The sequence below is a fragment of the Echeneis naucrates genome, chromosome 23 (genome assembly GCF_900963305.1).
Source record: "Echeneis naucrates chromosome 23, fEcheNa1.1, whole genome shotgun sequence".
Lineage (NCBI taxonomy): Eukaryota > Metazoa > Chordata > Actinopteri > Carangiformes > Echeneidae > Echeneis > Echeneis naucrates.
Window position 1 is genome coordinate 12,612,652 of NC_042533.1, and position 60,948 is coordinate 12,673,599.

The window sequence follows — 60,948 nt, forward strand, 5'->3', positions numbered from 1 at the left end:
TGAACAGTCAACGTGCTTTGTTTACTTTCCTTTCCTTTAAAACGCAGGTGAATGAAGTTCTTGTCATTTGTAAACATCTTTAGAAATGAAGGAAAAGAGGAGAAAAGGAGGACGTACACTCTAACACACACACACTTTCTCCTCTCTTACACTTCATAGTTAATGTATTTACACAGATGGATGGAGAATAGGGTGTGTCTTTATGTGAGTCAGTGTGTGTGTGTGCGACTGTGTAAAGGACGTGGCATGACTCTATCAGCACACTTGCATTTGTGCTTTGCACGTGTGATTAAGTTGTAATGTTTTGGTTGTGTTGGCACATGTCTGCAGATATACACAAAGAATGCATGTCAATGTGTTTGTGGGTTCATCCAACAGGTCAGCACGGGTCGTATTTTGTGAATGTGTGTGTGTGTGTGTGTGTGTGTGTGTGTGTGCGTGAGAGAGAGGTGCGGCCGGGGTCGTCTTCAGATTGACACATGAAAGAATTAACAAGAGTCTTATCGAAGTCTTTCATCCAAATGTTAAAACGATTAAAAGACAAAAGCAGCTGACAGAGACGAAGAAGGAGAGGAAGGTGAGAAGAGGGGGAGCAGGAGTTTCCAGAGTGTCAGACGGGGAAAAGCAACGAGATAAAAGATGAAAGTATAGTATTGCCTGGGGACACAGGCACGCAGGAAAGCGAACTCTCCGTGTCCTCATCATCCTCCCCCTCCCTCCCACGGCGTCTTTTCAGTGCTCGTCCAGAGCCTGGCTCCCTGCTGCAGAATCTACAGCAAAAATAAAACTTAGTATTTTCAGCTGCAGAATCCTGCTACTTTCCAGGAAAAGTCTACTTCTCACGGTTTTTCGGCCATGGAGGTGCCAGCAGGATTGGGTTTTCATCGCGTGCAGAGAAGCGCCTGTCAGCTTGTAGCCCACCCCCGCGCGTGCCCAAATGTCTGCTCGTGGATCAAAAGAGTGAGTCACGTTTTCAGGTTGAAACCATAAAGGCTGGAAACACAGCCAGTGGAGTTATCCCCTCTTCTTTTAAGAACTGTCTAGGAAGTGTGGAGACCAGCTGCCGGACTTTTAGGAGTCCCATTCTTGTCGGACGCAGGATTCTAGCTGCCCAGCAGTCACCTGCACCTCCAAAGCCATGATGCTGTGATGGGTGCAGTACGCGGTTCAGCATGGCAAGCATCCAGATTTGACCTTTGACCTTATAGGTGAACCTCGGCCCATCTTTACCCAGTCACTGACCTGTTCCTTGCTCTTTTTTCAGATGTTGCCGCCATCAAATTCAAAATGAGCTAATATTTTCCATGAAATGTTTCCGAATCTGATGTGTTTATGCTCTATTGGGAGTAAGAATGTGGGTTTATGAGATTTGCAAATCATTGCAATGTGTGTTTTTTTTTTATGGCTTACACAACGTCCCAGCTTTTTGGGTAATTGCGTTGCACACACATGGAGGTGTGTTCCTCTGGGAAATGTTCCCATTAAAGAATCAGACAGGCTTCAACTAAGGAGGGAAATTGACATTTTACAAACACCAATTTCCCTCAGAGAAACGTTCTAGTTTTTGAATGGGGAATTAAATCCTTTTGTTTCGTTTTGATTAATTTTGTTTTGAATAAAAAATTGAGTAGCATTTCAAAGACACCACCTGCAGAGCAGATGTTCTGTCCGGAACAGCGCTCTTTCCCTACGATGAGAAACACTTCATGAGCTGTGCTGAGGAGGAATGCACACTGTGGTGAACAACGTTGTGTTTCCTTCCAACAGCAGGAAACACACGAGTCATAAATTATAGGTGAAAATTAAATTAATTTATCTCCTGGGATTTTCTCTGGCAAACTACTAAAGTAAAGCTCTTAACAATCCAGAAGCTGACCCATTAAGTTTAGTTTTTCTCTGACGCTCTGCTCACATTTTTCGTTTCATGGCAATGCCGTCAGTTGTCATTTTACTTTCCTTTTCTCATTGCGGGCTTGATGTTTGACGCTGAGGCAGATCCAGCCTCAGCATGAGCTCTCTAATTTTCTAATTGGCTCCTACAGTATGTCAGTATAAGGCCTTGTCACAGCTGGACAAGAGAACAACACGGAGCAGGAAGAAGAATGAAATAGAGGACAAAAACAGACATTTCCTTATGGCTTGTACTTTTCTTCTACAGCTTTAAACTGTTACGTGCAGAACATTATAATTACACAGCGAAGTTAAACGTTGACCTTTCGGATAAATCATTTTAGCCGTTTAAGGTTGGAAGGAAAACAACAACATGCTATCTCTGGAGAAAAGGAAAAAGGGCCGGACAAGCAGACAAAGACAATGTGATTGATTAAAAAATTATTTTATATTTTTTAACTATTATGAAAAACTGCAAACTTTTCTTATACATTACGATTACTTACCAATTAGTTTTCCATTAATCTCAGAGTTCACTTTTCACTGTCTGATTGGACCTCCTCTTCGTGGGCATGTGCAGGCAGTTTGACTGACATCTTCCTGGCTCGCCCGTTCGCCTTGATGGTCCTTTTGAGGCAGGGCTGTGGCGACCTGAGCGGAGGTGGCATCAGTGTGGATAACTGGGAGCACGCGCTTAAAGGTGCTGGGCCTATCGTTAGATTGCAGCACAGCATGAGCGCTGCATGCTTTGTCTCATCTTACTGTTGCCTAAAGGTCAATATTCACAAACACACACGCAGGGGAAACTCAAAAGATGTTAGTAAGTGTTAACGGCCATGAGGTATGAAAGTGTAACATCACAGCATTTTGTAATACAGATTAATCTGCAGGGTGAGGGGTACAGTACTTAAAGTATATCTCCTGAAAATATCAGTGATCTTTCGTGGAAGAGCAGAATATGTAGGAACAGGAAAAGTAAATGAAGACTTGAGACAAATCAGGGCAGGTCAGGAATTAGCCAACAGGCACGAAATGTGCGCACACAAAAATATGTGTGATGACGCTACGTGGAATGGCTCTATCTGTTGTATATCTGCCTGAGCTGCAAAACCGATGAAGGACACCAGGACACTCAGAAAATAATGAAGCGGTTAAAGGTCTAAAGGAAAATTGTGTCCATGCAAAGAACACACAAATGTGCGATGATCTCAGCCTACGCCGCATATATTAAAAATCCATGGACTGACATCATCTGTGACTCCTGCGCTGTGATTCAGCTTTTAGATAGTGGAGCTTATGCTGTACTAATATATTGCTCAACCTCACAAATGCCACGTTCAACTCTTCGAAAACTCAACTTGTTAAAATATCCGAAAGTCCGTAAACTCACTCCCATTTGAGTTTTTAAAATCCGCAAGGCCATTTCAGCGCTGCTCTCTCCTCCCTTTGTCCACTGGCTAGACCGCCGCTCGCTGAAATTCCTTTTCATAGGGTACTTTTCCTCCTCCGCTCATTGGCCCAACAAAACCAGGTTTTCCCCAGTTCAAGGAAAATTTAAGGGACTCCTTAATCCACATTTCACCTCATTCACCTCAGTTGCATTAATAAAATGTCTCCCTGATATATGACTTATAATACCATCTGTTTGTACTTATAGATTCACCCATGTCATGCAGTTTTACTACACAATTATATATACATTGGCTAAACGACAGACTCACTGCATTGTGATCAGCGGAAGTTCTGGTGATAAAACTGACACCCCTTGTCCCTTCGACTGCAGGTCTTAAAGTACGTTTACTGACAGGAGCAGTATATTCTAATCCCCGGGAGAACAAGTGTACTCAGTAGAGCAAATGGATAAATGTTAACAGGCCAGTACCTGCAGCACATCTGCATTTCTGGGTTTATTCAGCATGGATCGGAGCATGGCAGGCAGCAGTTACCTGAGCCAAAGGTTCAGGTGACAGGGTTCAGTTGCTCCCCAGAAGCACTGAGACCAAAGGGTCCACAATGAAAGGCTTGAAAGTCAGGAACGTGAGCTTCCATACATTTAGGATGCTGGTTCCGTGGATGCATCTTCCACCACCCACCACCAAACAGCTGGCGTTGATCAGGGTCTGAGTGCAACACTCCTGCAGGCTGCGTGCGAGTGGACGGAGATCTGACTGATTCCACGTGCTGCACCTTTGCGCTCGCCGTAGTGTAGAGATGCACATGTGCTCTCATCTCACTGACAGCTTTAAGGTTAATAGTCTTCACTCTTGCAACGCTCTGGAGCTGCTCCAGTGACCCGCTTTAGCTTTAACAAAGCTTTGTTTTTAGCAGAAGATGGAGCGGATGATGTGGTGATCAAAAAGTTGCTCGAGTCATGCATTATATACACCCAAACACAGAAACACACCCTGCAGTATCCTACCCCCCACTGTGTGGCTCATTTTTCTGCGGAGAGCTTCACACTTCCATGTTGGCTGTGCGCCCAAAAAGGGAAACAACATGTTTTCATCGAAACGCAGACACACACACACAAGGATAGGTGTGCGATGATTTACACTCAGCATCGAATTTATGATTTCACGTATTGAATCGGTTGCAACACCGAAACTCAGCATGCTGCCATCATGTCTGCCTGTGAGTGATGAGCCCTGTGCTGCTAAAACCACGTGACAGCAGTTACCCTGTAAGCCGCACATTTATCACACACTCCCTGCTCATATTTATTTTACAAAGCTATGTCACCAGGCACCTCACAACTCCTTCCTGCTGCTTCTCTGCTTTCTCCTTTTCCTGTCGAAATCATGAACACAACCATTTGTGCACACATTGTGCACTGGGACTTACAGATCACACAAACCTAAAAATCGCTGATGATTCGGTGTTGGTCCTCAGCAAAGATTCAATAGATCAATGGAGACTAATGATCGATACTGTTATTGACTAAAACCCTAATAATCTGATTGCATTTGCACCTTTCTACAAATGTTTGTATATTGACTACAACACACCACACAGGAAGCTCCTCGATTTGAAACCACTAACAGGAAGTGAAAACAGTCTTGCCTTCAGGACAACAAATAAAACTCAGAGAGCTCTATACAGTCACTTAAACACTGAAAATAAGACATTTTCTATTTTAAATACATTTTTTCAGTTTGTTCTGATGCCCTGTCCAGTGTGTACCCCGGCCTCGCCCAGTGTGAGCTGGCACTGACTTTGACGTCAAACTTGCAATTTTTCTCTAGTAAGTAAACAGCCGCTCCTGCTAGTGGTCGCCATGAGGCAATTTGGTCCATAAAAAAAAGAAGAAAGAATAAGAGGAAAAAACACACAGCTGCAAAGTGTACAACATGAAACACCCTCATTTACTAAAAGAGATGATGAATTTTCACAGTACATCAAATGACACCAAAAAATGTCCAGTGTCTCACATATTGCTTCTGCTATAACTTCTACAAAGGTGTATTTACTTTCTTATTTCTTACACTAAAACTATCAAGAGCACTTCCATTGCTGCGTTCAAGAGATCAGGAGGTTGGTTGAAGCTTATTTCCTGTCTGGAGCACTGTTATCTTCTGTTTCTTATGCATTGTTTCGATCAGGATGAAGCCACCACTTCAAGGCCCGTTTGGATTACTGCAGTGTCGTCTGCCATTTTGTGGTTTGTTCGGCATGCGAGGTGCATAAAAAATGGCAACCCTCAACTGTGGCACGGCTCCATGCATGACAGCTTTTAGTATGGATACAGAAAACGAACCATGTTACTACTGATGTGGCTGCTGAGAGAGGAAAAAATTATTCTATGATTAAAAATACAAAAAGAGGAAGTCCTGCCCACCACTGATGACCTGTTTAAAGCTGCAAATCCACGTGAGGTAATATTTAAAAGAATTACATGACTTTCCCAGCTGTTTGGGAAAAAGCCTCTTATTAATTCATTCCAACCAAGTTTGCAGAGTATCATCACAAATTGATAGCTAAAATTGATGATGTCTTACAACCATGCCCAACCAAGCCCGGACACAGATTCTTTCTTTCCTCTCTCACCACGGCAAAGTACAAGGGAGGTTTTACAAGTATGGAGGCCTACAAGAGGAAGCAAGTATGTGAGAAAATGATCCATAAGCATTCAACTGTCTCTTCATTTAGGATTATCTGAATACATTGTGACTAACCATTTGCATTGCCACATTCTAGCAAGCACAGAAACCCGCTTCATCTTGGTATGTTTATTTTCTAAGTATTTTTCTTTTGGCCAGGCAATTTCACTGTCATAATAAAAAAAAAAAAAAATAGATACGGAGATACATGAAGATAAAAGCAAACAGATGTATAAATCATTTCATAATCTATCAGCAATCATGTTAAGGAACTTCTACACAATCTTAAGAAAGGTAAGGGTCAGATAAGGATCAATAATTGTCTTACAACAGAAATGAAAATACAGAACAGAAGAATATAGAACAGAATCATAATGTCCTCATCCTAAAGTCCACGTAAATACACTTAACGGAAATCTGACTGAGTCTCGACTGAGCAGACAGACGTCGTGCTGCACAGGAAAGACAGCAATAGTCACAAGGCCTCTGAAACAGCTTTCAAGGATTACAGCATGTCTACATGTTAGAGCCAACAGGAGCAGGACTTGCTCAAAGATGTGGCCGTTTCATTATAAGCCAACAAGACTTATTGACAGCAGAGCTGACCAGATCTGACCTGATCTGATCTGAGACACCCATTGTTCAAGCTAAATTGAAGTTAAAATTCATCAAAGATGACAACAAATAATGATAGCACATTGGCATCTAGTGTACATACTTGACCTTAGTGTTGACCTGTGCAAGCACAGATCTATTACCACATAATTTATCAATATATTTCTAGTTGCACATACAGATAAAATGTAAATTTTTCCAGAAATCAATTCTTCTTTCTTGCTCAATTTTGCCCCAACACTGAGGACAGCATTAGTTTCTGGTAGCATTATTGACTAGCAAAATATTAGCAATTTAGCAATAAGATTTTACGAGTAAAAAGGCAAAATCTACAGGATGCAAGGCTTCCATTTTAAGGGGTGGCACTAGTGTTAGCTAGTCATATAAATAACCAAAGACAGATTAAGTGTCAATCTTTTTGTTCACATTTTGCAGGTATTGGATCAGTAATCCGTGTTGGCAGATACACATAAGTTTCCGTATCTGTATCAGATTCAAAACTGGTATTAAAACAACTCCAGGGGGAACGAACTTTGCAAGACTACCATTGTGCTTACGGGTTGTATGCCCTGTGTGTGTGTATATATATATATATATATTCTACGACAGCTAGAACCATCAAAGAGAAAGAGCTAAATTTAGCTAGATCCCCTACTTTCACTTAGTATGTAGGAGGTGTAAATACTTTGTTGGTAATAAAGGAACATGTACCAAGAGTAAAGTTAGGTGGAAACAAAGATTTGAAATTCTGAGTGAAATACCAACTCAACAATCCACTCGGTCCATCTAAATGTGGAATACCGGAAAGGGACCAACGTAAAACACCACGTCAGCTGTTTCTAAAATCTGAATTTATTCATGCAATGTTCGCTGTGTAATGGCCATCCAAAGGTCATTCTGTAGAAAGTACTAAGTTGAAATGTCAGACTCCAGACATCCAGCCATTTGTTACCCTCCGAGTAGTGCTGTGTCTTCGGGGATGGTAGGAGGCGACAGTGAGCTGCTGGAATGACACGAACATCTGCATTTACATATTGGAACATTTACAGCTCCAATATGTAAATTAATTCATGTTTTTGAGCAAAAGCAGCCCTTAAAATGGCAAAGCTTACATTTCTGCAAATACTGAAAAAAGTGAGAATTCAAGTTAGATTTTAACACAAATGTGCCAATTTAATTTGAGTTACTACAATTTCTAACAATACTTAGACCAGAAGGTTTGTGAGTTAGATAATAAACTAGAATTATCTAAACACGTAGTCAATCGGATGTATCAATGGCTGCCAGAAGCTGACACCAGTACTCTATTTTGGGGTTAGGAAGCAATGTTTAGTATATTTGTTTCCTTGTTTCCTTGAAAATAAAAATTTGCATTCATGGGTTGTAAAAGAGGTAACTTTCTCTTTACATTAAAAAGGTATTAACTGTATTGTTTCGATCATTTAAACGGATACTCTATTTCTTTCGTACTGACAGCTGTAAATTACAAATGGCTAATCAAAAAAAAAAAAAAAGCTTGACAGTACATGGAATTCTAAACTTTGACTAGAATCTGAGTGGCATAACACAGCGTGCCACACTGGCATCTATCAGTACTTAGTGTGCAGAGAAACAATGAGCAGCATTTCTGTTTTGACCAGCCATTCAAGGGTGAAAATGATTCAAAGCGATTCCTGAATTGAGTGAGGAATCTTCTGTCTGCATTTTCCTTTTCATGACGCTCACGTACGCTTTCAGCGTCGTGCGTGGAAATGCATGGGAAACATGGAACACTGAAGATGCTACAAATTCAGTTAAAAACAAAAAACATGAGGAGCAAAACCACATAAAGCAGGAATCTTCTGGCTGTCTCCAGCACTAAGGGTGAACCACAATATCCATCAATCTATTTATGATGATTAAGTGTTCATGAGCGTTCCAACCTGTTGAAAAGTTCATCGTCCTTTCTTTACCTGCAGTCTGTCCCTGGTTCTAATAATACTTATGTCTTCAGCCTAATATATTATTTATTGCTTGTCTACGCTATGATGCTAGTGTGCCTCGCTAAATCTGTTATTTTTACCAAAAAGTAAAATTGATAACATTGTACCAGCTGGACGGTCAAAGGGAACAACATACACACATTTCCAACCAGATCAGACGTTCTATCACACCGATACCAATGAATCAACTGCCATGTTCAAAAATAGGTTGTGACGTTTTAAAATCGCAGCGGAGCTGTGTCGCACAGACCACGACACAAAGGACATCGGCAATGAAATACATCCATGTCACCAGATCACCCAGTTCGACACAGTCCTGAGGCGCAGCTGAGGCCTTCCGACAAACATATCACACAGCCGTGTGTCTCGAATTTTCATTTTCATTCCTCGGCATCGGGGGAATTTCCCTGGTGAACTGGCTGAAGCTGGCAGCCCTACATCTCACCCTTGGCCCTCCTCCTCCCCCATCTTCAGCTGAGGCCTGTGTGGCGCCCGAGGGGAGAGTACTGTAGCGGCCCAGGATGGGGAAGCCCTGTCCCGAAGGCACCTGGCTTCCCGGCTGGATGGTGGTGTCCTTGGCGAAGAGGCTTTGAATGAGCTGGTATTTTTCCTTTTCTTCTCGTAAGAAAACATCAACCAAGAGCTTCTTCTCCCGTTTGAGCTGCTCCATGATGGTTTTGGGGACATCAGGTATCACCCAGGCAACTACAAGGCTGAGGAACATCACCAGGTTCTGGAGGAAAAGGATGAGAGGAGGGGAGGGGTGTATGGAGTTCAATGGGGAAAGAAAAGATGGAGCGGATGGTGAAAAAAACTGCTTCAAGTTTCATCAAAATCTCTGGAAATTAAGTATGTATGTGAGTCATGCATCACAGAAACATTTGTTGTGCTCCCTCCCTGTCGCTCAAACTTCTGACAAAAAAGAAATGTAGCGGGATTCAGGTAGACACTCCGAGAAACTGAAATTTCTTAATTTGGATGGTGAGTCCTGGTGGGCTGAGCTTCGGCTGTGGTTGAAAGTGGGGACTGTTGTGACATCACAAAGCTCCAGATTTCCTGACGGCTGGTTTCAAAGCTTCTGAACACAAAATTACAATGAGCATCATCAAAGAAAACAGGGAGATCTACCTTTATACTATATGCAGCCATTAACAGAGTTCACGTTATTTCTATGTTTCGGTTTTGTACTGTGTTCTACAGCTTGACCATAGTTTTTGCTTTTCTTCTGTTTTGTGGAATTTTAGTGGAATGAAGGAGGAGGGGGCCCGTGACAGAGCTCGATCTGATACTGAGGAAAGCGTAAACTTTAATAACTCTCGATCAGGTTCTGTAGTTGGAAGTAGTTTATGTAGATTTATTTACAATAGACAAAAGAGATGAAGATATCAGCAAATATAAATTTTACTAATTTCAGAAACATTAGTATTATTATTAATATTACTATAGTATTATCATTTATATGTTCAAATTTGACCGAGGCAGCTGTCCATATCAATTGACTTAGTATTGTTACTCCCTGAACAGTCTCACAGATTGTTCCCAAAGGACATTGGTTAGACACATTTGAGGCATCCAGGCAACTGACCATGAACCTAATGAGGGAAGAGTATGATTAATGACCGTCTGACACATACACACATGCACACACAGTTACTCATTGGTCTCTTTAATACAAACAAAAGTGTCATGCAACTGCATGTCATAAAATGAGCAATGCAAGCACTGTACGAATCCTGAACAGGTATGTTCACCTGCTTGATATTGTTTCTCTCTGTCTGCTGACTGAAAGTAGCAGCAGATTGTGAACAAAAAGCAGTGATCTCCTACCTGGAACAGTATAACAAAGGCCAGTCTTGCAGCCAGGACACACCAGTACTGTTTGGAGAACTGGTACGCATCTGGAGACCAAGGAGGTTCCCTGTAGTCTTTGTACCTACGACAAAACACACGTGGATGCTGAGAAAGGAATGAATCATAACTATTTGCTTGCAAACCCTGTTTAAATTTACATGAGCTTTGCTTTTAATCAAGAGAGATCAACGACTAAATAAGGCACCACCCACCCAAGCCCGTCAGCTTCTACATCCATTAAGACTTCATAACACAGGCATTATACATTTACATCAAGCAGTCATTTCAAAGACTTAAAAAAAGAAAAAAAATGTTGTAGAAGTAAAGATGTTAAATGTTCACATGCCAGTCATCAAAATGCATTTTATTTCCTTGCTAAAACTTGTGTGTGCATTAAAAGATGATTTTTACAAATACAAGATTTCAAAAATGAAACAAGTAGCTTGTCAAGAATTACTTATGAGCACAATATACCATTATATTTGTAAAAAGTGTGTATTGGATTTTAGAGAAAGGGGGAGGAACTTCCCCTCCTTTTGGGTTAAAAGGGCACACAGTATATAAAGACAAGCACAAAAGTCAGTAAGTCCGTCTGGTCTGCAACAGGCTAAGGTTTTATAACCATTTTCCAGCGCTGACGCCTACTGCACCGGGTTTGTCTTGGTTAAGACTGTTTTGGACATATTTACTTGACATTTTAAGCATTTTTCTGACATATCTAACACCATCTAAGACTGTAATTGTGTATTAGTGAATTTTAGAAAAAGGAACTTGATTGCAAGTGAACTTGAACTTTATTTTTGCTCCAATATAGTTCCTCAAATGTCTGCTGTAGGCTGGCTATAATAACAATCCCCATACACTCCTGTGTTAAAATATCCAACTTCCATTTTGTTTCCTGAAACTAAACCATTTACATTTTATTTAGGGGTTACATTTGTACATAATTCAGAATGTGACTCGACATACAAGTGGGTGCCATCACCTTCACTTATTTGATTCACTGGGTATGACTACTGTACTTGGCCATGTTTGATGCGTAGGTGTGATTTCTCTCTTAAATATCAGAGTTGGATAAAGGTCTAACAGAGCAGTGAAATCTTTACCTGTAAAATTCTAATATTATGTATGTTTGAACACTAATTCGCAGGTATTCGCGTGTGCGTTCATCATGCCTGGGTTGTATTAGTTACATAACTAGCTGGAAAATGACTTTGCAAACAGGGTGCCAAGGTGGTGGAAGTGAGGCAGTTCCTCCTGAGCCTCAAAGCTACTCCTCAGAAACCAGTGGGTGATGTTACAGCTGATTTAAACAAAGGTTGAATATCGCTGCCTTAATTATCAGAGACTCGTACATGGTGGAATAAAGGCCAGCATAAAGAGGCTGTAAGTGGAGTTTCTCCTTCTGCAGGTACAATATTGGACTCATCTCAGACAAACTTTGAGGAACTGCCTCTTCGCTACATTGCTGGGACAGGACTTTGTTACAGCACACTGTTCCTCCACTCAGCTTGGTACCTGCCTCAAAGTGCAATAAACTTCATTAGGATTCCATTCCTTTGTTTTCTTTGTAGTAAACACTCTTTATTGTGCTGAAAAACGAACAGCAGAAAACTGGAGACACATGTTGAGCTAACAGTCAACATCTTCAGAAAGAAGAGGGATGAAAGGAGAATGACAAACAAAGGAACGGAACCAGAGATAAACAACAAAACCAAAAAGAAATAGAGGAACGATGAACAGGGAATGAAAGAATAAAATAGCCAGAGAGGATGTTTTGTTTGTGACTGGAGATGAATTATTCGACAAGGCAGGCTGGCAATGTTTTCTCATACAGTGCAACACACACTCACAGGCCGATGGCAGACAGCTAAACACTATGCCGTGATGCTGCCCCTCTTAAATATATAATAATAAAATTAGGTTATAAAAAGGCAACTTGTCTATCTGAACGAAGCCAGCTGACTCAAGAATGGCTGTGGTGTGTTTTCTGTTATTAAGTGTGCTGTGTCCAGAGTTGGTGAGAGATCATAAAAATGAAAAATATGGGGTGCTACTGTAATCAGTCGATCCAGGCACCAGAGCATACAGAGACATATCAGAGTGCAGCTTTGATGACGGGAAGTGTCTCTGCTGCCCATCGGTTTAGCATAATGTGTGCGAAAGACTTTGTTTTGTCTGTCCGCACTCACCAAAAACAGAAGAGAAAGAAGAATTAATGGAGAGTCTAGATGAAAAAACATCTGCTTTCAACAATGTACACACTGATGAGACAGCATCTGACGCCTGTTACATAGCCAAGCTGCTTCCTGTTGGATGTAATCACTCCTATATAACAAAAACAGGCTCTCACTGTCCATGTTCCACTTAAGGGTTTATTTACAATCTAAGTATTTCGATACAGGCACTTATGGAAATATTAAAGAACGCAGTCCAAATCAATACTTCAGCGGACCAGGCGGCTGCGCTGGCATTTGTAAATGTTTCAAAAATGGCTGCACTGAAGTAAATTAATTTGGCAAAAAGCAGAAATGTGTTTTATTCCCCAGGAACGTTCACATTTCCTTCTGAACATGAACCTGAGGGGCATAAAGAATGTGTTACTCGAAAAAACATAGATTTCTTCATCAAATTGTTAGTCAGTAATAAACATGTTCTCTTAAGTATGCTGTTTAATTTACTTTGGTGATGACAACACATGCTGGGAAACACTAGTACAAATTAATTTCAGCTGCATAGCAACATCAATCTATTATAATGACTTTTTTTTTGGCATCAACAGACAATAGCCATTGCAATCTACATTTATATTTACACTCATTTGCCAAAGTTCTTGGTGTATGTTCAAACTCCACATCACTTCTGTAGGAGTGAGGAGATAAAATCAGATTCACTAAGATCCCACGTATAGAAGAATAAAATGCGTGTTCAGTCTAACATTTTGAATGTTCATTTTTTGTTTTTTTGCTACAAAGAATAATTGCATGATCAACAACAGGTGGAAATACGGTGGAGGCAGCCCTATTTAAATGAGTGTTTTGTGGGCGGTAAGAACTTTTTTTTTTTTTTCCCCCTGAGTACTCTTTCATTTCGCCATTAGTGCACCACGCTGGGCAGATCCACACATCATTTTTAAAGGTATTATTTTGCAGATGTAATCACAGTCACTTCATTTAAAATGTAACTTACTAAATCTATTGCCTGCGCCTTTACCTGCAGGTGGTTTGTATTGAGTTTCCAACCTTGCCCTCGATAAGCTAACCATCACTGCAACTGTAATATGCTTCCATGTTCAGAGCACTTACATTTCGTGGGCTATTATATTCCGAAAATTATATTTACTTTAGACCCTGAGCTGATATAGATCTGTTTTATGCTCAGGTGCACCGGTTGATGGCTGTACGTGGCTGAGGAGGGGAAAAAAAAAAAAAAATAAAAAATTTAGGAACAAAGAACAGAAGATGATGATACCACACTGAAATAAAATGTGGTCATGATTAAATACAAACTTGCAAATATTTCTGTTTTCCCTTTTTAATCTGTTACACTGCAGCTAGATGTTTTATTTATATCAAAGTTGGTTACATTTCATTTAATTAATTTTTGACAAATAAAGGGGAGGACTGAAATAGGCCTTTATAGTTCTAGGTTTAATTTATTAAGCCTACACATGCACACTACACACTTTTCCTTCACCTCTTCATGCCAGTTTGCTCTTTTCTTTTGTTAAAATATCATATCATCCGTTTTCTCAATTGCTGTTCTCTATTTCTGTATTTCGGAAATGCTACCAACTATAACTTTTGATGATGCAGTATAACTACAATACAACTTTTTACACTTTGTTAAGTTTTGCACCATCATAAAAATATTATTTTGTGTACGAGGGGTTAAAATGCCTTTGTAAAGCTGGCTGGGGTTCTGGGACAGAATAGTTTTGGCTTTTTTTGGACAGACCAAGATAATCACGACAAATTATCAAGGATAGCTGGGTAAGTTCGCACTTGTTGAAACTGGCATTCCTTCATAAATGTACATATGTCTAGATAATACCTAGATGAAATATAACTGCAGTGGCAACAAACATACATACTGACAAGGCTGGAGAGTGTTTCTATTTCTGTTTTAACCCCTTATGACAGGCCCTTCCTTGAACACACATTTGAAATTGTTTAAGTTAAGAGCAGACCGAGCCACAGCTCATTTGCTCTCACCAGTATCGCCTCATGTGTTCCAGGCCATTCAGTTAATTGTGATAAAGTGTTTTCTTACTTATTGACTACTCAGCAGTAGTGTGGTCTGCAGAGCCTTTGTTACTGTATTGCTGGACTAAATTTGCAGAAAAGCTACTTTCAAACATTGACCTTTCCCTATGGGATGTACAGAAAAATATAGTAATTCTTTCAAGGCATAAGCTGGGAAAGTCCCTCTCATTACTAATTTAAAGATCATCCTTGGGCAGATCACTTCCTCCAACCCCTGATTGCACTGAAGTGATTTATGGACAAAGATCAGCATTATGTGTAGCGTGAATGCATTGAGATAAACATCATGTGCATTTTTGTCCCTATAGTTCATGATGAGCTACTTTATGAATGAGGAAAAGTTACTGGGCTTGTAAACATTAGCTTATAGTAACTTTAGTTTATTTGTATTTTAACTTTCTGCCTATTCTAAATTCAACCTATCCAAACTGTTACTGACGCAGTAACTGTGCTAACCATATAGCTTCACCTTTCGCACTTTGACTCCCAGCTCTGTCTCTGTCCTGTTTCCTGTTACTTTCTGTGCATATCTTCAGAGTAACGGTAGGAGCATAATAAAAACGTCTATAAAGGCACTGACGAATAGATTTTGCTTGCAAAGTACATTCTGATCTGGTGTCTAATTTTATATGAATCAATCAACACATGATTGAGCTCCGCCTGTAATAATTCCTGTCTTTTTTTTTTGGGGGGGGGGATATGAATTTATATGTTACTAAAACAGAAAAGGAAAACAGGAAGTGAACATACAGATCATCTTCATAATGTTATGGCTCTGATCAAAGCTTTACATCAAGTGCAATGACAAGACATAATCAGTCTTTTAACACACACACAATCTGTCATGAAAACATTCCCCTGAAGTCAGAAGAGATGAACTGGCCTGACGGAGCGGGCTCAGGAAATAGCTGAATTGCAGTATAGAACTAACAGAGAGGGAAGGTAGACTGCGTGTATGTGTGAGCAGGGTCTTATGGTGTCTGATTCCTTCTCCTTATACAGTCATGAGTGAGGAATGCTGCCTGTGAGAGCCGACTCTTCCCGCTCTCTCTTTCTCTCGCTTCTTTGATCTATTCATCTTTCCCTCAGTTTCTCAATCACTAATAATTTATACATTTTTTTTTTTTTTTTTTTTGCGGATCAACTATCAATGTGAACTATAGTGTACAACCAAGCCTTCCAGCCTGTCATGCTTCAGTTCATTTTAACTAAAGCTGCCTGGGTTTAATAAAATCTCAAATATTGTTGTCATTTCTCTCCCTTTGTCTCTCTTCCTGTGTGTTTTCTAGACGCTCCATGTTTGGTCATAATCGAGCAGTGAGGCAGCAACTGGAGCATCTAACCCAATATTCTCTCGTAAGACTGCTCATTGAGATTATGATGAAGTATGTGATGGACTTGACGTGTGTACGTGTCTTTTCCTATATATGTTGGGTCAGACAATATCTGAAAGGTCCAAAATACTGGACTTGACCTAAGGGGCTATTTAAGGTTTGGGTTAGTGGCTTGGGCATCATGTCAATATTGAGTCCCCGCAAATATCGTTAAACAAGTGTTTGTGTGTGTCTGTGTGTATGTCATCCCGCCAATTCAGTGCCTCCTGGGATGCAGAAATAATCTGACAAACAAGGGTCAAGATATTCCCATCCTTGAAAAACAAACAAGCACACTTTAAACTTGGCTGCTGTCAGGTAATGCGATGGCAGGAGACCGATGGCTTGAAACAATGGCATCCATTTTGCTAGTCTCTTTTGTGCAAGATCATGTGTATTTCACATGTTCATGAAGCTGCTTTTTATTTGTTGTTTGTAACTACTTTTGCTCGTCCATCGCTCCCTCTCTCTGCAAAAAGTTAGGAGCAGGGAACAGGGACAGTGAGTGTGGCATCCTGCTCGCTTTTATCCAAAACCACTTATGTGCTCCTGCAGTTTATTACTTCCGCTTAATTGGGAAGAAATTGATAAAACAGGAACAAAAAGATCAGACCTTGACAGACAACAGGTCCTGACCACGCTACTTCATGTGCCACGTTACAGTCTTAATTTAGGAGACACTCGATGAAAGAACCCTGACAATGGACTACGTATCGAGGGGGTTTTGATAGCTGCTGTACATTTAGAAACTGTTTCTTCAATTCTGTTTCTTAAGTGCTGACAAACAAGTATTTGGTTTGATTCATCATCAGTGTGTGAATGCACACATATTGTAGAGGAGTATAAGAAATAGGACTTTAGGAGTTGGTGAATTTGGCTTTCATTGTCAAGCACTTCGCTCAAAGCACCACTATGCCACTCACATTTGCCAAGTGTCAAATGCAGCTGAGATGTTTCTTTGGTTCAATCAATCCATGTTTTGTGTCTCTGACCCCACCTCACTGATTTTATCCAGCAATGAGAAAGTAATGAAACAATAAAGGTTCCTAAACATTTTATTGGCTCTGTTAAGTTTCCTTGGGAATCTTTAAGGTTTCTCATTAAACCTTTCACACATCTACTTGATTCACCAGAGGTTACGTCATATGATATTTTTACATTTACATTCATTCAGGAATTCGGCAAATGTTTTCTGGTTTGCCAAGAAAAATTATTTTATCAGAAATGACAATATAATCCATCACAGCCACTGAGCTGTTTCTTGAACTGTTAGCAGGAGAGTAACCACTGCCAACTTTCTGTCAGCGGCAGGAACAAGCTCTGCCTTTGGATGAAGCAGCCAGAAGCCTAAAAGTGGTGCCCATCATAAAACCCATCAAAAGCTTTTCCCAGTAGAGAAAAAGATTTGCAACATATAAAACCTCTTCACCACAGGGAACTCGTGGTTAACTCTGCCTTTTTTTGTTGAGTCATCATTTATTTGTCTGTCTGTGTTGATCTCTGGAAATTGCTCGAAAGCTTTTTTTCTAAATATAATTTGTCGTCAAACTAACTGATATCAGGAATGCAAATATATGTCAAACAATTATCTTGTCCCTGCAGGAACAATGTTTTTTATTAGCCCCTCCATACGGTGGTCAGAGGTCAGCCACGGTTCATAGCATGCCAGTGAGATGTTTGCATGCTTCTCTGAAAGCATGCAAAATCTGGAAGCATTGAATAAACAACAATAGTAGACAGCAGAGCAGAGGAAGGTGAAAGATATTCACATGGCGCAGGAAACATATTTCGCAGCGGGGCAGTAGAGAGATTATTTCATTTTTCTATTTCAGTGACTAAAGTTGATATAAAAAAATGATGTTTTTCTATCATAAATGGTCTGTAACTATTTTATTGAATAAAAAAAAAAACAACAGGAAAACATATTGACGTTGAGATCTGCTTGCTGAACCTTCATAGTTTCTTTTATAATTATTTTCATTCATTAGATTTCTTTTAAAGGGATACTTTTATTTGCATTTTTGCCTTTTTTTGGTCTGACCTGATTCATAAACATTGTGGTTATGCAGGAAGTGCTGTAACCAACAGGCGTCCAGAGCCCCACAACATAAATTTGAACTATTTATAGCACGCATCCATCCCAAAGACACTCTGGTCAGATGCCAGTGATCTAAGCATCTACTTAGAGGGAAAGTGGATAAATAAAACAAATGAGCATTTCAATTTGAAAACAAACATGTTTAAACAAAATATTCTTTAGGCGCACCGTGTGTGAATAAAAACATTTACAAAATCCAACTGCAGCCTTTGAGGATGTTAGATCAGTGTCACAGAAAAAATACTGTAGGTATTTGCAAGTCTTTGCAAACACATTAATGAGTTCTACTTAATGAACGGAACGAAAATTTTACATTTTCCTTCACTTTCAGTATGGTGTCTTCCTGTAAAAGCCCAATTTCCCATAAAAATCATTCCTCATCAAATACAGAAGAAATTCATTCATAACTTTTTCTAAAGCCCTTACAGGAGAAAATTCTTTGTTTTATGTGGAAATAGACTACATTAGAATTTCTATTTGCTAACACTGGTGTTGTAAATTGTAACCTGTGCAGAATTGATAGTTTATCCATATCGTTACTTGAAATTCTATACTCGAAATGTAGTATGGAAAAGATGACTGAAGAGATATACAGCAACATTCTACCCAATGAAGCAGAAACTGCAGTTTTAAATGTCATGAAAGATTCAAAACTTCAGTGGTTGACTTTTATCACACCATCCACCCAACCATTCAGCTATAGAACCTCCCTGCCTTATTCTGCATTATTCATAAACCCATCCATGCTGCAGTATATCTAACCGTCTCTCAATTGTCTTGAAAGTTGCTTCCCTCCTTCCTCCTCCAGATATTTGCATCCTTATCTGATCCTTTTATTCAGTGATATCTTTCCCAATCTACCCATCTGTTTGACACTATCATCCATCCATTCAACCACCCGCCCATTCATCTGTTCTTGACCTTTTTACTACCCTCCTGCATGTAGAGGCCCCATATTAACTGGGTCAAAAGGAAAAGAGGCCACAAAAAAAGAAAGACAAGAACTGTCTGGAGCTTCTGACATACTTTGAATTACATGCTGAGTTGGATCATTTGCCATGAGCCCAGAGGCGTTGCCCACAACATCACCAGCTAATACACTGCCTGTCTGTACGTACACCATAGACACCCCGTAGACACACGCACCCCTCTTGGACATCTACCAGCCAATTTCACGGCTATATAGTGTTCCAGACAAATAGAATCTCATCATGTTTCTGACCAGACATGCCACATCACACTGACACAAAGACAGCATTCTTGCATTGTAATTCTTTGGTGCCTTATGTAACAGCAGGTCGGCCTCAGCTGTCCGTGGGTGCTGGCATCCATGACCTTTTCTTCTACAGCGCTTTATCTTGAAGTTATGAAAGAAAATGCACAGAGGATACAGTACAATAGTGCACTGTCTGACTTTGTACAGCTGTAGCATGTGACAGTATCTAGCGTATCTGACGTTGTAATATCATGTCACTGACTTAGGATTTAATGTTACAACATGTTTGGATGTGTGCATATTTTGTGCGTGTGGGTATGTCTCAGCCAAAGCCTCATCTCATGCTGAAGGGCTTTTTCATTAATGAATGTCCCCTCTCCTCCCTGTTCAAATGAAGAAATTCAAAGGTGATAGGTCTTTGACGATCCATTCTGATATTGGGTTTTAATATTGGTTTAAGTACACTATATACTGTTCACAAAGTGACCATTTCAATAGAATTTTTGACTTTGATAAAATATAAGTCCTAATATATAAAAGCTACATTGAATATAAAATACATACATCTACTCTATGCAGATGATGTGCTATTGTACATTTTGAATGTTGACATCCTATTCCCAGTTCCCTCACTCTAATTAAACACTTTGGTTCATAGTCTGAATAAAAAGCAGCTTAATTCCTCAGCTATCACAAGAACAGAATGTCCTGATGACTTTAAAGCACAAAGCAGAGGAATATGTTGTTCTTGGAAAAGAAAAAGCTTTTGGAGGTTCTGTGGACAGCAAATACTAATGGCATCTGATGCAAATGAGATATGAACAAAGGAAAGAGAAAAGCAGAAACAGACATATCGTTCTGGCAGATTAAATTGATTCTAATGTTGTAAAAGACGACATGCAATAGTAACGCTGTTTCCACTTAGACAAAATCCTCAAACAAAACTCCTCTAATGTAAATACAAAGTTTCTTCAGTGCTCACAGAGGCTAACAAAGGCGCGTGTGTGTGTGTGTATGTGTATCTATTTCTGTTGACCAGGTTGACATTTTTGCTAAATTCTGAATGAAATGGTAATATGAATGTACTTGCCGGCAAACAGCGATGTCGCTGGAGCTCTGCGGTGCCGTGCCGGGCTTAAAATTGGACACATTGAAGTAGGAGAGTGTGTGATCAATGAAACCATGCATGGTGCCAGTCTGACTGTACATATATTGGTAGACGAGTCGAGGGATGAAGTCTGATGTGAAGGAGATCACAAAGGCCTCAAAAGGAGTGAAAAAGAAACAATTAGTTCAAAAATGCAAGTGTTAGAAAGCAAGTAGCATGTTATTTAGCTTGAAGAGAGTTTGTAGTAAAAAAAACAAGACAAAAAGAAAACAAAACGAACATTACTGGTATGAATTTTAGAGATATTTGCAAAATGCAGGGTATTTATTGTGTAATAATCAAAAGTCTTGTGTCATTTCTGATAAATGTACCATGAATCCAACAAAAGAGGAATTCTGCTTCCACTTTTCCATTGCCTTGAAACTCCCAGGGTATATTATGTGTGTGTGTGTGTGTGTGTGTGTGTGTGTGTCTAGTGACCCAGAACTCTAGAGTAAACAAAAACTCTGCTGCTTGTTTTTCCGAATCCTCCATAAATCTGTTTAGTATTAAAAGTAAACGGAATAGGATTTAGTCAGTGGGCCAGGGACAAATCCCCAGCAGAACCTTTCCTGAAATACATACATCAGGGTTACAGACACAATTCTGGTTTTCATCAGGTCATCACAGATGAGCTCTCTGAGATGTAATCTGTATTTAATATAAACTGTCATCAGTGTAGTTTAAAGACTGAGCAGGACACACAGAGCTGAGGAGCATAGGATTATATATCAAAACCTTCCTAATGAGAAGTTCAAGGTCAGTGGCAAAGACACTTTCTAAACTAGACAACGAAACTTTCTAAAAATTAAACAAACATCAAGTAAAAAACCTTTGTTATCTTAACCTTTTGCGTATGAAAGAAAAAGCATTAATACTTACATTTATTATTACTGAGAATTTTCCCATTCCACTGAGTATGTTGTACCAAATACCTACAGAAAGAAGAACAAGTGTGAGTACATTTGTGTGTTCATGTTGTACAGTTTCTGCTGATTGAGACTTGCTGGATAAAGCTGCCTGTAAAATCTGTTTAAAAGATACCCACATTTTATAGAAATGCCCTTACTTTATAAAGGCATCCCCCCGAATACAACTTTGTTGTTTGAACACATGCTTAAGTAGTTTTTAAAGACATGTTTAAAAAAACTTATGAAATGCATTTTGAATTTCCTAAAAGCCTAAAACCTGAAAATCAGGATGATAATAATGTCCTCTCCTAAAAAAAAAAAAAATTAACCTTCTAGAAACATCTACATGATTGATCAAGAGCTAACAATCTGTACTTTGTCACTATATTCAGGTGTATATATATATATATATATATATATAAAAATATATATATTAGATTTTTTTGTATGACATCTGGGCTTAATAAGGCAAATAAAAAGCCAGTGAATAAACTCCAAAAAGCACAGCGGTCAAGTTGAAGCATGTAAAAGATATTTGGTTTTAGCTGACAGCAACAGCATGTATACACTAAAAGGCGTCAGGCCTGAAGGTACTGCTAATCCAGAAAAATTGTAATCAGTCAAGTTTCTGTGAGGAGTTTCTTTGAGGCTTGAGATGCTGATTAACAGGCCTCAATACGCCAATTATAAAGGAAATGATAAAAATAGAGTGATTAAGTTTGACGTATGTTTTGTCTCTTCCAGTTTATGCATGTTAGATCAGCTTACCAATGTCTTTTGCACGGACAGCTACTGGTCTGCGTAGCTCTGTAACAAACTTCTTAGCATCCAGTCTGATCTCAATGACGTTGTTGAGGAGGGCGAAGAGAGGAGCGAGCGGGAACGAAGCCACGAAGAGAGAGACAAACCCAAACTGGATGACTGCAGGGGAGACAGGTAAACAACAGCTTGTTGTGCAATTAAACCAATGAGACTTTGCTGAGGATTTGGTTAGTCTTGGTCATCATCAAGTTGCTCTGCTCCACAGCCCTTGTGTACCGACGCACATAAGCACAAGAAGAATGCATGCACATGTAAAAAACCAAGGACAATATGCTGATGACATTCAAATTTACTTACATATTTACTTTACCCATGTAAATGACTTAAGATTTTATTATTGTTTATTTTTCCTGCAGGTCATGGGGGAATTTTGTTCATTTTAATATTTTCCAACTGGTTTGCAGTAAAACAAAATCAGATTCTTGCATAATCAAATTTAATAGTAATTATGTAAAATACTATTGTTTTTTGGCAGACTGTTTATCTCTCATCCTATCTCTGTTGCTGCCTTGAAGCAGAGCTCACAGACAGCAGCAGTGTTTTGTTATCAGTCTGTCCTTTATCAGTGAACATCTCTTCTGGGGTGTTTTTAAACTTAGGCTCAATGAAGTGGTTGTTTAGTAGATACTCCCTGGGTTTGGTACATTTGCTTTAAGGAATTTTTTGTCGTCATGCCATCAAAGGGTGAAAGATTGCACCATTGAGAGCTGGCATGAATTATCTTTATGTATTTTAATAGAGATATTTAATTTGCAGTGCTCACATTTATATTTACACCAACTAAACTTTTACATGAAGGCTGAATAAATACTCTGATTATATTAATGGTATGTTCCCAGTTAAAGTAAGCATGAATCTGTTAAAGGCCCTATGTGCACGGTGGGTTAGATGTAATGGGGCAGACAGGTTGTATGCCACGATGAGGGGAAAGGGTCCTCGAAATTACAAATGACAAGTAGTAAATTAACTTAATTCCTGTACTAAGTAAGCCAAGTTCCTCATAGAAAACATCTTTATAAATGTTCTAAACTGTTTTAAAAAGAGCCACATTGCCATGTGAATGCAAAATTATGAAAGAGATTAATGAACATCAGATGCACACATTTCAAACTGCTCTCAGATTGACAATGGTCAACATCAACATGTCGGCTCAGGAGTCTTGCTGTCTGTATGGGTTGTGCTGTATTTCAGATGATGCCTTTTAAGGATAAATGCTCTACAGCAGCTAAACTGGGACTTTTTATGATTAAGTTGTGTTTGGAAATATGTGGAGTGTATCTATGGTGTACGCTTGTATGTGTGTGTGTGTGATCCTGTCTGATAAGGTAACCCACAGACACAACATCCAGGACTAATAATCAAACCTAAGGTTGTGGGTATTCATTGTGAACCTACAATGCTTCAGACACACTCACTTACGTAAGGAAGAGGAGGGCTGCAGGAACAAACTGTTCAATAACCAGAGCACAAAGCAGCTTTTGAGATTAAAAAAAAAAAAAAAAAAAAAAAAAGGGACATAAAACTGATAATAATAGGAATGCACTATTAATATTAGCTTAATCACTGTGTGGAAACATAACAAATTAATACCAATTATGGTCCAAAAAAGAAAAACACCTGCTTCGTAGGAATGTGGACAAGAAACATGAGAAAGACACAGCAGTTTTCCTGACTCTGGCTGGTGTACGACTTCTGATCAGAGCAGTGGAACTTTAGCAGTGTGGGAACGGGGGTTTCCAGCGAGCCGGAGACGGCCTCACCTTGGGACACCGCACAGAGACAAAGAGTGGCGAGGAAGAAAATACAGCAGTGGCACAGTGAGCGCTAGAGGGCAAGCTTAGAATAACCTCGCTATCTACCTGAGACGGTTGATGGATTCGAAGCTGCAGAACATAAAGCCAGACGTGCCTCAACACAAGCATAGGGGCTCAAAGACATGGCATACACACACATAAATAATAAATGCGTTAACACAACCCCAGAAATACCCATACACACCGACAACTATGTGTGAGCACATGGTTGCTTGTACAGAACAGACTCTCTGATATACATCATTCCTCTTCTCTCCGTTTTCCCCTCAGTTTGCATCACCCAAGATCACCTCATTCTGAAGTTTCCCTCCAGCCATATTTCAAACTCTGTAACAATTTTCTGTGATGATTAATGTTTTGTCCATCACGGCTCTGTGCTTAAGCCCCGCCCACCCCTGCTGCTTGCTCTGGGCCGATAGGTGAGAGAGCAGAGAATCAAGATTGCTTAGAGGAAGGAACAGTCAGACCCAGACTCAGATCAGGATTCTGTCGAGACCGTAATCTGAGACTAGCAGACATATCAGAGCAATAAGTGTAGTTAACATTATTTATTTATGTATGGTGTTTGTTTGCTTCCAACTGGCAGCGACTTACATAGTGTTAATAGCTACGCCAACACAAACTCTCTGCACAAATAAGGTTGTATTTTTGTTTGGTTCCTGGATTGGTATCAGTCTCTGCAGTTCAAAGTGGAAATGATGATGACATGTCATGGCGATGACACTTTTTTCCAGTCATAATAAGCATTATATAATACATATAAGATAAAAAAAAAAAAAAAACTTCTATGTTTGGCCATCTGTAATTCTTGAGGTTTTTTTACAGTATGTTTCTAATTCTCTCAGTCTGAGTCATGTTGTCTTAAGCCCCACATTTACAAGAGAATTTCTCACGCAGAACGCATAAATGCAACGAGCAACAACATACCCACAAACCTTTATTTGCTAATCTTAAATTCCCCCCAAAACCTCAATGTTTTTATTGCTTTGACCTTACATCAGAATGTCGCTTGCTTTATGGGGTTCACAATCCTTCAAATACAGATGTTCCCAGATTCTAATGTGAAGCTTGCGCTGTACTTTGACCCTTTCCAGTGCTCAAAAAAAGTCATGGTCTCCATTAGTGTCAGCTGTCATTGGTTTTCGTCATGCATTTCTCTTTTTAATCTTCACTTTTAAACTATTAGATAGAGCCTAAATCCCTTTTCAGTGTTTAACACTGAATACGCATATACGCATTCCCATTCATTTAGTTCAGTCTGTCAGGAATCTGTCAGGTATTCGACTCAAAATGTGTCTTTTTGTATAGTTTGAGGCTGAAGATATTATCAAAATATTGACTAAGCCTAAAGCAGATTTTAGACAGAGACATGACTCCGAGACGATACTCAACTGCATCTTTTTCAAAGGTGTGGTAAAAATGATGATAATAATAATAATAAATTCAAATATTTACCAATTTTGGTCATTTCTACAAACCTTGTCATGTTTTTTATAGCTATCTTTCACAAAGAGGTAAATTTTTGACTTTGGCTGTGTTCCTGTGGAAAAAAAGATAAATGATGGATAAATGGTGCTGATTAATTTCTAACTTTCTTTATTTACTTTAGAAAATAATTCTGCTTTTATGGAGAATGATTGTAGGCCTATCTGTGTGTGCACAATCAGCTGGTAGAGGCAAAGTTTTTCTCCAACTCTGTAAAAACACTTCACTGTGATTATTATGTTGTTAAACATGGGTTTCCCCACAAAAAAATAAAAAATTTAATAAAAAAAAAAAAGAATGGAAAACTGGGGCTGGAAATTTATCAAGTCTGAATTCCTTGAAGAAATTCTGGATCAGATGAAGCAGAGATCAAATTTATCATCTATTTTTTTGTGTTCAGGGGGCTCAAATCATTTCAAATGCCGCTTTTCTCTGGATTACAACTGTGCATTTTCTGTCCTTTTTCACACAGACAGAAGATGGAGACTAGTTCTAATATTGTGTCTCATATTTAATCCAGTTTGTTTTTATATTTTGATGCTATTTCACAGGAAAAACATCTGTTTACATCACAAAGTTTAAATTCCAACTCCAGTCACAAATATGCTTTGCTTATTGATACTTGACTTGAATGTTTGACCTTGTCTGTGCAGTCTGACACTGATAGGTTGTTTTCAAATTTGTGAAAGATGTTTGGCCAACATCTCAAATACATGTATGTATGAAGTTATTTGGGTCATCACAGCTGGTTCGAATTAAATCGTTTTCCAGAATGGTAATTAAACATCTGTGAGGAGAGGTCTAACACTTTCAGTCTCCACTTCAGTGAAGTAGAAATATAGAGTACATGTGGGATTCATTGTTATGGAATCACCACTTAGAACAACAAGGAAACTGGATTTCTTTACAACATCTTCAGTTTTTCAACAATTTTAAATGAATTTGACTCTGTAAAGGACAAGATCAAAACTTCTGTTCATGCGACATATTAGCTGATCACAACCAGAACCAAATCACTAATACGTCACTAGTCTTTTATGAAGTTTTGACTGAGCAGGTGTTGTGACCAAAGTTGGTTTTAATAGCATACAGTATGTGTGTTCCCTTCGACATAACTCAACACCTGCAGCTCTTTATCAGCTCCGCACAGGAAATTTCTCCTCACAGCCAGTGTATCAGTCACCTCTCATCATCATACAGTAACTCTTTAACCTATAACTACTGTCTAGACAAATGTGCTGTACTGACACTTTTACAGATACGATCAATAGCGTTGATTGTTTTCATTTTTCTTTTTTCTCTCTATGTACACTTAAGCTTTTTTGGTTGGTAAAGTTGCGATGAAGTGATTCTCTAAATATTATGTGATTTAAAGTGTTTTTCCATTTGTGCCAGCAACAGCAAACATTCTGAATGAGTGTCTAAATTCCTTCCAGATGCAAAAACAACTTACTCGATTAAGGTTGTTTAAAAATCTTGTTTACAAAATTACCACAGTGATCGAGGTGTCAACCAAAATGTATTCCTGTCCAGTTGGGCCCACCATCATCCATTTATGTTGTGTTACAATCTGTTATCTATTTAAATTCCTTTATTTTCGAAATTATCCACCATTTTCAATTTGAGATAAAGGGATTCTGAAATTGATTGCTTTGCTTTCCATAAAATTACACACTACAATGTACTGCTGCCTGAGCAGTCTGCAAAAGCTGGTCTGAATCAGAATCAGAATCCCCTTACGGTATGTGTGTTTGAGTCCCTCTGCTTGTTAGCCTTCCAACACAGAGGGCTCCACACATCTTTCAAACATGCATTAGTGCAAATTGGAAACATCAAATGAAACATTATTTTCTTTTAGAATAAAAATGTCTAAAAATGTGACTGAAGATGGAATTCAGACGTCTAACCAAAGCTTTGAAAAAAAAAATGGGCCACAGAGAATTAACTGGAAAGATCTTCAAAAACCACCATTTTACTGTAAGTTAAATGCCACAGCTACAGATACTTACAGCTGATATTAGTCACAACATTGGGAACATGTGATTATACACTGATAATGTGCTTTGGTTTGCAACAGATAAGAACAGAAAACAACCATTATGCACACAGTGTGACTGCTCTGTTCCATGTGTGTAATGAAACAAGCTGTCCAAATTAACTGAGTTCACACATAGTTTATGATTGTCACTGCTCTGGTCCAGTTTTTGATGAGCCTGTGGCAGAAATAAGTCAGTTGTAAATTAAGCACAGGCTGACGTAGCCACATGTGAACATTAAACAAACCTTAAAAAGTAAGATGTTTGTTCCAGGTGTGCAGGTTTATCTGGGAAGATCACATTAGTCCTCACAAGTATAACTTACTTCACATTTATTAGTGATGTACAAGAATACTTAAAACTTGGCTTCTTGCCCATGAGGATATTTGTTTGGGGCTCATGCAGACTTACTCATCTCCATGTATTCAGGCGTCAGGCCTTCAAAAGGAGCCAGGGCATAGTCCAGGTTCCACTGCTGTGGAGGTTTCTCCCCCTCCGTCTCCGTCTTTGCTGATCCTTTATCCTTCAGTGCACGCACCAACTTCTTCAACTTCCTTTCAGGACAGACAAAACGGAGGCTGCAGCCAATTTCACATGGCACAAGTACAGAATAACTGCATTTGCACAAGGCAGCTTAATTTGTCTCCATGTTAAATAAAATCCAGGGTTTACCTGGCTTTACTTCAATTTTATTAAGGTGTAGCTGTGAAGCAGTTCGTTGTTGATGCATGGTACTTGCACTTAAAACTTTTTTTCTTGAGTAAGAGAGAGACTAAGCATCTGATCGTGAAACATAATAACAAAACGTGTATTCACAAGGCTGCTGTAAAACTGACTGGAATGAAAGCCAGACTCTAAGTGTTTTCTAAGACTTGGCAATGATATAAACAGGAAAAGAGAAATGGAGACTGGTGAATGTGTGTGTGTGTTCCTTTGTACAGTGATAATGGTAGTATGTTTTTTTGCACAGCTTACTGTGTACATAAATGCATGCATGTAATATTACATATGCCTCAGGTTGTACAAGTAAATGTCTCTTATGCTGGCAATCCAAATGGAGCATTCCCTGGTGTCACTCCAACACCAGGGAATAGCAGTTCTCACAGAGCATGCAGAGAAATACACACAGAGAGGCTGGACCAGATGCAGATGTTAAGAATTACTATTTAATTCCACCTTTATTTAGCAATGTTTAGACCAAAATGTGAGAGATAAGTTAGCAAGTCAATTCTGGCCTTATATTTGTCAGGTGACCAGAGACGCAGTGATACTTTATTAATGTGAAAGAGTAAGGGTTTCCAAAGTCACAGATTAGCACCCATCCCCCTTTATAAAACAATTATATGTCTTTAAGATCCAGTCCAGTTTCTATTCATATCTGTCCAGATGACAGATCCACGTCCAGATCATACAGAAGCTGTGAAAACCTGTGGTGTTCCTGATCGTTCCCTGGTGTGAAAAGCTTTTCAGTGGGCGAATGTGAACTATATGAGAAGAGGACGTGATATATATATAAGCTGATATGATGGTATGTGCCCTGGTTTTTTGGTCCCATGGGACACCTTGGTGGAACCGCAGCGTTTGATGACATTCACCTAATGGAACAGGAGGTCAAGTAGTGCTACAGCAAAGGTAATAGTACTGCCTGAGGCTGGAAGGCTCCTCTGTTGTGTGGCAGTTGATATAAACAGAGCTGACCTCTGACCTTTGGGATTTGCATGTAAAAGCGGACCGATTACCCAAGAATGAGTAGCACTGTACATCTATACAAGATGTGGGGGAATGTTGTCGGAACAAGAAAGGACTGAGGAAATGTTGTAGGAGCTTGTGAGCAGATGTGTACTGTATGTGGGTATTAGGTGTTAGGTGTCACTATCTCTTTAGATGTTTAAGATGTTTGTTACTTCTTGTTTGATCAGGTTGTTGAAGCCTTTTCTGTTATTTACTTACGGGATGCCGATTTCAAAGATGTTGTTCTGGATTAGCTGCTTCCCCAACATAATGATGCTGAGCTGAATGCACAGCTCAATGAGGCAGCCCCCTGGAGCACACTGAGAGAGACAGGTAAAACATTTGCACCCACAGTAATTGCTAGCTGATGTTTCAATCATTAGACTGAAAGACTGATGACAAACCTCTTCCATTCGGTAGTCATTAAAGACATAAACGTAATTGCCAGGTCGTCCTGCAAACCTGCAGAAACAGAACTACTTTACTGATATTCAAGGATCAGAGATTTTTCAGATTCACCCACTGTAGATTCATATTGTTTCTAAATTGAATGTAAACACTTGTGTTACAGGATCAAGCCTGACCCTGACGTGTTAGTTCAAGCAGCACAACCTATTTCAATTCATGACACAGGAAAATCTCAAAGATCTTGGCAGTCTCCATTTGACCCAATTTATCATTGTTTTGCTATGGAACACTTTCCCTTCTATTGTTCCTGTTGCTAAGTACATATCCAATAACATGCTCTAGTTTTTGCAGTGGGCCTTATCTTTTAGCACACAATCTGACTGAGATGGTAACCAAGTACATAAAGTGGCCCAGCAATGACATGCCAGTGTTTTTGATTTATAGTTAGTTTTTTGTTGTTGTTGTTTTTTGTAAAATTGTGCAAATGATTTGTCAGCGCACAGGTTGGGAACCACAATTTCTTTTAAGATATCCATCTTGAGCTAAATAAACCAACTAGATTGGCTGAAAATCCATTGCTACAAAGATGGTTCCTACAAATTTGACATTTTGGAGATGCATGATTCCCACTGGACTCAAAAGCATGCTTTGCATAAATGGACAGAGAACATACCGTCCTTTGAAGAAAGCCACATAAAAGATGGGCGCGTATGCATTCATAAACTTGAGCAAGAAGGCTTTAAGGATGAGACGCTCCTCAAAGTTGGTTTCTGTTTTGGGAATCTCTGTAAGAAAGAGTCGAGATGGCTTTGTTTTATGAGGTCAGAGCACAGCAGGGGGGTTAGAGGGAAAAAAGAACATGCAGGGGAAGGTATAGGTCAGTATGTAGTTTAGCATGTATTGGCATTTTTCACAAGGCTCTCTGCGTATCTCTCTGTCTCTATAACTCACTCACTCACTCATGCACGCGCACACACACACACACACACACACACACACACACACACACACACACACACACACACACACACACACACACACACACACACACACACACACACACACACACACACACACACACACACACACTTTCTTTCTTTGTCACACTTCTCCCTCCCATTCTTTTCCTCTATTTCCGAGGTTTTGAATATGACTGTAAATGTGGTTGAAGCATCCTGGGACAACTGATGGGACAGTTGGAGCATGAAAACATCAAAGTTTCATCAAATTGTCCACATAGAGGCAGAAAGAGACATTCTGCCTCTCATGGTCGAAGATGTAAGAACATTACATGAGTTAAAAATGCTGATTAACTTAATGAGTCACAGAGGGAGACTTTTCCCCTTTAGATCTTTCTAGATATTGCAAGAATGTGAAAATCACAAGAAATGGCATTCACATCTGATTCTCATTAGTAATAAGAAAGAATCATAGTACCTGGAAAAATGTTTAAAATGTTTCCTCAAAGAAGCTTTGAATATTGATTGCTGAACTGAACTCGTATTTATCTGTGTAGCATAAATTGTCTCATCTTACTCTTGAAAGGGAAAAAGCTGGTTTCCCTTTCAACCAGCAAATAGCTGGCTATTTGCTGGTTTTCAAACTATTAGAGTAAATGACTATGTGTTTTCATACCAAGCTCTGTCAGCCACACTGCCACAGCTCCATAGATCTCATCAAGGATCAGAATAACCACTAAATTAATGATGACTGCTGTGGCTGTCACTGTCACCCGAACATTGGACTTGGTCTCTGGGTCAGGGCTCATCGCCATCAGGGCCGACACTGTGATGCGGTACACAATGACCCCAAAAACTGCAGAGAACGTCAGTCCGAACTGGTAGCAAAAAGAAAAGGAAGGGAAGATGAATTAGGTATTACACATTACATATTAGTGCGATATTTGTGACAAAGTTGTGGCTTGAATTAATATTTCAAGGATGAAATCAATGTGGGTCACTGTACATGTACATTACTTCTATCAAAGAAGTAGATTTTTCTATTTAAAGTGTCATCATTCACATATACTGAGAAAGTACATGATTCCTAGTAGAGCATTAAGCTAATATTTATCTACTAACCATAAAAAGGATGGAAGAAACGTTGATGAAGTACCCAGGAATACGATCTTTCATGGTTAATTTTTCCACGGCAGTCTGACAGGGTGGATGGGGGGGGGGGGGGGTAAAGAGAGGAAAAGTTTACTGATACAATTCACATTGCTTTAACTTTCTGGGAAAGCTGTGGTGCTTCTCATAGGTCTTCTGAAAGAGATACCAGAAAATAGAGGAAAAACGCTATTTCATTCAAAATGATAAATCCCAACATGAACATTTCAGAGTACCCGCTCTCTCTTTCAAATGGCTGAATGGAGGACTACAGCAGCAGCAGCAGCACTCTTGGCATCTGTATCAGGAAAGAGAATTACATCTCAACAGAGAGAAATAAAGGATCACTGTAGCCTGTTTCAGTCTGCACCCTAAATTTGGAGACCGGCTGAAATAAATATTTTTTGTCCATAGAATCACCGATGCCCAGACGACCCCCATTTGAGCAATAGTTTTATCAATTTTCCCAGGCAAGGACACTTCTGTAAAACCTGTATTACTATTAAAATGAAAGAAATATCGGTTATAAAAAAAATACTTTGAGTCGGTACTGATATTTCATAGGAAAATGAAACATTTTCTTTGTCATGTTTGGACTCTTTGACACAAGTTTCACACTCAAACAACTTTTGCTACACGTGCAGCCAATCCATTGACCTCTACTCCAGACTTTAACATAGTGAGGTATATTCTAATGAGCTCTCGTTAATTAGCTTGATAAGATGGCAGGTACCACATCCCCAGCAGTGCTGGAAACAGCTTGCTTTAATCGATGCATCATGTTGGTTGGAGTCAAGTGTTGGACTGTCTGTAAAAGCCAATTTGAAAAAAGAATTTCAATGTTATAAACACAGGCAAATGAATCAAAAAAAAGGATGGATGCTACTTGACTGGACTGTCTGGTGTTAAACATGGGATGATCTTTGAGAAGACAAATGTTGTATCCCCATCCCCAGGAATTTGACCCCTTCTCCCAGGAACCACAGATTATAGGTTTACACGCATGCATTTACATGGGCAAGCTGAGGCAGAGCTGAATGGAATTTCACACACAGGGACCCTAACATTCACACAGCATAGTGATTGATGCGCAGTCTGTGCTGTGTGCTAAGATAACTGCACCATCTAGTGAACACATTGGCTCAGTACAACAGTAAAACAAATTTCCTCCAATGTCATAGGTATATCACAGATTTTAACAATCTACACACCAAATAATACAAAATCAAACATGCACGCATCTACCTTTGTCATAAAATGATTTTGATATAGTTAACATAAATATCCAGGCTACTGTTTGGAGGATTTTTTGGAAGGAGAACAGAATAAACTGACTAATCTAAAACATTAAAATATTGTGTTAATTATTGTGATCAGTTTTAGATTGGACTTTTTTTTTTTTTTTTTTTTAAAACACACCCCACATGCCCTGCTTTTAATGTTCACTGCTGTCATGCTGCACTTCAATCTGAAATATATTATCAAGATAACATTTAAATAAGATTTGATATTAAATTGAAACTAAATATGAATTCATCTTTGCCAACCTGGACATAGTAGAAAAACCTAAAATAAACTAAATACAAATTTGTTGTCATTTATTTGAATTCTGTTGTGTATGTATTATGCTCTGTGTGGTGCTGCTCCCTAGACTATGATACTAAACTATGTGAAGCCCTGTTAGTCAGGTCTGAGACCTGACTCAGATTCTGAGTTAGACTGTAGTATCTACCAAGGACCACTAATGCTAAATTTCTAACTCCCAGACATTTCTAACTGAGGTTGCATCTTCAAATATCATGTTCTATTTCCCCAAAAGGTTTACAGTGTGAACAAATGCTTACATTTGAGAAGCTTGAACCAGATAATGTGCAATTGTCGTCAACAGACTGATTTATAATTTAAGATTATTATGAGTGAATTGATTAGTATCTTAAACTTATCAATGGAATGTTGAGGCCCCACATAAACATTTATATATCTAGGTCTAGCTTATATGTCAGCACTGTGAAAGTATCAAGGTCTCGGGCCACAGAGAAATGATCACAGTCTGTATTCAGAAACTGAGCCTTACAAACCAGCTGTCAGGAATTCGGGGCTTTGTGATGTCACCACAATGCAGTCACTGCCATCATCCAACCTTTCAGGATTTATCTTTTCTGAGTGCCTTTGATATTTCTATTGGGTTATAAGCAGTCAGCCAGACAGGAGAGGAGCTCTGATCCTATCATCTGATTGACTAGAGCTAAAAAACAAGAGCCTGAGAGAGCAGAATTCAAGTCTTTTTTTAGTCACATCTTCTTATGGATATTAATACTTAACCTTTAAAAAACAAAAAGTGGGAACACAGAAATATAATTTAAGAATCTTAACATTGATAACATTCTATCAATATAGTGCTCAGACAATGCCAAAGTGAAAAAATAAACAGGAAATAAAAATTGTCTTGTATACTGTGACTAGGAATTCCCTGTGTCAGATTATTAATTTAGTCCAAAGAAATACTGCTGCAACACACCAAAACAAACACAGAAAAGAACCTCAGTTGTCCTCTTAAAACATAATATCTACATTTGATCCTACATCACATTTTACTGTCTCAGGTAACAAATCACATGGTTCAAGTGTTTGTGTGTGTCAGTGAGAGTTCTGTGTCGCCATAGTGACGGTCACTAATCTTACCCCTGGCTTCCTGCCCAGCATGCATCACTCCCACTCAAATGCCCTCCCTCTGCATCTCTCCATTCCTGTACTTCCCCAAGTCTATTTGTCTATTTCTCTCGCTCTCTCGCTTTGTCGTTTTCTTTTTGTTTCTTTTCATGTCAAACACTTTGGTTTTCTTGTTTTTTTTTTTTTTTCTCCCACAGACGTTGGCTTTGAAAGTGGTAGATTTTTTTTCCTTTGTTTGTTATTTCTTTTGCTTGTCATTGCAGGCAAAGACACATGTCTGTCTGATGATATTAATTCATTACGGCTCTGTGGCACTGAGGTGATCCATTGCTCTTCAGTAGTGAGTAGGCGAACTCTAACGGGTTAGCATGTTAACACATTTGTGTTTGGTGAATTTCAATGCCCACAGGCAGGAAGATAACATTGTGCTTCAGCAGATTTATTTATCCAAATGCAGCATAAATGAAGCACAAGTTTTTAATGACTGCGTGGCATCAGTTCCAGTTTGCAAAATGCTGTACAATGACTGTTTCACTACAACATCTGTGCCCAGGAGCATCCAATCATATTTCTGCAGGTGTAGAGCGTGGCCAATATATTCCAACATTATCACTGTTTATTCTGCTGAGGTTCTCTGCAGCTTCCTCCACCCTCTCTTCCTCCTCTTCTATTCCAAATTGTTGCTAAAACCAAGATTTACTGTCTGTGTATCTTGTTATTAGTGGGATTAGCTCAGTCACACATGCTCATTCCCTCTAACTGCACAGTTTTCAGCTGCCAATTTGAACTTTCTGAAAAAAAAAAAAAAAAAAGGCATCTTTTCACAGTGTTCAATCTAAGACGACACGAGAAAAATAATGTTGCTCTGGGAGCATCCATCTTTCACTTAGACCTTTATTAAATATGTTGTTTTACTTGCTTGTTTGTATTTATTTGACCTGAGGCAAGTGTCAAGTTGCAAGTGATGCTGCAGGAAACAGAGCAAACAAGAAAAAAAAACAAACAAACAAACAAACCAAAAAAAAAAAAAAAAAAAAAAAAAAAAAAAACCCACTCAAGCTTGCCCGAGCTTAGATACGGCAGAGATTCTTTCTTCCTTTTGGGTTGGTGGAAATCAAATCCCCCAGACCCAAAATTGATCGTACTACGGGTTCAGTGACATCATGAAGATAGGACTGCTGAAGCTTAATTCGCTGGCACTTTTGCTTTAGCAAACCTACTCAAGCAACAATTAAGTGGTTCAGGACTACTTACAGCCCTGGATCACTATGCCTGTGTGTGGCTCGGTGTGTGGAGGGTTTGTGGAGGACTGACTCATACCATGTTTATGGTAATGAAGGAAGATAACACACTGCAATGGTGAAGTTCACTGATGTATTTAGTAGCTTTCATGCTACAGTGCTGGAGCTCTTTGGATCAGAGGAAAGACATCTATCAGTGTTACATTCCCCCTCATGGGTTTTTATGTTTCTTTATTTTGCCTTTGGTGCCCCCTGACGTATTTTACTTCAAATTTTGAGAATAAATCTTTGAAATCCTACAACAAACAACAACAAAAGGATTGTTTAAGTCCCTCATTTAGGCTCTAGTTTTAGCCTTTTCTTGGAATTTGTTGCTAATAAAAAGAGACAAGAGCAGGTATGTAAATCTTTTTGTTTGTTTGTTTTCTTTGTCACATGCATTATCCCGAAAAGGGAAACACAGAAGATGAATATTAACATCTGTTCTGTGTCTTAAAAGACCAAGATGGAAGTGCAATGGGGCTCTATATGCAGAAACGGAAAATTATTTTTGGTTACTTCTAATTTCTTGAGTGTATAATCGACTTTGAGAATTGCTGCATTTTAGTGGGCTTTTTCATTATTTAAAGGCCTTTCTCTTTTTGCTTCCTCTGTGTTTTCAAAATTCCTACCTAGCAACCCACACACTGAAAATGGCAAAGGTGAAGATCAAAATCGTTTTTCATGGCATTTTGTTTGAAGGGAATCAACCATTTTAATGACAGTGCTCACATCCCCGTATGAGAGCTCTCTCACTGCATCTTGAGTTGAGTGCTTCCCAGCATGATAATGATCGTTTGAAAGAAAAATTCATTAGAATGTCCTTTCACCATAGCAGGGTGAGAAAGGGCATAGACACACCCATACACAAGCTGCATCATTGTCACAACCCTGTAGCCTCACAGCTAGATGCCACTAAATCCTACATACTGGTCCTTGCCAAAAATCTCAGTAATGGTGACTTGGCTTTACGTTGGAAAAAATTCTGGCTTTTCAGACTCACTTTTGATGCCTTCCTTTGGATCAAAAAGACTCCATCTGTCAGAGCTGGAGACCACGGCCTGTCTCTGTTGATATCTGTTGAAAATTATAGTTTTATCTTCCCTTCAGCCAAAGGTGGGTGTATTCTTTGAGAATATATATCATTCTTTCCAAGAGCCTCCAACAGCTGTTTCTGAACAGTCTCCAGTACATATATGAAGTTTCCTAGTTTACAAATAGTTTGAGCGGATTAGACCATTTAAGAAATTTCATAATAAAAAAATTAGATTACTTGAAAACAGTCCCACTGCCAAATATGTAAAAATAAATAAATGCATGAACAAAACAAAAAAAAAAAAAATACCTGAGGAGCTGAGACTGTAGCAGCCAGAGGATGAGACAGGAAGAGAAGAACAGATAGACAACAGCCTGCAGGATCACAGGAGAGGCAAGGACAAGGAAAGGGAAAGGGAATGGAGAAAAGGAGAAGGGAGGAGAGGGTTACCGGGATTCCTGCAGCCATAGCAGACAGTAGTTTTTGTCTCCATCTGTCCTTCCCTGTCACTGTCCCGTCCTCCTGCTTTTCTGGCTGCAAGACAAAGACAAATTTTTCACACATGCACACGTGCGTGCGCACGCGCGCACACACACACACATTCACACTCTTTCATACATATGTAAATCAATATATTGCATTGTACTAGGGAACATCTTATATACATGACCATTACACAGGTTCCCTGTGCGAAAAATGAAGGAATAAATAAATACAGTAAATGACAGCTAGCCTAACATGGACAAATTTAATTTTAAAGGTGGTTTGTTATTTAATTATGTCTCTGAAAACAAAATATGTCTATGTATGTCCTGTTCTTTTCTTTTTTTTTTTTTGGGGGGGGGGGGCAGCAAAAATTTTCTTATGTACCAAAGGGGGGCCCAGCAGAGAAAGTTTGGGAATCCCTGCCATAACAGATGACTGGGAGGACACAAAGAGATCAGTGATCTCCAAACACAACTACAGGATGGCGAAAGACAAACAAACAAACCAACAACAAAAAAAAATAAATTAATAAATAAAAAAAACACCTCAGGGATAATTCAACCTCCCTACTTTGATCCCCAAATCAGGTATAGGGAGGATGCAGCCCTGATCCTGTATCTTAGCAACAGTTCCTCCTTCATTCTGGCAAGAAGACATCTGTTGCTGCAGCAGTGAATGTGGGCCAACACAGCTCAATGTGATTGACCCAATTTACTTAGGGAATCTAGATCATTTTCAGTTATTATCACGCTAAAATCTATCAAACAGATCAAAAACCATCCAGCCAGTTGGCACTGAACCAGGTAGTCTCACAGTCTCACAGTCAGGGGTCAACAGTCAACTATTGTTATCAATACGAAAAATATAAGGTCTGCGTTTAAACACGGATGTTATTCCGTCAAGTGTAAATGTTATGGGATAGTTGAATGATTGAAGAGCTATTTAATACCTTTCCATTGTTATTGGTAATATTCAATGTACAGGATTTATGAGAAATAGTCTGAAGCCTTTGGGCAATCGAAATCGTCCCTACCTCATTCTTTTTCTTATTTTTCTGCTTCCTCTGTCTCTTCTGAAGGAGGATGGTCTCATATCTCGGCCGAGGATGTTCCTGAGGGGCAAACCAGCATTGAGTTGAATTTATGAACAGTGTGCACATTCACAATTTGTGTGAATGTAAATGTCATTTATGTGTTTTCTCCTGATATATGTGTATGAATGTTCTGTGTGCATGAATGGAGCATATGCTCAGTGCCAGTGCATGAGGAAGGTTTTCCTTTATGAGGCAGCAAGACAGACTGCCCAGTCACCGGATCTACCTTGAACACACCGCTACAGCAGGAATTTATAGTGCGCGTGTACCTCATCCTCTTCGATGCCTGTCAGATCCCAGCTGAAGCTTAAGCTGATTTGACGACGCTTCCAGTGCTCCAGGAACAGCACCGCTATAAACACACACACACAAAATAAATCATTTTCTTTACAATTCATATTATGCTCATATACACTGCCCACCAGATGTGTTTTTAGATACTCTGTTTGTGCCCTACAGAAACATAAAACACTACATGGAACAATAATATGTGTGACACAGCCAGCAACACAGTCAACAAAACCGACTTCTCACATTTTCACAAAAATACATCTGCGCCTTCTGTCTCATGCACAAATCCAGAATCTGTAAATATTCCATTGTCGTCCATATGAAAAGTTTAAGCTCCAGACACAAAATGTTTGGATGTTGATAAAACCAATAGAGACTTTAAGACTGTGACTGATTCACTTGTGATTTAAGATTTAAATGGGCTATTTCAAAATTTTCTTGGAGGGACAAAAAAGTGTTTGGGAGGTCACAATGACCTTTGACCTTTGAGCAAAAATAATCACTTCATCGTTGGGTCATAATGATTGTTGTCAATTTTACTGAGATATTGTGTTCTCAGGAATGAAATGACCCGACAGATAACTGAAAATATAATGCCTCCAGGTCTAGCTGATGAGTATGCGTTTTATCAAGATAGATGGTTAAGCTCTGATTTTATCTCTTGTGGCTGTAACATATGTATCTCTACTGCCCAGTTTCATACATACAGCAGTCATCAGTCAGTAATGAACCAAATCTTTTTGAAGAGAGCATGGCTCACCCTATTCTGGTGGCAAATAAAGTAAAGAGAGCAATGGGATAATGTATAATTACTCTAACCCCCCTCCCAAAAAAAAAAAAATATATATATATAGCACAGACCATCACACAGAGCATAAGGTGCTGCCAGTTGTATTTTTTTGCTCCCTTTCATTTTATTTTCTGCATTTATTAACCTTTAATGGATGCTTTTTAGCCTGTTGCTCTCAGCGTGACTTGCACTTGAGGGAAGTTATGAGATATTAATGAGCAACTCCACATTTAGCACCTGTTTACACACACACAGACACACACTTAACGTTCCTGCACACACACTTGCCGTCAAGCAAACACATAACCTCACCCCACAGTGACATAAAAATGGCGAAGAAGACGGTGGCGGGGTTGTCGAAGAGGTGTGAAGCTCTGGCAGTGCCGCAGGCTGTGCTGAGCTGCCAGAAGTCACAAGCTCCATCACACAGAGGACACATGGTGAAATTCAGACGTTCGTCACACATCTCCAAGCTGAAGAGGGAGGAAAGACTGAAGTCACGGAACCCCTACATGTAACAACAATAACACTACAGCATATACATAGAAATTTGTCATATACTATTTGCATCTAAAACTTGAATATTAACATTCTGCATGTTTGTGGATCCAAACGACCCATGTGTTTCTATTACATTTAGCCATGAGAAATGAATGGGACATATACCCAGAATAAAAGCTTCCTAGTATTCATGGTCAGTGTAGGCTGAATTATCAGCCTTTTGCTTCATGACACACTCACACACTGCCAGCTGTACCTTCTGTGTTCCTCCCACACAACCCTGACTAAAGCCAGATACAGCAGGTATCTGGGCAATCCCTGTCTCGTGTGGGTATGTGTGAGTACGTTTGAAGGGAAGAAAGTCAGATTTTCTGCATCTTTCCAGTGTTTCTTCCAGTATGTTACTAAACATCAAGCTGTTGTTCAGAGTTAAAGGTACCATATTGTAGAAAACACTGCATGTCTCTTTTCACTATAAATCAGGTCTAGGTTCATCGTTAATACTGTGAAAGCACCAAGGGTGTCAGTCCACATAGAATCTAAGCCTTAAAACCAGCTGTCAGCATTTCTGGGATTCTGTCATGTCACAACAAAAATGTCGCCACCCTAGGAAAAACCCCAGGCCTGCCCACGTGGACCCACCATCCAATATTGTAGGATCTGCTCTCATTGTTTACCTGAAATCTACTGTATTTTTATTGGGTCACTCAGAGAAGTTGCTTCTACATCTCAAGAGAGAAGTCTGAGAGAGGAGATGTGAAACTAAACTGAGATGTTTTTTGCTTCTTAAAAACCACAAATATATGGGAAATATGGAAACTTTACAATCTTAAGAAATGTCAAACACAAAAATTATTTCAAGGGCAATGTGAGATTTGTAGTAATATGTGTGATTACGCATTGCCATACCTGGGTATGTTAGTATTGACTGTGGCAACCCCATAGCCAAATACAATGATCCCCACTATGGAGGCAGGTACGAGCAGCTGTGTGTAAACACCAAGCCATGCAAAATAAAGGCCGATCTTCTCTCCAAAGTACTTCCTATGGAGTCAGAGATCAAAGATTAAAGGGTGACAGTGCAGTTTATGGTCATCAGGGTTCATTAACACAGGTGTGAAGAATCATAGAGCTATATTTGATCCTTAAATACAGAAAGAAAATTGTCAACGCTTTACTTTTCTTCTTTCTAGGAAGCATTTCTAATGTGTACAGTTCTATCTCCTCTACTACACTTGGCAGACCTAACCAGCAGATTTCACTTGCAGTAGCTGTTTCCGTAGCTAAATAGATATAACGAGTCCATGAAAATCATCTTCATTTATATAAGAGCTAATAGAGAACTGCATGCATGTTTCTGTGAAGCGGTCGTTCTACCTGACAAGATCAATGGGCTGATACTTGTAAAAGGCTGAATATCTGGCCCACTCTTCGTGTAGAATCTGACGACAGAAAGAGAGACACTGTCAGAGTGGGTGTGCGATGTCACGTTGTAAGTTTACCAGTTGCAGTCAGATGAAAATATTAGGACACAACCCTCAGAGGCAAAGTTAAAGTAACACTGTCACTGATTGAAACTGTGGGACAGGAGGGTGATAACATTATGATGCTGAAAGAATGTGGCCATAGTAAGAACACAAATGCAATTCTAATGATTGAATGCATGTAGGGTTTTTTTGTTTATATTTTGACCAGATTCCTTTGTGTATCTTTTCACATGCTAATCTGAATTCTAAAACAACAGTTTTAGTTTTGCTTATTGTCTTGAAATTTGAGTCAGTCAAAATAATGTTTCTCCCGCCTGCCTCAGAGAAATGTTTATTTAACTTAAACCTCAATCTGTGCCTTGGCTGTGCAGACGGGAATGAGGGATAGTCTGAGAGAGGACGAGTAATTAGAGGATATAAATTTGCATGAGATGAAGCCATTTTAAAGGAGCATTGAGAAGCAGACACCCTTGTCTTGCTCCAAACTATGTGCAAAAGTGAAAGCATGTTAAAAAGGGTTCAACACTTGTCAAACATTAATTTAAATGGAGAAGAGGAAGAAGCATGAGCAAGAGGGAACGAGGAGAGAAATGGGAGAGGGGGTGATGTACCTGTCTTTCATTCCTCTCCTCAAGGTGTCCAATGATGCTGTAGTCACCCTGAGGAGCAGGAGAAGATGGTGAAAAACACAAGAGCGCACAGACACAAAAATACACAAAATGCACACATGTATAATGGACAGAGAACACATCCTTGTTATCAAATACCAAGAAATATGCACATTAACAACTTCATTTACAGCACCACACTTGTGGGTTCAGCACATTCATGTAATCTCATAGCTTGAAAATGGTTTATGTTGAATTTTGAACCTTCAGAGAATAATCAAGCTGCACAAACTTTAAAAACTTGGTTGAGAATAGGAGTTTGAAAAGTTATGTCATCATTTAACTACAAATGAAGTTGACCACTACTATGAGGAAGTTTCCATTCCTCCGAAAGTGTGAAGGAAACTGAAACCAGTGGCGTCTCATGTGAATTTTATATCAACTACACACTTACATCGTGAAGGGGAAAGGCAGCATCATACACGCCATTAGCTATCAATGTGCTGATGCCTGGAAGAGAGAAACAGAGCAGCGATTTTAAACAAAACCTCATTGTTTCTCTTCACACTGCTTCCCTGTAATCCCAATCATCAAAATCTATATCTTCTCCTCTGTACATCATGAATTGTGTCCTTTCTGACTCTGATTGATTTTATAACCTTCAAGATGAAGGTTAGGAAGATCGTGTCTCCAAAAATTTTAAACCACAAATACAGGAATTCAGAGTTGATAAACAACTGTGTAGACTTTAACACAACTAAGGAGTGAGTTTACACCAACTGGTTCCAAGATGAGGTGTGAAATAAAGTGGCAGCCATTGCAAAAGTGATCCTGTTAGTTATCTTATAATGTGGAAGGGCTATGGTAATATAGTAGATGAAAGGTGTTGGTCGGCTGAAAGCCCCCTTATATCTTATATCTGTGATATAAGAAGTCTGTTTCATGCACTGATTTGAGTGATTACTTTTAAAAAATGTTAAAAATGTATGCCGTCAGTGGAGGTTGTTATACTGCTTGTCAGTGGAGTGATACATGTCTGTGGAAAGTAATTTTGATGTCATAGCTGTAGATTGTGCTGATTATGTAGCACAGGTGAACCAATCAGATCAATGGATTTAAGGTACACATTTTATAACTGGCAATTAACACTACACTCCTCATGTGATGTTTTAGTGATTCCTTAAGAAGAAATCGTCCACTCACTCAAGACTAAGTGAATCTGAACTTAAATCTTAACCTCTTAAAATTAATCAATTCCTATTGTTTCAGGCTGTATCTATTTTTACATAATACAGTTAATGGCATTTCCATTTGCAGTGTTTTAATTTTCAGTCAGACAATCAGAGGAGAGGCTCTGAGCCTTTCTTCTTATTTTGCAAGCATCTGTGTAAAGTGTTTTAAATCTGAATTTGTACCCCAGCTAAAAGTATGGAGTGCAGACATCAGGCCACTGCCTGCAGCTGACACCATTTTAATTCTGTTTTTCAGTGTCAGGCAGTCTGGGGCAAGTGCAAGGACCACTTTGTGAAATTTCATGTAGGCAGTGATGTTCTGACCTGGGAAGGTCGGGGCAACACATTAGATGACCCAACACACAGCTCCTTTTCCTATCAAAGTGATTAACCAATCAATTATCAGTGTATCAAAGGAGACTGGGTATTATGCAGTGATTAGCTGTGCTATTAATGAGTGCCACAACCAAGACAGGTACAAACACACACATATATACAATTGCATGACTGCTCACTCAACCACCTAGAAATAAACACAACTCTCAGAGGCCTCTGATTCAATATCAGCCAGACCCAGGAAGTATGACCCACTTTTTACAAAAGATGTAAAAAGAGCAATAGCATGTGTGTATGTGGTGTACATGTGTGGCAAAATTTAAAAAGGATAACATGAAGAGGGAAAATAGAGGTTGAAGATATGCAACTCTATTTTCTGTCCCCTTCCTTCCCTGCAGCTCCATCAGTACCCGCTGGCTGAGACCTTCTGCTCTGATGGGTGAGCCAACCATATGGTTGGCTCGCCCATATGGTGAACTTATGAAGAAATGAATCAGGTGTCAGCTCATTTCTATACGTGACTGATAGGTTTCAGAAATGCAGAGGCAGCTGTTGTATGTCATGAAACTGTACATATACAGTATATAATCACTAGAGCTATAAATAATCTTTTTTCAGAGTATCCAATATGACTTGCATTTCATTCAAAAAATCTCCAAGGACGTTAGGTTGTCCACACATTCTCTGAGCACAGAGAAGCACAGCTAAGTCTAAACTATTTGTGTGTTATTGTCACAAGATTTAACTTTTAATTGCACATTGTCCCTGTGGACATCCATGGTTGAAGCAATTGCTAATCAGTAAGCCTCTTTCTAAGAAGTGGCTGTTGGGGACAGGGTGTTGCTGATAAGCCCAAAGAGGTTTGGTAAACAAATTAGAGCTAAAGATGGCATTGATCTCATTCAGTTGTCCAATTATTGCACTCCTTGTTTGGGTCACCAACTGAACTCCACTTCACCTCCCCAATCTCATTAGATAAAATAGCTGCATTATGTCCTCTAGGGGGTGATCAAGATGGTGTTATGTGGCTGAACTATAACCAAACCTGCTCCTGAGATTTTTTTTTTTCCCCCTCAGCCTTTTGAGACATAAACAGCCAATCCAATCAAATTTGAAGGTACTTCAAACTTTGATGGGGATTTTCATCTCCATTTAACTTAGGTCATCACAAACAGACTTTAATATAAGTACCATACACTTTATCCACTCTAAAAGATCATAAGGCCATTCACTGATGCTGGAGTTTGGATTATTTGACATGTGTGAGCTCTGTGTTTTCTACTCTGTGTTTTATCTGCAGAAGATATGAATTAACATACTCTCAGTTAAAGTTATCTTTTATATGATACATTACTGGACTTATGTGTGATTGTGTTTGTCGAATAAAGTAAGTCAACTGTTTAAAGATAGTGCCAAGGAAATAGTGTTTTCAATGTAACATTAAAAGATAAAGCAGGAAAAACAATGCAAATATAGAATTGAAAAAAAATAATTTAAATGCCAGTATTATTCAGACTGAAATCCTCAAAAACCAATTAAAAGCAACAAAGCTTCAATGGCACTGGTGACCAGTTATCACCATTTTTGGCTGAACCACAGCAGCAATGCCAGCGCTAAACACGAACATCCGTGAGTGTGTGGGTGAGCGAGAGAGTGATCACATTACACCACTGATCTGCCAGCCGAGTGTTGGAGTTTCCCCATTGACTGTTGCTCTTTCAAACTGAATCGGTGTACAGTTTCTACTCTGGGGAGGATATTAAATCTAGAGTTAATTTATTCAAGTTCTGACCAATCAAGTGTTAATACAGTGTGGATGTGGGAAATAAAGGGTTGGAAAGGCTGTAAATGTTCAGTGCTCCTCCTAGACACACACAAACACACAGTCTTGGCCGTTACCAATTTGGTGGCCTCACCTATGGTTTGACAAGTGCGTGAACAGACCGTTCGTCTCAGAATCTCATACACCTAAGAAAGATAAAAGTTAAGATATAAACCAATCATGTACAAATATATCACACAGTAGAAATACATTTGAATTTGTGTATTCAGATTTAAATTAGTACTTACTATTCGGCCCCTAGTAGCATTGTCAAAGAATGTGTCTTTAGATTTAATGTTGTACCTGTAGGAATACAACCATTGAATTAAAGCCTTTTAGTATAATTCACCACATAAAAACAACATACAGCTTTTCATCGCTAACAATAAGTCACCTGGTTCCTACTTTTTCCTGTTTTGCTGATCACTACATCTGTCATACAGATCACTCTGTCTCATGATCCATGCTTGGAGCTTAGTTGAAACCATATATGGCAGTCTCTAAACTGCTATGTGCCTTTAAAAAAAAAAAAAAAAGAGTCCAAAACGACATTTCTGCATTGAGCCATTATTAAGACAATCTTGCCTCTCATTTTTACAGCTGTGCTGCGATCACTCATTATCTTTTGTGATTCAGTAAAAAATAGAGATAATTTTAGGTTAGGATTTGGATGAATCAATTGATTGACAATAGCTTTGTTGTGACATCACAAAGTCACAAAAGTCCTGGCAGCTGGTGTTCAGGCTCAGTTTCTGAATCAACACTGTTAGCATTTCTCTTTGGTCTGAGACATTTGATACTTTCACTGTATTAATAATGAGGCTTTACCTGTTTTATAATCAAAGACCTGATCTAACTTTATATAATATGGGGCTTTTAAGTATACTCAGCAAAATGGCCTAACATTTGCTTGCTAACAATTACAACTTATGCTATTGGTACCAAAAGAATAGGCCTAAAAATTAGTAGAGTAAGTAAAAATTGTTAAATTGTAATTTTGTTGTTTGTTTTTTGTTTAGCTTTTGTATGCGTGTGACTCTCACAGGTGGAGTTTGTCCCTGGAGAAGCAGTGAGAAAGAAATTTGGTGCGCTCGTGGTCCTGATGTTGAACTTTGGGTTGAAAAGGTTGATTCAGTTTCCTCCATACTGTGCTCAAACTGGACCCAAAACCACTTTCTTCTTTACGTTCATAACTCTGATGAAACACACAAAACAGAATACACTCAATCAACTTATACAGGTGATCTGCACTTACTGTATGTTCTGAATCATGATTTGTGAGGGACTGAATAAATATTTGCAATTTATATTTAAAATTAATGAACAATTTTTGGCAATTAAATTCTAATGTAGAGAATGAATGCACTGACAAACAACCACTGCACACGGATTTAGACACACAACTTGTGCATCAACTGACAGCTAATAAAATAAACACTGGTACTGACGGATACTGATCTTACTGTTTTGGTAGGGACTTTAATCTTGAGAAACTCAGCCTCTCGACAGAGTACCGGCCAAGGTGCGTGGAGACGAGTGAAGCTGGGGCCATGGGCCTTCAACTGAGAAACAAAAAACAAAACCATATTAGAGGTTACAGTTAGGACCATTGAAGAAAATCAGAACTAGTTATATGATTAAATTCAGAATGCAGAATCCAAGTAAATGTTCAGTTACAACTCGCTTTATTAGTCACAGGCTAATCACAGCTTTAACAATGGAGCTGTTCCAGGTTTGAGCGATGTTCCCTTATTCCCTGTACACATTTTCTTAAGATTCAAGAGTCAATTAATTTTTTACATGCTAAACGTTACATTAAAGAAATAAATATGGGTAAAACAATCTGTTTCATCAATCTATCTGTCAGTGCTTCTTTCCAAGCCACTGCAACTTAAGAGTATCTGTCTTCATACACTACACATTTCTGTAATCAGTTGCTTCTCAGCTGCTTTTACCTCAGGACCTTAAAACTGACCTCTGGGAGTGATACAGTGCTTCACTCTCAAGAATTTATTGGAAGTCTGAGCCAGGCAGGCATAACCAATCCCCGACATTAGCCTGACCCACTGAATGGTTTTGGCTAACCAGACAGCCCAGCAGCATCACTCTGGTATTTATGAAAGATAGATGCAGCCTCTGCTCCTAAAGCAAAGCCTGGAGCTATTTTTTTCCACTGCTTTGTTGTTCCAGCCTGTTCCCGAGATACTGGGAACTATAATATTCCTACCATCATCATCTTCATCATCAAATGAATTTATTGTACGTAACATCAAATTGTGACTCATAGCTTGCATTTCTAATGGATGATGCTCCAGTGCCCACACACTAATTGTTATTTAAAATTAAGAGGCATTAGCAGTATTTGGTAAATGGCAGCTCCAAAAGCATCTGGACATAGGTGAGTAACTAAATATCAGTGCTCTGAGAAAGTTCCTGCATGCATTGTGTGACTGACCAAGAATAAAGAATGTTTGGTGTCCAAAAGTCAAACCTCTTCGTCCAAAATCTATGCAACAGCCATAATGGAGAGCCTGGTTGCACTGTGAGTGAGAGTGCAACTAGAAATGAAAGGGAGCAGAGCCAGCGGGGGGGCAACAGCCAGGTAACCTTACCCTCGTCAGACCCCCACCAGCTTCTGTAAGAGGGGGGCAGTGAAAAGAGAAAGGTGGCACAGCAAACGATGGAAACCTGAAACGATTCTCTTTCTCCTCTCTCGACTCTCCTGAGATCTTTCACTCCCCCTCACCACCCCTCCTCCTCTCATATATAACTGTACCTTCTACTGCTCACTAGACACGGTTTCACTGACTGATTGACTGACTGCTTGACTCACTAACTGTCACTCTTACTCCTCTTGTATTTCATTATCTTCTTCCACTCTCATTTCCACACTGTCTTTTGTCCTATCTGGGAACACAGTGGGGCAGAGAGCCACCTGACATTCACCAGCCTTTTTAGATATGTAAAAATGGGACCAATTTAAACCATTTTATTTTCATTGAATAACATTTGTATCCACCGAAGAAAGCCATTGATGCATTGGAGACTGTAGGCTGGTAATTAGAGTCAGTTACTATTTTGTTTCATGTCTTTATTCAGTCTGATATTGTTTTTATGTTTGTAACATTCTCATCCTCGTCTTAAGTAATGAGTAATGATTGGTTTGAGTGGTTGACCCGAGCAAGAAATCATTGATTTATCTCACTACCAAACAGACCATTTACTGCATGTCAATCCCCTATTTTGCCCTTTCCTTCTATTCTATCACACCATAAAAAAAGCAGAGGATAAAAATACCTTTCAGCTTGGAGAAGGTTAATTAGTAGAGGGATTTCCAATTAGCTAATTTATCTCTGTAGGAGGGGTAACTAGGACGCAGCCAGGGGCATCTTCGGGTTGGAGGATTGGAAGTTTTTTGTTTTGTTTTGTTTTTATGTTTTTTTACGTGGAAGGGGGGGGGGGGGCTATGTGTTTGAGAGGCTGATCAGCGAGGAGATAGGACGGCCAGATTGTAGCAGAGTGAACTCATAAGAACCAAATAAGAATAAATAGGATACGAATCAAGACGGTATGAAGACAAAGAAAGAGAAGAAATGACAGGTGGATATTAACACAAGTCACTGACTTTGAGTGAAACAGTGGGGGGTGACATTAGAGGATCTCCTCGGGCCTACAGGAGGTCGGATTTAGGGATTGGCCCATATTCAATAACCGGCATCCTGCAAAGCTTTTAATTCAGAGCTTTGGAGGAAGCAGCTCTGATGGGGTCTCTGCTGTAATGAAAAACTGTAATCGCACATCATTTTGTTTGACTGATGGTAATGTGAAAACGTAAAGCATTTTCTTGCATCTTCTAAGAGATTATAGTAAAGATGTCTTCTGACTAACAAACCAGGTAAAGAGAATTAGAAATGTTTTGCTGCATTGTGATAGACTCAAGACTTGTTAAAGTTTGAAAGAGGCTCTCTCTCAGTGCACACCAATCAGAAACATGCAAAAAGTAAGGGAGCTGGATACAGTGCCAACAGTTAGTCATGCTCCCAGTTTGCCCTACGGGCCACTTGCAGTAGTGAAGCAGACAATCACAGACGGCACACAAAGAATTTCTCCCTTAGAGATAAAACAGATGCCTCTAAACAGTTGGCAAAGGTGGTTTTATGTTTGCAAAATTTTCCCAGAACTTTGTTGGGGGTCACAGACAGCGCCAGTAGGAAAACAACAATGGAAACAGGTGGAAATAAACCCAAAGGCTTGAGACGTCCTCGCCATTTGTTCTACAATGCCACTCAATGCTACTTAAATCATATTTGGAATCACTTTATTTTGCAAGGATCATTTCAGTGTTTTGGGATGTGACTGTGATTCAAACTGTTTTTATATTAATCTTTGATTTTGATATTTACTATCTGAGTACTAACATTTCTCTTTTTGAGTGTTGGCATTGTGCCATCAGTTAAAGGTCCAAAAGTCTTTTACTCTAACTTCTAATTTGCTGGCTGTTTTCTGAGTGATTGAATAAACAATCTGGCAGAGTTCAGGTAATAATTTGGAAAAATCTAATCTGAGGGTAGTTGTGACATCAAAAAGTTCAAGTCCTGAAGGCTCAGTTTCTGAGGCTATGATGGCACATTTTGGATTGTACACTTTTATATTTTACAGTGTATATGTATCTAAAACCTAGAGCTAGTTTATAATCAAAGACAACATTAACATTTTACTTCATACAATATGGAACCTTTAAGCAATTGGTGACAAAAAGAGTCATTCTATACATGTCTTAGCAGACATTTAATCCTGCTATTCTGTTCAAGCCCCCACAAGTCCCAGCTCTACTTCTTGAATTAACATCTCCCTGTGATTTAATTAAAAGTGTTCTTCTCAAGAATGTCCCTAAGAGATCGAAGGTCAGCTCAATAATCCTCAGGCACAGTCAACAAGTTTGACATTTCAGGCAAGCTTTTTTTCCCAATTAATCTGATATCAAACAGGTTGGACACAAGTAGGCGAATTTAGTTCATTACAATCTACATGTTTGGTAAGAAAAACACGTTTGAATAGACATGTTAAAACAATACTCTTTCTGAAATAATACTTAGTCATCAATTATGTAAAAAAACAAATACACAAATCACAAATAGTGATTCTGTAAATTCAAGTCATTATTTATATTTTGGCCTTTTCTTCTATTTTGTCATGTGTCGTCCATCAGATCTGACTAACAGCCAAGCAGCACTTGGTTATCTAGCTTTTGTGTCTCACACACAGCAGAACTCAACACCAAACTCAAACTCCAAAAAATTCCACAATGTCCATTAAAACATATTGTTATGCATTCAATTCACCATAATCCAATGTGTCAACACCTAGTTCTCTCTGCTTCATGTATTTTAAATGAGTGTTTTTCTGCTGTTTTTCTTACAGCTTTTTGTTTTTCCAAACTGTCTGCTTGTTTGTATGTATGAGCGTAAAAAAAAAAAAAAAATTAGCTGCAAGCCTACGGCTATTATCTGCTTCCTCCTCCAGCACCTCCCACAACCACATCAAGCTACAAACTGATGGAGGGAGTGTAATTATGTTATTTTTTAAAACTAACTGTCATGGTCAAATGAAGGACATTGGGATAGTGGTCCTCTTCAGACTGGCTGCATCAGATTCAATCTACGCTTCAACCCAAGAGATGAGATAAGGAGCTATCTATCAGTCACCTAATCTCATTCTGTTTTAGGCTCCATGGCCACACTGTCAACAAACTGATTAATACTAGCCTGCAGACTTCACACACAGCCAACTGGCTACAGGCCAACACACACACATGCATATGCAGTCACATGTACCAGCAAAATAGGTATTGCGTGTGCACGCGCACAGACACACATATATATGCAAAACAATAATCCAATATAACAGTGCAACAAAATATAAAATCAACTGTCATTTGAGCCACAAACATTTCTTCCCCATGCAGTGAGAGGCCTCACACCAGGTTATTGCCCCTGTTATTAATACTTTGTATTCGGACCTTAACATTTGACAAGCTGCTAAAGTGAGCAACACTTACATTTGCCAAATGATTCCTCTTATTGGAGCCAAAGCATGGCAGCTGTTATTGGCTAGCAAGTGGAACTTTAACAATAAATACATTTACAAAACTCTCTGGCACTGAGCCTTGAAAGCATGCGCACTCTGTTCTGCCAAGCACCTGCTACAAGCACACATAAACCAATAGCGGATAAAATTATACACTTTTGCTAATAAGCATTGGTTGCTACGTAACAGACAATCACACAGTGAAAGTGATTACTACTTGTCAAAACAAAACTAACCATTTTGGGCTAAACTAGTGAATCCATGCAAGGAGGTCAGCACAGCTGTTGTGTTGGCTACAAAAATTTGAATGAGGTTCATTTGCACAGATGAAACCATCAGGCTGTATAAATTATTCAAGTAAGCCACCAGAGAGGACACAGTAAAGTTTGATGTTAATAAGAAGATATAGTTATGCTTCTAAGAACCCGAAAACCATCTTAATGTAGATTTACATCTCTCTGTCTTCCTTTATATAGAACTCACACCTGATTTCTAATCAATAAAGACTTGGACATCTATCTCTGGACTGTACAGAACCTTGAAGGGAAAAACAAATATAAGTGTAAAACGTGTCTTCATAAGATGCAGGGCCAAAACAGCTTAAGTGCTATTTTGCATTGATTTGACAACATTTTTACCCCATTTACTGATGCCCACAGATCTAAATGCAGAAAGCACTTTGGTTAATGTACCTGAACAACACACCCTTTGTCAGTCACTTAATTTCTCGTCTGTCTGTCTGTTGTGAAGAGAAAATAAGATTTGAACTAACTAAAGATTATAAAACAGCAGCAAAGGTGAGCCAAATTTTCAAAGCAACATTTAAATAAATGTGCTTCTTGAAGTGAAAAATATAAACTATATGTGTGAGAGGATTAAGTGAAATGCTGTCCTGAAATATATTCACACTCACAACTCTCAATCAAGATGAAATGATGCTCATAGTAGTTGGTGGTGGGGGTGTTTTTCACTTAATCCGGTTGATCATAGGACCTGGTGTATGTTTAGGAAAACTACAAGCCTGGCTATATTCTGACAATATGCCACAACATATTACAAAATTGTTGAAGGCTCCCTTTGTTTTTGAGGGAGCACAACTACAATGACTCACAAGACTAGATGTTTTCCATGGCATTGGTTTGCAGGTTTGAGGCAGTTTCCATCAAGTTGCGTATTTCTCGGTGTTGCCCTTGGAGACAAGCTGTTTCTGACTCAAACAGCACTGTTGAGTCAATTAATCAGTTTTTCAATGAATTAGGCTGGGGTCAGTTTTTGAAGACTTTCCATCACATGTTAGTCTATCCTCTGGTGAGCTTAATTTATCTTTTCCATTGTTTGTAACTGCCTATTGTAGTGTTTACATGTCAACATCTTGAGGGCTGATTTAACTGCTGAGCCTTTTATTTTTTCCAATGAGAACTTTGGTAATATTTGGGATGGCAGAGAAATTAAAATGTCATATTAATATAATTTTGCTTCATATTTGTAGTTGAGAGGAAATATTTTGTTCAAAAGCCCATCTGTGTATCTAACTTGATGATGAAACTGGACATCTCACTGTGCCGTTGGCTGCCATTGTGTCTGCTTATCCTCTGGGTTGTGTCATACTCAATCTTTTTTCATATTCTGTAATTTGGTTTGGCCAAAACAGCGATAAGGGAGACAATGCATAAAACTGAGAAGTACAATGAACAGTTAATTTAATAGTCTAATAGAAACCCCTTTGCTGGAGTGATAAACACCTTAAAAATGCTGAGCCTCACCCACCACTTCCCTCTAACATCTGAGCCACGCTCCTATGTAGGCGCTCACCTTAAATAGCTGAAGACAGTTACATCAGATTACTGCATCAAGGTTTATCTGTAAAAGAGTCCCGCTCAGTCACTTCATTTATAGCATCATCCTGTGACTAAAACCACATCATGTCTCCAGGGATAGTGATTGACAAGACTGATTATAATTGTTCCTTTCTTTTTTTTCCAAGTAGCAAACTGTTCAAGTCCTCATCTCATCTTCTGCCAAATAAGCAAAGGAACATGCAAGTGTTTTTTACATTTCTGAACATGAATTCTCTATTGCTTATTTAAAACTACTTTCATCTCCATGTTCTTGACTGACTGGCTTAGCCAGTGATAAGAGAAGGGTGAGTTATTAAAGAAACACCATTATTTAGCCATTCAAGTGTTTCTCCCTGATCTCCTGATGCCAAGTCCAAGGACTCTGACTGTCAGTTCTCATGCTGCTGTGACAATAGCCTCGTTCTTTTGGTGAAGACAGTACATTATGTTTTTGTACATTGAGATAATTTCCTGGTAAATATTGAATGTGTAATAAATAAGTGGCGCTATGGTGTTGTATCGCTTATGTAGATGAGGCACAAAAAAAAAAAGAGTACACAGTGCTCCTAAATTAGGTGGTCTTGCATAATGTTCCTGCACATCAGCAAAAAAAAAAAAAAAAAAATCAACAGCTAACCTGTGACACTCCTCTATGCAAATGCAGCTTCTTTTCAAAGAATATGCTTTCAAGGGTATTTAAGTGAGAGTGAATAATAATTTCAAAATCAGGACCTTTGCAATTCCCCTAAAATCTTTCCTTTCAATTGCATTACTATATAAGAAAACATTGGAAACTAAAAGATGAGCAGCCATTTTAGGAGCTACTGTGCATTGGAGTTGAGTGCATAGCCTGGATAAGACCACACACAAACACACCCACCTCTTTGTCTCTCTCTATCTCCAGGCCAGCTTCCAGCAGATTGGCCTCAAACTCTTGTCTGATTAGCTGCATCTCATGGTCAGCTGGCTCTGTTGGCTCATTCCCTCCTGCACATCCAAGCTCCATGAACACCTCACTGACATTTGCTGCTTCCCCTCCTGACATGCCCTCTCCTCTTCCTGCTGCCACATCCAAGCCACCCGACTGGAGGAAGTTGCCATTGGAAACAATAGATAATCGGTCTTGTGACGCAGAGGTTCCCGCGGGACATCGTATGGAGCCGTGCCGCCGCTGATGGAAGACCAGAACGTAGTCCACTTTCCGTCGGCCATCAGAGAAGTAGAGGCCTTCACCGTTGCTGGAAGTTGAACCCACAACCTATAGGGTAGAGAAATTTAAAGCAAAATATAAAGACACACCAGAAGTAGCACAATAGCTCTAACTGCAATGAGATAGAAGACATTAGTCTTCTTCCTCATACTAACAGAGATCATAGGAAAGTATCATGCTTAAATCAAAAACCATGAACTGTGTAAAGACAGCACATAGAGCACCTTCAAGCAGCAGCAGAGTTACATAACAAATGTTTGAATGAACCTAAACATCTACTGCACTGTCAGCACACGCAAACATAAGTGGCTTTTGGCAGGTTCTCAAAAACACTGAAGTGAGAACCTTCAGCAGTGGAGTGGGCAGTCAGCTCACCTTTGGCAGTTTTATTCTTTATTTAGACAGAGAGAAAGTAGAGAGGGAGACTAAACATGAAGGACACAAGAGGTAAAGCACTATAGGCTCTGGGTATATTGGGAGTTTGTTTTTGACTTCCTAAAAGCAGGTTTCTAAAACAAACTGTTATACATCTTTTGTCTGTTATTATAACTAAAACCAGTTGGTTGAACCAGTAGGCTCTTGATCCAAACCAGTTGAACTGCTGTGGCCAAACTGAAGTGCAAAAGCAGAGAAGAGATAAGCTGAAAACTATAAAAGACTGAGTCCAATAGATGGGGTGAATCGGCCATTTTGTAGTGCTGTCAAGATCAAATGTTATCTACTATATTGTGAGCAGGATTGTGAGGGTTACTTCATTGTATTCTGATACAATTACTAATTACTTGTTAAAAATGTAATCAGCGTGTTCCTGAGCACATTTAAGCTAAGCTAAGCTTAGCTGTGATGTTCGGTAGGTTAGATGTATATACAACTGTACTGACAGGTTAGCCGGTGTGTCAACCGATTTGGTTCCCCCCAAATTCCTGTTCCCCTTTACGCTGATTTACTGCTGAGTCGTGCGTAGTTGCTAAGTTACCGTGCGTACTTAAGGAAGAAACACAAATAGAAACACAGCTGGGTGTATGGAAAGGTTACTGGTGTGTTATTTATTATATAAAAAATAAATTGAGAATGCGTTTGTTCGGCCATTCATTGTCAATCTTTGTGTAAATGGATGCTAGCTAGCATAGCTGTGCGAGAGTAGCCTACGTTAAGTAAACCTCACTGCCAGATCACATACACTAGTTAGGGTTAGGCCAACTCTAATGCTAATGTAGGCCAAGATGCCAACATGTTAAATAAATTCCTCTGCCCCCCCATGCCACTTTCTCTGTTACTTGACTGCAGCTACAGCCCTCTCCGTCTCTTCCTTTCTGATGGAGCTGCCAAACTCAGCTGTTTCTGTCAAAGATAACGTTTTGTGTCAGTCTTTAACACAAGCTAGGCTAATGGACGTTAGCATTAAAGTTGGCCAGTTATCTTACGTTACAAGCTAACGACCCTGTTTCTTACCTTGCTCTACGTTTCTCGTCCCAAATTCACCGTCACAACCTTTTTAAAAAACATTTGTATAGAAAATTTCGGTGGCCAAACCATTTGTTGTGGGGGGTGGTTACAATTAGGAAGAAAACAAGTTAATATACTGAAATATTAGTCAACAGGCGTGGACTCGGAGCTACATAATACATAATCTTTCACTAAAATAGTTCATTTCAGTGGGTGACTTGTTCGCTTTACTGGTCTAGTCTGTGGACGCGTCCTGTCTCGGTCCGTTCCTGGAGGGGTGCAGTCACCAGTCTGGTCTGGTTCGGCCTAGTTCCTGGGGAGGGCGCCGTATCTGCATTAGCCCAGTCCATTACTCGCAACCAATTAACTCCGTAGACACGTTCAGGTGCCCACACCTTTACATACATACACATTATTTACATTCATATTCAACATTACATACATTTAGAGTTACAGTAAGTCATACAATCACATCTACATCATGTATACATATTAACATTATCATCGCTATCATTATACAGTATACATTTACATCACCTAGCCGGGAATCGAACCCTTCCCACCTAGGTGCGGGGCGGCAGCGTAACCGCTGTCCCAAAGCGCTGCTCGAGTGCGCGTCACCATTTCACATTTACGTCACCTCACCTAACCGTGATGACGTACCACCCAGAGTGGGCTGCGATTGGCTCCAGCATCCCACGTGACCTCTTCTTCTTAGCTCCGAGTCCACGCCTGTTGACTTGTTTATAATTTTTATGAGTAAATAAATACCATGCTTTACACAATAATTTTTCTTGTGTCTATGCTACAGTTTAACCGGTTGATCGATCAATGATATTTATGTAGACCTATAGCCTATTTTATGGGCATGTCGTGCAAGACATAACAGATAATGTGTAGGCTTCCAAAGGGCGCAAAGTTGATACATTCGGGAGGCCAGGATGAGCGTCTGTCATGTGGGTGTATGTTCTTAAAATGTTACACTTGTGTTCAACGAGTTCGTCAATTATGAAACATACGGACACTATCCGATGGGTGTTTCCGAGGAGCAGAAATGTGTCATTCGCAGGCGCTCTGCCCGTTTCCAAATGAACGGTAAGCAATAGTTACGTTATACGTCAAAAATAATGTAATAAGTTCGTCAGCCGAACATGCTAACCAGTTAGCTAGCAGTCCATTTCGAAGCGACTAACTAGTGTAAGTGATCTGGCAGTGAGGTTTACTTAACGTAGGCTACTCTCGCACAGCTGTGCTAGCTGGCATCCATTTACACAAAGATTGACAATGAATGGCCGAACAAACGCATTCTCAATTTATTTTTTATATAATAAATACCATACCAGTAACCTACACATTGGCTTTTTCCATTTCGCTTTCCGTACACCCAGCTGTGTTTCTATTTGTGTTTCTTCCTTAAGTACGCACGGTAACTTAGCAACTACGCACGACTCAGCAGTAAATCAGCGTAAAGGGGAACAGGAATTTGGGGGGAACCAAATCGGTTGACACACCGGCTAACGAACGTGGCGAGATTTCCACCCTGAAAATGCAACTTTTCCACTCGCGGCCACGATAGTAAATACGCAACTCTTCTGTAATACTGTGAGAATCGTGACGTGTTGTGATGAGCGCGCATGTGCACCGTAGTATGTCGTTCTTTATTTTAAAATGTAATTCGCCTAATAATTCCAGTTCGTAATGAATGTATCTGCCATCTGATTACACCCTTTTTCCAGTATTTTTATTTTTATTTTTTATTTTTTATTTTTTTTCTATCCTAATTAGGTAACGCCGTTCCATGTATTCCGTTACTCTCCGAGCCTGGTTGTGTTAAGCACACTAAATGTAGTGTCCTTCCAATGTATCCTGCCTGGATTGGGCTGGACCATCATGCATTGCTGCCTGCAGCACGAGAAGAAGAGGGAAGAATCTCCTGCGTGACAGTAAAGGGGCTAATATGAAATGCTAGCCAATTAGCATTTCGAAAAACATTACCTGAGCTGCACTTCAAAGATTAAAATTAAAAGAGAAAGTGGGTTTTTTTTAAGCATGTCTCATCTGATGCAACTGAGTATACCACAAAAACATGTTGAGACAATAAGGCAGCACCCTTGTCATAAAATAGATACTGTACAGCTGAAATAATGCTTACAAGTAGCCTCAAGCGCTGTATATTTACATCACTCACAGCCTATTAATGCTTCTTTAACCTTGATAGCTAACAAGCTAATGTTAAAAATTCAAAAGCCCAGCACACTATTTATGACTGCATCCATGTAGGAAACATAACAAAATAGAAGGGGTTAACCTGCTGGTGTTTGGGTGATTTGTTTGTTCCAGAGCCACTGATGTGGCTCTGGAACAAATAAAGGTGCCTGGCATAAAGGCAGTTTGACTTCATGCCAGTGAGGCCTCTTTAATGAATGTGCTCACCTGACACCTCATGTGCAAATCACCCTTCAAGGAGCATTATTCTCCCTTCTTGATATAATCTGACTTCTTACTGTGAAATGTAAAAATGACTACAGAGTGACTATTGTGTTAATTGGGGGATAGTACACAAGGAGTCATTTCAGACAGCTATACAGTTCAGTAACGTCAGTTATCCCAAGCATGGCTCTCCTATCTGTGTCTGATCAGCAGGTGATAAAATAAACACCTTGGTCCTGAAGGCCAAGTCTTGTAGAACATTTATTTTTTACCATATGCTTACATTCTGCAAAGCACACTGCAACACGCAGGCAGGACTGGCACCCTAATGGGATATGTACTACTGTTGATATAAATGCAGATGGTGTTTTTACGTCATGATCTGACATAATATGAGAAAGCATTTAATCTCAAGAGAGAAGTTGAGTATCTACAAATCAGGAATTGTACTACCATCTGGATTCAGTATCAAGAGGGAAGTCACATCACAGACTCATTAACGCCATCGAGCTTCTATATTCTGCAGAACCAACTGCTCAGTAGTGACTGTCAGAACTTAAAAATGCTGTGGCAGAGAGATGAGGGATGTGTAAAAGGAGAGGAGGGGTGGCCCAAAATCACAACATGGGGAAAGACACGAAAGAATTTCAGCCTGATTAATTTCGCGCTGAAAACTAAATAAATATACATTTGTGTTGGAAAATCGCAAATGACACAAGCACCTCGATACTGCAACTATAGAAAACCGCTCTGGAGAAATATTTCTGTATAACTGAGAAACTTGATACGAATGATGGTACAATCATCTCCAAGATTTTTTTGAGAAGGGGGCACAACAAATCAAACGGGGAATTTTTGAAAATCACGGTACGTCACAGAGGCTGATATGAAGGGAAAAAATAAAATAATGAGCAAAGTTAAAACTTGACTGACATGACTGAGTGAATGAATGACAGAGACAAGAGTAAGGCACCAGTTTGTAATAAGCATGTTGACTACAGTGAGTATGAATGTAAGCTTCTGATCTGAATTTATATTCCTGTCATCATAATGTTCCTTAAACTATGGATCTAATCTGTCTATTATTTTTGGCTGATACCACTTATTTTATGTTAAGATATAAAAGCAAATAATGATAATAATAACATTTTTATCCACACTCGATAATGTTATATATGTAGTCATAATGCAGGAACAACGTATAAAGACCATACAACAAAGAAAAATTTTGTGAAAATGATATCCTGTAGAAGTATTGGAGTGTTGAAGGCAGGCTATCCACTTAAACATGCATGTATTCAACTGAACACAGAAGCACACAGTGGCTGTGTCCTCCAAACTCCAGGAACTTTCTGTTCTTTTATACCTGAAGGAATCTAAAGGGAAATTTCTCATCTAGTTAGCCCAGCAAGTTTCAGAATAATAATAAGAATAATAATATAAGTAGCAGGTAAACGGTATGTTAAGCTGTGGTATGTTTCCTGCATATGAAAAGAAGTGAGCTCATCACGAAGAGTGTTGTGTAGTAAAGTGTCTGTGGAGGAGTCAGATTGTTGGATCTGCTCAGAGCAGCAGAGTGGCGGATGGACGCTGCTGTACTCACTGGGATCTTGTCTTCAGTCGGGGACATCTGCATGCTGTTGCGCTTTAGAGACACACGGAAAAGCGGGAGGAAGAGGGGGAGGAGGAGAAAAAGAAGAAGAAGAGCAGAGGTGAAAGTTGGTGTTCTCCGCAGAAAAAAACAGTCGCGTTCATCATCATCATCATCATCCCCACATGATGCCACCGGAGGTCACTCCTGGAAGTCCACGGTCCTCAAAGGCTGACGGCTCCTCTGAAGCAGCTGTCATGGTGTGCTTTGAGGAGACCGTGTGAGCTCGGAGAAGCTGCAGTCCGGCAGCTTCACCACACGCTGGTGATACACATCTACCCAACTGTGTGATCTGGAGGCTGCCTGCGCACCGCCGGGGCTCTTGGCACAGAGCGCGCCACACTGTAAAAAATATCCGCCCTCAGTGTGTTGTCAGGCTTTGATGCTGGGTCGTTTCACAACACAGTCCTGCCCGGAGACCCGGCCTGGCCTGAAAAAGAGCCAAAGCTGATGCGGCTGGCATCGGGTCATTTTTAGAAGTTTTATCTGCTACTGGAAATAGCGTGCCACAAGTCACTTTGATGAAAAAAAAAAAAAATTATGTAAATCGACTTGCAATGAAACATGCAAGAGAACAAGAACAAGTAGCTCTTGGGACTCCTGAGGGGTTTTCCTGTCGCTTCTTCTCTTTTCTTTTTGAATAAATGTCCAATTTAGACAGCTTTAGGTGCTATTTTTTGCAGTGTGGAGAGAGGGGGCAGCCTTGTTTGCAAAGATTCATACTCACCGATGAATTGGAGAGACTTGTCTTTTCTCAATGGCTACGCCACAATCACACAAGCAACTGGCTATCAATTTACTAAAG

The 60,948-nt window shown here is 39.4% G+C and overlaps 1 protein-coding gene across 1 annotated transcript; it reads right to left on the reverse strand.

Moving 5' to 3' along the window:
- Positions 1 to 8,933: 8,933 nt before the first annotated feature.
- ano2b (anoctamin 2b) lies at positions 8,934 to 60,128 on the reverse strand. Its single transcript, XM_029495019.1, has 24 exons — positions 60,096 to 60,128; positions 54,287 to 54,664; positions 46,945 to 47,043; positions 46,525 to 46,676; positions 45,730 to 45,784; positions 45,576 to 45,627; positions 42,546 to 42,601; positions 42,095 to 42,142; positions 41,374 to 41,438; positions 40,906 to 41,040; positions 39,808 to 39,968; positions 38,684 to 38,766; positions 38,355 to 38,432; positions 31,823 to 31,897; positions 31,377 to 31,578; positions 30,415 to 30,526; positions 29,738 to 29,795; positions 29,553 to 29,653; positions 28,014 to 28,156; positions 22,214 to 22,366; positions 21,417 to 21,469; positions 20,478 to 20,650; positions 10,412 to 10,517; positions 8,934 to 9,317 (listed from the first exon to the last, which is right to left on the reverse strand). Exons 1-24 carry the CDS (start codon positions 60,126 to 60,128, stop codon positions 8,934 to 8,936), a joined length of 2,955 nt encoding a protein of 984 aa, XP_029350879.1.
- Positions 60,129 to 60,948: the final 820 nt, after the last annotated feature.

Bases quoted from the DNA above. Each gene is read 5' to 3' on its own strand.
- ano2b (XM_029495019.1), bottom strand. From the start codon at position 60,128: ATGCAGATGTCCCCGACTGAAGACAAGATCCCA. The intron at 38,767-39,807 runs GTGAGGTTATGT...GTGTGTTTATAG, and splicing joins CATTTTTATGTCACTGTGGG to CGGTGCTGTTCCTGGAGCAC. The intron at 30,527-31,376 runs GTATGAAAACAC...TCTTTCTTACAG, and splicing joins AGTGTGGCTGACAGAGCTTG to AGATTCCCAAAACAGAAACC.